Source organism: Pangasianodon hypophthalmus, chromosome 18 (assembly GCF_027358585.1).
Source record: "Pangasianodon hypophthalmus isolate fPanHyp1 chromosome 18, fPanHyp1.pri, whole genome shotgun sequence".
Taxonomy (NCBI): Eukaryota; Metazoa; Chordata; class Actinopteri; order Siluriformes; family Pangasiidae; genus Pangasianodon; species Pangasianodon hypophthalmus.
The window spans coordinates 2,493,439-2,565,527 of record NC_069727.1 but is presented as its reverse complement, the minus strand read 5'-3'; the positions used below and the strand labels follow the sequence as shown (position 1 = coordinate 2,565,527).

The window sequence follows — 72,089 nt, the reverse complement described above, 5'->3', positions numbered from 1 at the left end:
AATGGAAGACCGCCTTCAACACGCCTACGGGGCACTATGAGTACCTGGTCATGCCTTTTGGCCTCACTAATGCTCCTGCGGTTTTTCAAACCCTGGTCAACGATGTACTTAGGGACATGCTTAACAAATTCGTCTTTGTCTATCTGGATGACATACTCATTTTCTCGAGCTCGCTGCAGGAGCATGTTACCCATGTTAGCAAAGTCCTCAGACACCTACTGGACAACCACCTGTACGTCAACCCGGAGAAATGCAAGTTCCACGTGACCCGGGTCCAGTTCTTGGGGTTCATCGTCAAGCCCGGTCTAATCTGTATGGACCCAAAAAAGGTGCGTGCAGTCATGGATTGGCCTACCCCCTCATCAGTAAAAGAGGTCCAATGCTTCCTCGGGTTCTCCAATTTCTACCGCAAGTTTATTCGGAACTTCAGCTCTGTTGTTGCCCCACTATCGGCTCTCACCAAGGGCACCTCCACTGGCTTTCGCTGGAGCCAGGACGCTGAGTCGGCCTTCTGTGAGCTCAAGTCCCGCTTCTTCTCGGCCCCTATTCTGGCTCTCCTGGATCCAGAGATTCCCTTTGTTGTAGGTGGATGCCTCTGAAGTAGGAGTCGGAGCGGTGCTGTCTCAAAGGGGTAAGGACGGCAAACTGCACCCCTGAGAACTTCTGGCTGTTAAGTCAGCGCTGGAGGAGTGGAGGCATTGGCTCGAGGATGCGAAACACCTGTTCCAGGTACTCACGGATCACAAAAATCTTGAGTACATCCAACAAGCCAAGCGGCTCAATCCCCGACAGGCGCGTTGGTCACTGTTCTTCAACAGATTTCACTTTGTCCTGTCTTACCACCCTGGTTCCAAGAACCTTAAGCCTGGTTCACTGTCCCGAGGCTACGGTAGCACGTCTCGAGAGGACAAGGTCCTCCCAATCATTCCCAGCTCGAAAATTGTAGCTCCGGTCAGGTGGAAACTTGAGGACACAGTGAGACAAGCCCAAGCCAGAGAACCCGACCCAGGAAGCGGCCTGACCAACCGCCTGTATGTATCCAAGGCTGTTCGATCCCCGGTTCTCCAGTGGGGGCACTCCTCCCGTTTCTCTTGTCATCCGGGTCCCTCGCGTACTCTCGAGTTCCTCTAGAGGCGATTTTGGTGGCCTACCATCAAGGAGGATGTCATCACCTATGTCAGGGCCTGTCCTGTGTGTAATCAGAGCAAAACCACGCACCCTCATAGGCCCTGGTCCCACCTGTCCATGGACTTCATCACTGGGCTTCCACCGTCCCAAGGTAACACCAGCATCATGGTCATTGTTGACCGATTTTCCAAGGCCGTCAAGTTCATCCCCTTGCCCAAACTACCCACAGCCAAAGAAACGGTGGAGCTTATCATTACTCATGTTTTCCGCACCTTTGGCATACCACAGGACATTGTCTCCGATTGGGGACCCCAATTCTCCTCGTGTTTCTGGCGGGCCTTCTGTGAGTCTCTGGGGGCCTCCGTGAGCCTATCCTCCGGGTTCCATCCCGAGTCCAGTGTTCAGACGGAGAGAATCAACCAGGATCTCGAGACCACCCTGAGGTGTATGGCTGCTAACAACCCGTCCTCCTTGTCCACTTTCATCATGTGGGCGGAATACGTGCACAACACTCTCCACTCCTCTGCCACAGGCATGTCCCTGTTCTAGTGCCAGTTTGGGTATGCTCCTCCACTATTCCCAGAGCAAGAAGTGGAGACAGCTGTTCCCTCCGCCTAACAGTTCATCAAGCGCTGCCGCCAAACCTGGATAAAAGCCAGACTAAAGCTTCTGAGGACCTCGCAGCAGTACCAACGGCAGACTAACCGACGACAAAAACGGGCCCCTATGCTGCGCCCCAGTCAACGAGTCTGGCTCTCCACCAAGAACCTTCCCTTGCGGGTGGAATCCGTGAAGTTTTATTTTAGTTTTGACTCTATTTTAGTTTTGGCTTTTTTCAGTTTTCCTGCCCGTCTTCGTTTTTTTGTTATTCATTGCCTCCTCGTTTTCCCGTTTTTTTCCCTTGAGTCATTTCCTTGTATTTTTTACTTAATAAATAGATTCTTGTGCACTACTTCAGCATTTGCTTCACCGCATCCCTGTGGCTCAATGGTATAATGTCAGTTTCTCATGCTGGAGACATGGGTTCGATCCCTGGTTCTAACAGAAACTGTGACTATGACACACAGACAGTGAAGGAGCACAAACTTGAATGTAAGAAAAATGAAGCACTCAAGTAAAGTACAATACACATAAGCAGATTGTTTTAGTGTTTAACCAATAAACCAGAGAGAGAGCAGTGAGGTGTAAGTGAGATTTGCATTAACAGGACTGAATAGTTTCATTTCTCCCAGAATAGCAATTGGCAGCCCGTGCTTCAGTGCTCTGCGAGTGTTTATAGCCCTGTGACTTTAACACTTCATAACTGAGAGCTGCTGCTCAGCAACTTCACCCACAGCAACCATGACTTTGATCAGCATCTTCATCTGCACACTGGCCCTCTGGACTCAAGGTGAGACTTTAACATCAACTCACAGCCTCACACACTTCATTTCATACTAATTCTTCACCATTTCAGAGCATACAAACACAATCTACAGTATGTTTCTCTTCAGGATCCAGAGGTCAGGTGACTGTGACTCAGACTCCTTCAGTGCAAACTGTTGTTCCAGGAAACACAGTCACCATCAACTGTAGAACAAGTAGCAGTGTGGATAGTGGTAACCGTCTCGCCTGGTACCTGCAGAAACCTGGAGAAGCTCCTAAACTCCTGATCTATAAGGCTACTACCTTACAGTCAGGTACTCCAGCTCGTTTCAGTGGCAGTGGATCTAATACTGACTTCACTCTGACCATCAGTGGAGTCCAGACTGAAGATGCAGGAGATTACTACTGTCAGAGTCGACATGAGATCAGTAGTAGCTATGTGTTCACACAGTGTTAGAGCGTGGTACAAAAATCTCGGTCAGTGAGAGTGCACAGAGAAGCACTGCTGCAGCTGGGAGCGACTGCAGGTGCTGAGGGGGAGGATGTGATACAGCACAATGACACACACTGTGGATGAGAGAAAACACACGACACTAACTCAATAATGCACACACACACATCTGTTAGAGGAGTCCACCTTTCCTAATCATCTTTATCCCATTTTAAAAAATTAAGAAAATATTTATTATATTCATATTTTGTTGCACATATGATTTCATTAGTTATTAATAAACCATTAGATAATGATTTTCTGTATAGAGTCATCAAAAACGTCCAGGTTACACATGTAACCATGGTTCCCCGAGGGAACGAGACGCCGCGAAACGTTATGGGAACGCCCCCAGCGTGACCACACTCTGAATCCCGTGTGCAATCAGTCCAATGGATGGGCGAGACGTCACGGGCGGGGTGATGTAGCGACCCGGAAGCTTAAAAGCACGTACGGTGGATACAGTGGCAGCTTCTGAGAAATGAAGCAAGCCCTCACAGGGATGCCGGAAGTATGGCCCTGAGACGCAGCATCTCGTTCCCTCGGGGAACCATGGTTACAAGCGTAACCTGGAGACGTTCCCCTTCAGGAACTCGAGCTGCGTCGAAACGCTATGGGAACGAGTATGCCCACGCCGCCAGACTTACGAATCCCTGCCAGGAGTGAAATAGCACAGCTAGGGCAAGAGAACAGAAGAGCCCGGAGCGGCTTGCATATCGAAGGCCATAGAACCTGGCGAATGTCAGGGGCGTAGACCAACCCGCAGCATTGCAGATGTCCTGCATAGACACACCCGCCAAAAGGGCCTTGGAGGCCACCACACTTCGGGTAGAGTGAGCCTTGACCCCCAAGGGAGAGGGGAGATCAGAGGACTCATAGGCTAGACAGATGGCATCCACGATCCACTGACTGAGGGTCTGCTTAGTAGCAGGAAGACTCCTCTTAGGGGGACCATAACACACAAACAATTGGTCCGCCCTTCTCCACAGCGCAGCTCTGTGGACGTATGCGTCCAGTGCTTGCACCGGACACATACAGTTAAGCCTCTGATAGTCGGGCTCCCGAAAGGGAGGAGGGCAGAATTCATTTTAATTTTTTTTTTATTTGTATAGCGCTTTTTTACAAAGGTCATTGTCTCAAAGCAGCTTTACACAAACAAAAGTAAAGTGAAGTGTGTGTGTGTGACGTCTCTGATGAGCAAGCAGGGCGACGGTGGCAAGGAAAAACTCCCTGAGATGGTGATAGGAAGAAACCTTGAGAGGAACCAGGCTCAACAGAGAACCCATCCTCATATGGGTTTACACTGTATTGTGCGTGTGTGTGAGTACAATGTGTGTTGGTGTAGTCCATGGAAAACAGCTGAAGCGTTTTTGTGGCAGTATGAAGCATTGCCGGTGGACAGGTCCAGAGTGAAGGGGGGGGAGGTCTGGATTACCAGCAGCTCAGGAGTGATGCTCATCTGGTCCAGAGCGTAGGGGGGTCTGGATCACCGGCAGCTCAGGAGTGTAGCTCGGCAGAAAGAGAAGGAAAGTAGTTAGGTACACTCACAGTCACCGTGTGGAGATAAAACTCAACATCCACGAGTCCCCCAGATCTACTCCTTTGATAAAAACACTAGTCGCTAAATGCTAGGTTAAATAAATAAGTCTTCAACCTCGACTTAAACACTGAGACCGTGTCTGCTTCACGTACATTAACTGGGAGGCTATTCCATAATTTTGGGGCTTGGTAAGAGAAAGCTCTGCCCCCTGCCGTGGTTTTGGCAATGCGTGGTACTGATAGACAGCCTGCATCCTTAGAGCGAAGTAGGCGCGGCGGAACGTAAGGTACTAACATATCGCTTAAATACTGCGGAGCGAGACCGTTTAATGCTTTATAGGTTAGGAGTAATATTTTAAAATCGATGCAGAATCTTACTGGGAGCCAGTGTAATGTAGATAAGACTGGCGTGATATGCTCATACTTCCTAGTCCTAGTAAGGACCCTCGCTGCTGCGTTCTGAACTATCTGAAGCTTATTTATGCATCTAGACGAACATCCAGATAGTAAAGCATTACAGTAATCTAATCTGGACGTGATAAATGCATGGACTAGTTTTTCAGCATCACTTAGCGAAAGTATATTTCTAATCTTAGTGATATTTCTGAGGTGGAAAAATGCTAACCTGCTTACATTATCTACATGCGCCTCAAATGAGAGATTAGAGTCTATAATCACACCGAGATCTTTTACTGTTAGACTACTTGAAACAGAGAGACCATCTAAAGTAACAGTGTGATCTCTAAACTTACTTCTAGCGGCTTGTGGTCCCAGTACCAGAACCTCTGTTTTTTCTGGGTTTAGCAGGAGAAAGTTGCTTAGCATCCAGTCTCTTATGTCTATCGCACATGCCTCAACTTTCTTTAACTGGCTATTCTCATCTGGCCTAGCTGAGACGTATAACTGTGTGTCATCAGCATAACAATGGAAGCTAATATTATGTTTACGGATTATGTTACCTAAAGGGAGCATGTATAACGTGAAAAGCAGTGGGCCTAAGACTGAACCCTGCGGAACGCCATATTCTACTCGATAACGTGCTGAGTGGTCACCGTTTACATCTACAAACTGATAACGATCAGTTAAATATGATCTAAACCAGTCGAGGGCTGAGCCCTTAATTCCTACGACCTTTTCCAGTCTGTGAAGAAGGATATTATGGTCGATAGTGTCGAACGCTGCGCTAAGGTCGAGTAAAATTAATAGACTAATGCAACCCCGATCAGAGGCTAATAGCAAGAGCAGAAGGCCTGGAGTACGACCGGCCGTGGTGTAGAGGAGGGAATTTTAGGTACATAACCCGCTCGAGGATAGAGAAACGCTTTGGCCATACCAGGCACAAAGTCTAAATAAGAGGGGGCCACAGAGAGGGCCTGTAGATCCCCAACTCTCTTAAGAGAGGAAATCACCAGAAAAAAGGCAGTCTTTATAGTGAGAAGACGATCAGAAATCCCCTCTATAGGCTCGAAAGGAGATTTACAGAGAGACTCTAACACCACAGCCAGGTCCCACGGAGGGACACGAGATCGCACCGGAGGCCTCAGCCTCAGCGCACCATGGAGGAAACGTGTAACTAATGGGTGTCTGCCCACAGACTGACCACCGAGAGGGGCGTGGTAGGCCGCAATGGCTGCCACGTAGACCCTCAAGGTGGAGTGGGTCAACCCTGTGGAGAAACGGGCCTGCAGGAACTCCAGCACTGTACCAACTGGGCAGTGAACTGGGTCAAGCTGGCGGTCTCTGCACCAAGAAGTGAAAAGTTTCCACCTCAAGGCGTACAGTTTCCTCGTCGAGGGAGCTCTGGATTGGAGAATGGTCTCCACAACCTTGGCTGAGAGACCAGAAGCTATGAGTTGTGCCCTCTCAGAGGCCACACCCACAGCTTCCACAACTCTGGGGGGGGTGGAAGATGGTGCCCCCTGCCTGTGAGAGGAGGTCCCTCCTGACGGGAATCTCCCATGGAGAGCCATCGAGAAGGGAAATTAGGCTCGAGAACCATACTCGGCCCGGCCAGAACGGGGCTACTACCAAAAGACGGACCCCGTCCCGGCACACTCTCTCCAGAACTCCCGGGAGCAGAGCGACCGGAGGAAAGGTGTACAGACGCAGCCTCGGCCAAGTCTGAACCATGGCATCCAGTCTGAGAGGAGCTGGATGAGTCAGAGAGAACCAGAGGGGACAGTGTGATGTCTCCTGAGTAGCAAACAGATCCACCTGAGCCTGGCCAAACACTCTCCATATCTGCTTCACCACGTCGGGATGAAGCCTCCATTCCCCGGGCCTCGGCCCCTGCCTCGACAGGGCGTCTGCTCCCATATTGAGATGTCCAGGGATGTAAACTGCTATCAGTGAGAGGAGTTTCCCCTTGATCACACAAGGATCTGGTGAGCCAGCCTGTAGAGGGGGAGCGAACGCAGACCTCCTTGGTGGTTGATGTAAGAGACCACTGCTGTGTTGTCGGTGCGCACCAACACATGGCGACCTCTTAGGTCAAGGGAGAAAGTGTTTCAATGCTAGAAACACGGCCAGCATCTCCAGGCAGTTGATGTGCCACGTGAGATGGCAGCCGCTCCACAGACCGCGAGCTGAGTGGCCACTTATGACCGCTCCCCATCAGGTGAGAGATGCGTCCGTCGCTAGCATTACGCGGCGACAAGGAGCTCGGAGCATCGGACCCTGGGACAAGAGCCAAGGTTTCCTCCACATGTCTAAGGCACGTAGGCACCGCCACGTGACCTTGATCATGCGGAGTGGGCTTCCCCTCAGGGAGAACCCCTTGGTCTTGAGCCACCACTGTGTCTCATGTACAGCAGGCCAAAAGGTATCATGTTGGACGCAGCTGCCATCAGACCCAGCAGTTTCTGGAACTGCTTTACAGTGAGGGACCAGCCTTCTCTTACTCTCGTGACTTCTGTGAGGATCGACTTGACCCGAATCCCACACCACGCCCAGATAAGTGGTTCTCTGTACTGGAGAAAGCACACTTTTCTCGGCGTATAGTCTTAACCCCAGCTCTTTCATGTGGGTGAAAATGACATCTCGATGCCGAACCGCCACCTGCTTCAATTGAGCTAATATCAACCAATCGTCGATATAATCCAGTATGCGGATGCCCTGGAGTCACAGAGGAGCCAGAGCAGCATCCACACACTTCGTGAAAGTGCGGGGTGAAAGTGCCAGGCCGAACATAAGAACCCGATATCGGTAAGCGTCGCCCCCAAAAGCAAACCTCAGGAACTTCCTGTGTTGGGGAAGGATGGAGACATGGAAATATGCGTCTTTCAGATCGATCGTGACAAACCAGTCCTCGGACCTGATCTAAGACATGACCTGTTTGATCGTGAGCATCTTGAACTTCAGTCGCATGACTGAGCGGTTCAAATGACGCAGATCCAAAATGGGACGCAACCCTCCACCCTTCTTTGGAACAATGAAGTACCGGCTGTAGAACCTGGACTCCCTGTCGTGAGGAGGGACCACCTCGATGGCCTCCTTCCTCAGGAGAGTGTTCACTTCCTGTTCCATTACCAGAGCCTGCTCGGGGCCCACCAGAGTGGGAAAAACCTCGCAAAAATGAGGCGGTGGAGAACCGAATTGGATTCGGTAGCCTCTCTCTACAGTATGCAGGACCCACTGAGACACATTTGGCAGAAGTTTCCACGCCGCAAAATAGTCTACTAAGGGAATCACATTACATCTCTGGTGTAATGAGAGCAGCTAGCTCAGTGCCCTGAAGCGGCGAACCTGCAGGGGACGGCCGAACTAGCTGCTCTGAAGAGGCAGCGAGCCTCCCAGTACTGCTATGTTCCTGGGTGGAAACTGAGAGAAGCGCTTGCCGGAGACCGCTGCGCCCTGAAGCACCATGGATGGCAGGGTTGGCAGGTCGATCTCCCGAGGGCACTGAGGAGAGACGGGCACTGTATGATGAGGTGTACACCGTCCCTCCCCAGAGGGGCCTGCCCTCAGAAGTCCTGGGCCACAAGCATCAGGACTTCTTGGCCGAGGTCCTCTTAGACAGAAGACAGATCCGGCTTCGCCTTAGAAGACCCCGGCCCAGAGCGTCTCTGGGGCTCCCGGTCTCGATGCGGGGGAGCACGGGAGGCGACGCTCTGTTTTTGTGCCTCCCGGTATGAGGAGCTGGCACGCGGAGGGCGCTGCTCCCTCCCAGCAGCCCCATGAGCTAGAGAGCAGTGAGGGAGGAACCGCTAGAACGCCGCCGCCTGTGTACAAGTCTCCTGGTACCTGTTGACGACGGAACTGACGGCGTCACCGAACAGGCCAGAAGGCGCAAGCGGGGCATCCATGAGGAAGACCCTGTCCTTCTCTTTCATATCGGACAGGGTCAACCACAGATGTCTCTCCGCTGCCACCAGTGCTGCCATGGACCTGCCAATAGTGCGGGCAGTCTCTTTGATGGCACGGAGAGACAGATCGGCGGCTCGTCTGAGCTCGGTGACGTGCTCGGAAGGAATCTCCATGCCCTCGTCTAGCTCTTTTAGCAGATCGGCCTGGTAAGCCTGCAAAACCACCATGGAACACTGGTGAAGGCTCCCTCCTCAAAGAGAGCCTTCCGGGAGCGAAGCGCACGCAGCGGCAAACGCTCGCAATGCAGGCAGCCGGCTCCCTCGAGAGCCGACTTTGCGTGCTCTGCTCCCAAGCAGACAACGCACAGGCTGTGTGTATCCGCACCCGTAATATAGTGCGGGCAGGGAGGAACACACAGTCTAAAACGCTGCCCGCTCTCTCCCTCATGTTTTGTCTTTTTAATCGCTTTTGACAGAATGCATTGAAAGAAAGACAATACAAAATCAGACTGACAGACACACAGAGAGCTTGCTGAATGACAGAAAGCTGCCGCTGTATCCACCGTACATGCTTTTAAGCTTCCGGGTCGCTACGTCACCCCGCCCGTGACGTCTCACCCATCCATTGGACTGATTGCACACGTGATTCAGAGCGTGGTCATGCTGGGGGCGTTCCCATAGCGTTTCGACGCAGCTCGAGTTCCTGAAGGGGAAGAAACAAAAAAATCAGCAGCATGTTCAACAACCTGGGTGCAACAACAACCATGCAGAAAGTCTGATCAATCTCACAAGGTCTTGCAGAAAGTCTGAATAATCCCACCTGCTCCTGATCAAACTCTGACCAATCCCGCCTCACCCAGTCTCACAGAACAAACATTTGCATGCAACTTATTTGCAGCACCTTCTATATGTTGAATATCAATGTTCTGGCACAAGAATATGTTGCATAGCAATGTATCAATCTTTCACTTGACTGCTCTGTATGTCACGTTCTACACCAACTTAATTTAACCACGCCCACCTTTATCACTATTTTAATAAGACCGATATGTAATAAATAATTTGACATCAATCCCACCTGTACTGCACTGTAAACACTAATCCCTGACTCAGCCAGTGGCAGCGCTGTTCTACATCTCATTGTATAATCCAGCCCTGATAAAGACCCAAGCAGTGTTACATCATTCTATAGCTGCTAGAAACAGAACATACAATGCACAGGAGTCTCAGATCAAAATACAGTGGGAAAGAGGAATGAATAAATGATGTCCCTGCAAAATAAAACAAACGCTAACTAACACTTGTGTCATAAATAAAACCTTGGTCATGAAGTGGACAGATGGATACAAGTGCAGGTTTTCTGTTTTCATTAAACCCAATGTAGCAGACAAACCAAAGTGCTAGACAACACTGAATGTGGACAGAAGCTTGACTGGAGGCCATGTGATGAGGTCACAGGCTCAGGATCATGGGAGTTGTAGTCTGAAACTTTGGGAGTTGCAGGCAGTGATGTGACAGTGGAGGGCAGTTTCATTCGCAAAGGATTTGTTGCATTTAGAGATAATTTTTGCCATCTGTAAAAGCTTTATGCCATTTATAGACGTTTTTATCTGTGTTTGTTTAATCATACACGGAATAGTTATTTGATATAAAGCCTTCAAACTTTGCCTGATTGTGAGCAGTTGCTGCATCTCTTTAAAACAGAAGTGAATTGATACCAACATTGACTCTGAAGATATAAAGACTTGGAATAAATAAATAAGTTTTTTTTCCCCTGAATATATTTCCCATAGTGTCTACATTTCCATGAGTCACCAGGGTGCAGTGAGACATCATAAATACATTCAGTGCTGAAATCAGGCAACTCCTAAACAGCTGGAAATTCCATGTAAAGTAGGATTTCGGCTGGATCCAGGGCTTGTTTGGACTATTTTGTTAAAATTTCTTTTTTTTATTTTGTTATAATTTTTATTATAATAAAAGTTAAGAAAGTAAGAAATCGTGGGATTATCGTCTTAGTACTGATGCTCCTACACTGTAAAAAAAAAAATTCTGTTAAATGTACAGTAAAAACTGGCAGCTGTGGTTGCCAGAACATTACTGTAAAAAGTTTGGTAGTAACATTTATTGCAATACATTTATATAGTTCCCTGTCTGTATATTTTACACTTAAAACTGCTGTTTATTTACAGTAGTGTACAATAACACTAAAGACACTGCTATAAATTGAAGCTCAGATTTTTCTGTAAAATTAAAACCTTGTGTTTGCTTTTATAGTAGTACTGTTAAATATGCGGTATTGCTGTACATTAAACATCATTTTTCTGTGTATTTTACAGTAAAATGCTGGCAGCTGTGGTTGCCAGAGATGTACTGTATAAAAAACAGTATTGCCGTACTCTATATATCAGCATTTTTCTATAACTACAGCAATTTTAGTGTGAAATATTGGCAATTGAAAAGCCTTTAAAAGTATTTTCTGTAAAGAAACAGCAAAACAAATTAAAAACAAATTACTAGAGTGGCATTAAATATAGTCACAACACAAGTTACTTAGACTTATTATAGACTATTTTCCTAATTTGACTCCCACACTTCAATGAAAAGAAACTTGTACAACAGAAATCCCCTCTCCAGCTACAGACATCAATGCTACCCCACTGCACATCTCCGATCATCACTTGGTATCCTTCACCATCACCCTCTCTATCCTGTCTAAAACCAACTATCAATACTTCTCTCCCACTCATCGAAACATCCACTCTATCTCCCCTTCCTCCACAGCTTCCTGCAGCCTATCATCTCTTCCAGACCCTGACTCCTTTTCCTCCCTACCATTGGGGTTAGCTACAGACACTTTCCTCTCCTCACTTTCCTCATCCATGGCCCTCCTCTGCCCTCTATCTTCTAAATCCAGGAAGATTTCTTGCCCCGTTCCTTGGCTATCGGATGTGTTAAGCAGCAGTCGGAGAGAATTAAGAACAGTAGAGAGAAAGTGGAAGAAGTCACAACTCGACACAGATCTTGCCTCTTACCGCGCTCTCCTCTCCGATTTCTTATCTTTAACTGACTTGTGCCAAGACTGTCTTCTACAAAGAAAAGCTGGAAACATCTGCACAGGATCCTCGCAAGCTCCACAACATCTTTTCTTCACTACTCAATCCACCGGCTCCTCCTTCTCTGTCCAACTTGAATGCTGAAGACTTTGCCACCTTTTATGATGAGAAGATTAAAAAAAAAATCTGCCAAACTGTTACGGCCTATGCCTTGAGTGTGTATTCTCCTTCATGTGACGTCATGTCTCTCCTAATCTTTCTCTCTGAGTCTGATGGTTTAGGTCCGCCTTTGTGCACCTGCGTCTCATGGCATGAGTCTTGATTAACTATTAAGGACGCTGACGTGGAGCATGGCAGGGGGAAGGAGATCCACCAGCAAACAAGTTTTATTAACCTTATTTTTCTTCTTTAATTTTGGTTGATTAATCCATCAGCAAGAAAGCCCAGCAGCGTCTCTACTTCCTAAGAAGGCTGAGGAAAGCCCATCTGCCACCCCCCATTCATCAAGATGGGGGGTGGCAGATGGGACCATCGAGAGCATCCTGAGCAGCTGCATCACTGCCTGGTTTGGGAATTGCACCGTCTCGGATCGCAAGACCCTACAGCGGATAGTGAGGACAGCTGAGAAGGTCATCGGATTCTCTCTCCCCTCTGTCACGGACATTTACACCACACACTGCATCCGAAAGGCCAACAGCATTGTGGAAGACCCCACACACCCCTCTCACACACTCTTCACATTACTGCCATCAGGGAAGAGGTTCTGAAGCATTCGGGCTCTCACAACCAGACTGTGCAATAGTTTTTTCCCTCAAGCCATCAGGCTTCTCAACACACACAACTGAACTGGAACTAAACTCACACACACACACACACACACACTCACACTCATTCAACTTCATACATTCATTAAGTTATTACAAACAAATTGGCTTGTTCTACTGTTTACATTGTACATTCCACCACTGCTACTGCTGCTCTGCTCAGTTCTTTTTGCACATCACTGGCACTGCCACTTTAATACTTGTAAATTTGCACATTGCACTTTATATAGATATATATACAGTAGGTTACAGGTTGCTGCTATTTTGTGTTTGTGTACTTGTCCTGTACAGTACTTGTCCTGCACTATCTCATGTTGTCTGTTCTGCACTGTTTTGTTTTGCACTGTTTGCACTAGGTTGCACATGATGCACTTTATGTGACTAGGACAACTTAGTCTAGTCCTCAGCTCTGTGTTTTGTAACTCTATGTTGTGTGAGGTGACGATGTTGTTTTATGTAGCACCAAGGTTCTGGAGAAACATTGTCTCATTTCACTGTGTACTGCGTCAGCTACATATAGTTGAAATGACAATAAAAGCCTCTTGACTTGACTTGACTATGAAGATTTTGCGTGATACAGGGGGATCTCAGTCCTTTATATTGTCCGACACTCTGCCTTTTTGCGCGGAATTTGCGTGCAATATCAGCATTATCGTACAATGTATTGAAATGGGTTTTATACCTGTCTGGGTGTCGTCTGATTTAGTCTCTGGGTGTTTTAATGTAGCGGTCCGTTCTTCCCTACCTGTGAAAGGTATTGATTTTATCATGGGAAATGATCTCGCTGGAGGCAAAGTAATGCCAGTTGTGCAGGTTACTAACATTGCACTTGTTGATCAACAACCTGATGCGCTTGCACAAAACTTTCCAAATGTGTTCCATCTGTCAAAAAGTATACCCTTCTCACGGGCAAACTCCACATATATCTGGGACGCAGATTTTTTTGTTGTGCGAAATCGTTGTCTATAATGTTCAGGCACTAACTCATAACCGGAATGGGAGCGGTCCTGCTTCAGGATGGTGCTAATGGTATATCCAATCCAGTGTCTTATTTTTCTGCTAAATTTAATTGTTACCAATTGAATTATTCTACCGTTGAAAAGGAGACTCTGGCTCTGTTGCTTGCTTCGCAGCACTTCAATGTGTATGTTGGATATAGCTCTTTTCCTATTGTTGTCTATATGGACCACAATCCGTTGGTTTTTTAAATAAAATGTACAATCATAACCAACGTTTGATGCGCTGGGCTTTGATGGCTCAACATTACAATCTTGAGATCCACCATAAGAAAGGAACTGACAATGTTGTAGCAGATGCCCCTTCTTGGGACTAGGTAATTGGTTTTTTTTTAAAAAAAAATTCCGCTTAGATTCACTGGGGGTGTGTACTTTTTCTTGTTTGCTTTCACTTGATAGCTTCACCCAGAACCTGTCTGTTTTGTAAAACAGAGAATAGGTTCTTCTTTTAGGTGGGGGAGTGTTACGGCCTATGCCTTGAGTGTGTATTCTCCCTTATGTGACGTCATGTCTCTCCTAATCTTTCTCTCTGAGTCTGATTGTTTAGGTCCGCCTTTGTGCACCTGCGTCTCATGGCATGAGTCTTGATTAACTATTAAGGATGCTGAAGTGGGGCATGGCAGGGGGAAGAAGATCCACCAGCAAACAAGTTTTATAAGCCTTATTTTTCTTCTTTAATTTTGGTTGATTAATCTTTGTTGACCTTATATTTGGAGTTGTTCCCTGGTTTGGTTTTGGTTATCATCTTTCGAATGTTCTTTTAGGAACATTTTTGTTTTCCTTTTTTTGTATTGATACGTGTTTCCTTTGTGTTATGTTTAGTTTTGTTGTTTAAGTAAATGTTTTTTTTTTTTGCATGATATCTAGGATTCACACGTTCTTCTTTGTGTTGCGTTCCCCTTTCTGGCTAATTTAAATAGGGGTTCGTAACACTTCATTTCTAACTCAACTCCTACACTACACACTCAGGATTCCCCTTCTCCTTCACTGGCACATTTTTCTAAACTAGCAACGGAAGAGATCCTGCAAGTCATCTTGTCTTGCAAACCTATCACCTGCTCATTGGATCATCCCAGGTGATTCATCCCCATGTCAGGATCTTGCGATCTCCCTGGACAACTCTCTGATCTCACCTTCAGTTACTGCAAGCAACTTTGGGGTAACCATGGACAATCAACTGTCCTTTTCCTCTCACATTGCTAATCTGACACACTCATACTGATTTCTCCTTTATAACATCAGAAGGATTCATCCATTTCTTTCCATACAGGTCACACAGGTGCTTGTTCAGTCGCTTTTCGAGACTGGACATGTGCAACTCGCTCCTGGCAGGTCTGCCTCTGAGTGCCATTCGACCTGTGCAACTGATCCAGAATGCAGCTGCACCACTGGTTTTCAACCTTCCTAAGTTCTCCCACACCACCCCATTGCTACACTCACTGCACTGGCTGCCTGTAGCTGCCCACATCAGATTTGAAACACTTATCACATCCCGCACTGCACCATGCTCCCTCTAGGACTGCTCGACTGGTCCCACCATTTCTGAGGGTATAAGAAAGGAATGGCTGTAATTCCTAAACGGTTAATGCAATATTTTTGTTAAACCCCTTGAATTAAAGCTGAAAGTCTACGCTTCAGCCACATCTTGACTGCTTCATTTCAAATCCACTGTGGTGGTGTACAGAGGCAAAATTACCAAAACTGTGTCACTGTCCCAATATTTATGGACCTGACTATATATATATATATATATATATATATATATATATATATATATAATATGTGTGTGTATGTGTGTATACATACATTAATCAAACAAGACAAAACTCACCATAAAGACTCCAACTCCCATCAGAGACCACGGCCTACAAACATGGCTACTTCGGACTACACTCCCCAGATCACTTACATGCTCATTCGTTCACAGTCACCCAGTTTCTGATTGAGCACACCCGTTCACAATTACACACACACACACACACACACACACACAGAATACACTTTTTATAGAGACTCTCAGTCACATTCAAGTATATGCTAAGCTTTGTCCTCGTACACCTGATGTTACCAAGCCTTAGTTTATTGTTGTTTTTCCTGGTTTTTGACTCAGCCTGTTTATTGTTTCTGATTTTTGCCTCGACTAGTTGAATCTGTTTGCTGATCTATCAACCTGTGCCTGTTTCCTGACTTTGATCTTAATTGTTTATTTGGATTTGTTTTTTCATTAAGTGGCGTTACCTGCAATTGCTTCCATCTACGCCTCCAGTACGTGACAGTAGATAATCTTCTGTCACATGGAATTGGTTATTGCTGGATCACAGCAATGGAGAATAAAAAGAAAAGTAACCAGCGGTTACACCCCAGTCTAGGGTTGGGGCTGATAACAGAAAGATGAGAAATTAAATATGGGTGAAAATGAGAACAATGGCACAAATTATCTTTTTCTGAGATATACTGTAGAAAAACTATTTACAGTCACCTGTATTGCTTGAGGCCGGCCCAGGCCAAAATCACACAAAAACACCCAGAACTAACTGTGCAAAAGGAAGCTTAACAAGAACAACAATATTTACACAACACAACAAGTCCTGTTTACTTGGTAATAAGAGTTCCCCTTCAGGAACTCGAGCTGCGTCATGAAACGCTATGGGAACGCCCCCGCGTGACCGCGCTCTGAATCACGTGTCTAATCCGTCCAATGGATGGGCGAGACGTCACGGGCGGGGTGACGTAGCGACCCGGAAGCATAAAAGCCTGAGCGGCGAGCCCCGCGTTAGCTTCCTGTTTTCAGCAAGCGCTCTGTGTTTATTGTCTGTCTATTTTCTGTCTGGTTGGTGTTTTATCGTTGGCATGCCTAAAGCCAAGGATAAGACGAAGGGCGAGAGCGGGCAGCGCTTCAGGCCGTGTGTTCCTCCCTGTCCGCGATTTATTACGGGCGGGGATACACACAGTCTGTGCGTTGCCTGTTTGGGAGCGGAGCATGTTCATTGCGAGCGTTTACCGCTGCGCACTCTCCGCTCCCGCTGGGCTCTCTTTGAGGAGGGAGCCCTCACTAGCGTGCCTCGCATTGCCGGCCCCGCTTCTGCCGAGGCACAGTGGCGGTTGCGCTCGTGGGGCTCGCAGATGGACCTGGAGGGTGAGGAAGGAGAAAGGGACGGGCCCGTCTCCATTCCCTCCACCAGGTCCATCTGCGAGCCCCACGAGCGCAACCTCTGTCCCCTCCCTGGGCTCGGAAGCACGCTCTGCGGTTTCTTCCCCCCGGGGAGCGGACTCGGCGCTCCACCTATCGTCCTCCGAGGAGGTCGATGTGGAGAGCGTCGACCCTGAGCCGCAGTCTCCTCAATACGGGGAGCTGCTCGAGGTGGTTGCACGGGCAGTCGCTAAGCTTAGCATTGACTGGCCCGCTGAGTCACGGCCTGAGCCTCAGGGCTCTAGACTGGAGGAGCGTTTTTTTGCGCAGTAGGCCACCACCTCCGCCCCGGAGCCTGCCCTTTTTTCCGGACCTCCACACTGAGGTGTCGAGGTCCTGGAATAGGCCGTTTTCAGCCCGGTTGTTCAGCCCCACTTCTTCCCATTACGCTAATGTGGCGGGGCTGGACTACTCCGGCTACAGGGCGATGCCCAGGGTTGAATAGACGCTAGCCAGCTATCTGTCCCCTGCTGCTGCATCGTCCCTGAAGGCTCCGGCGTTGCCTACCAAGCCGCTGCGGACCACCTCAGTGCTGGTAGGCAAGGCGTACACGGCAGCAGGTCAGACGCGTGTCTGCACACCATGGCGGTGTTACAGGCATACCAGGCTGACCTGCTTAAAGAGCTGGATGAGCAGGGGGAGAGTACGTCTGAGCAGGTAGCTGAGCTCAGGCGGGCCGCTGATCTGTCCCTCCGCGGGGCGGCGGAGAGGCATCTCTGGCTGACCCTGTCCGATATGAAAGAGAAGGACAGGGTCGTGCTCATGGACTCCCCGCTTACTCCCTCGGGCCTGTTTGGCGACACGGTAGACTCCGTCATCGAGAGATACCAGCAGGCCCGTGCTCAGGTGGCGGCGTTCCAGCGGTTCCTCCCCCGTCGCTCTCTAGCTCGTGGGGCTGCCGGGCGGGGGCAGCCCCCTCCGTGTACGGCCCCCTTCTACAGGGAGGCCCAAAAGCAGAGCGTCGCCTCCCGTGCTCCCCCGAGGCGGGAGCAGGAGTCGCGACGACGCTCTGGGCCCGGCCCTTCGGGCACTAAGGCGGATCTGAGGACCGTCCTCATGTCCAGAAAGGCCGCGGCTAAGAAGCTCTGATGGTTTTGGCCCAGGGCTTTCGAGGGCGGGCCCCTCTGGGGCGACGCGGCGTACACCTCATCTTACGGTGCCCGGGTCCCCCCAGTGCCCTCAGGAGGTCGGTCTGCCAACCCTGCCACCTATGGTGCTTCAGGGCGCAGCGGTCTCCGGCGAGCGCCTCTCCCAGTTCTCGCCCGGCAATGTAGCGGGTCTGGGAGGCTCGCGGCCTCTCCTGAGGCCTTCGCAGCGGTTAGCTCATTTCCCCCATGTCGGTTCGCCGCCTCAGGGCACCCAGCTAACCGCTTCTATTACACCAGAGGTCAGTCTCGAGAGACTGATTCCCTTCGTGAGCTTTCTGGCAGCGTGGAAACTTCTGCCGAATGTGTCTCATTGGGTCCTGCGTACTGTAGAAAGAGGCTACCGAATTCAGTTCGGCTCGCCTCCACCTCGTTTTTCTGGGGTTCTTCCCACTGTGGTGGGTCCCGAGCAGGCTCTGGTATTGGAGCAGGAAGTACGTACTCTCCTGAGGAAGGAGGCCATCGAGGTGGTCCCTCCTCATGACAGAGAGTCAGGGTTCTACAGCCGGTACTTCATTGTTCCCAAGAAGGGGGGAGGGCTGCGTCCCATTTTGGACTTGCGGCAATTGAACCTCTCAGTCGCTCGACTGAAGTTCAGGATGCTTACGGTCACTCAGGTTGTGTCTCAGATAAGGTCCAAGGACTGGTTCGTCACGATCGACCTAAAAGATGCGTATTTCCACATCTCCATCCTTCCCCCGCACAGGAGGTTCCTGAGGTTCGCTTTCGGGGGCGAAGCTTACCAGTATCGGGTTCTTCCCTTCGGCCTAGCACTCTCACCCCGCACCTTCACGAAGTGCGTGGATGCTGCCCTGGCTACTATGCGACTACAGGGCATCCGCATACTGAACTATATCGACGACTGGTTGATTTTAGCTCATTCAGAGCAGATGGCGGCTCGGCATCGAGATGCCGTTCTCGCCCATATGAAGGAACTGGGGTTAAGACTAAACGCCGAGAAAAGCGTGCTTTCTCCAGCTCAGAGAACCACTTATCTAGGCGTCGTGTGGGATTCGACCACGATGCAGGCACGTTTGTCTCCTGCTCAGATCGAGTCGGTCCTCACAGCGGTCGCGAGAGCGTAAGTAGGCCGGTCACTCACTGTAAAGCAGTTTCAGAGACTGCTGGGCCTATTGGCAGCTGCGTCCAACGTGATACCGTTTGGCCTGCTGCACATGAGACCCCTACAGTGGTGGCTCAAGACCAGGGGGTTTTTCCGAAACAGAGGAAACCCGCTCCGCATGATCAAGGTCACGCGGCGATGCCGCCGTGCCTTAGCTGTGTGGAGAGAACCTGGGTTCTTGTCTCAGGGCCCGGTCCTGGGAGCTCCTGGTCGCCGCGTAGTGCTAGCGACGGATGCGTCCCTCACCGGATGGGGAGCGGTCATGAGTGGCCGTCCTGCCCGTGGTCTGTGGAGCGGCCGCCATCTCACTTGGCACATCAACCGCCTGGAGATGCTGGCCGTGTTTCTAGCTCTGAAACACTTTCTCCCAGACCTAAGAGGCCGCCACGTGTTGGTGCGCACCGACAACACGACGGTGGTCTCTTACATCAACCGCCAGGGAGGTCTGCATTCGCGCCCCCTTTACAGGCTGGCGCTCCAGATCCTTGTGTGGTCCCAAGGGAACCTCCTCTCATTGAGAGTGGCCTACATCCCTGGTCATCTCAACGTGGGAGCGGACGCCCTGTCGAGGCAGGGGCCGGTGCCCGGGGAATGGAGACTCCACCCCGAGGTGGTGGAGCTCATATGGCGTATGTTCGGCAGAGCCCAGGTGGATCTGTTTGCGACGCAGGAGACGTCGCACTGTCCCCTTTGGTTCTCTCTGATTCATCCAGCTCCTCTTGGACTGGATGCCATGGTACAGCCGCGGCCGAGGCTGCATCTGTACGCCTTTCCTCCGGTCGCTCTGCTCCCGGGAGTTCCGGAGAGAGTGCGCCGGGACGGAATTCGTCTACTGTTAGTAGCCCCGTTCTGGCCGGGCCGAGTATGGTTCTCGGACCTGATTTCCCTCCTAGACGGCTCCCCATGGGAGATTCCGATCAGGAGGGATCTCCTCTCACAGGCGGGGGGCCATCTTCACCCCCGCCCGGAGCTGTGGAAGCTGTGGGTGTGGCCTCTGACGGGGCACAACTCCGCGCTTCCGGTCTCTCGACCGAGGTTGTGGAGACCATCCTCCAGTCCAGAGCTCCCTCTACGAGGAAACTGTACGCCCTGAAGTGGAAACTTTTCACTTCCTGGTGTGGAGACCGCCGGCTTGGCCCTGTTCACTGCCCAGTTGGTACAGTGCTGGAGTTCTTGCAGGCCCGCCTCTCCGTGGGACTGACCCACTCCACCCTGAAGGTGTATGTGGCGGCTATTGCGGCCTACCACGCCCCTCTCGATGGCCAGTCAGTGGGCAGGCACCCCTGGGTGACACGTTTCCTCCGCGGTGCGCTGAGGATCAGACCTCCAGCTTGATCTCGGGTCCCCTCGTGGGACCTGGCCGTGGCTTTAGAGGCTCTCTGCAAACCCCCCTTCGAGCCCATAGAGGAGATTTCAGACCGTCTTCTGACGTTGAAAACTGCCTTTCTCTTGGCAATTTCCTCTCTTAGGAGAGTGGGGGATCTTCAGGCCCTCTCGGTGGCCCCTTCCTATTTAGAATTTGCGCCTGGTTTGGCCAAAGCATTCTTGTACCCCCGAGCGGGGTACGTACCGAAAGTCCCCTCCTCGGCACCACGGCCGGTCGTGCTGCAGGCTTTCTGTCCTCCTCCCTTCAGGGAGCCCGACCATCGGAAGCTCAATTGTACGTGTCCATTGCGAGCAGTGCACACCTGCCAGAAAGGCCTCCTCTAAGGCCTTTCTGGCAGGTGTCTCCTTACAGGACATCTGCAACGCGGCGGGATGGTCCACGCCCCTGACCTTTGCCAGGTTTTATGACCTAGATACCCGAGCCACTCCCGGCTCCTCTGTCCTTGTGCCGTAGGCTTGCCTCCTCCTGGAGGCAGGGACTTGTAAGTCTGGCGGCGTGGGTATACTCGTTCCCATAGCGTTTCGTGACGCAGCTCGAGTTCCTGAAGGGGAACGTCTCCAGGTTACGTATGTAACCATGGTTCCCCGAGGGAACGAGACGCTGCGTCTCGGTGCCACACTTCCCTGCGGCGCTTGCTTCATTTTCCAGTAAGCTAACGCGGGGCTCGCCGCTCGGGCTTTTATGCTTCCGGGTCGCTACGTCACCCCGCCCGTGACGTCTCGCCCATCCATTGGATGGATTAGACACGTGATTCAGAGCGCGGTCACGCGTGGGCGTTCCCATAGCGTTTCGTGACGCAGCGTCTCGTTCCCTAGGGGAACCATGGTTACATACGTAACCTGGAGACGTTCTTCCTCATTAGTTTTAGTTTGTAGTGTTAAAAATATAAAGTTGAGTCCTTATGACTCCAATAAAGCAACCATTTCTGTATGAAAAATATGTCATTTATTTCTAGTAGTGAAGGGTCATCAAGATACAAAGAACAAATATCAGTTTATGTAGCTGTTAAGGATTTTGAAGGAAAAAGAAAAAACACCAAAACATGAAAAAATACTTTAACAAATACTCAAAACAGCCTGCAGGAGTCACATGAGATATTCCCATGAAACACAAGATCAGCTGATTAAATCAGGTGTGTGTCTTGCTGGGTTAGAATAAAAACCTACACGCACACATACACAGAGAGAGAGAGAGAGAGAGAGAGAGAGAGAGAGAGCACTAATGGATCTTTCCACTAACTCCTAAAAATAATCAAATAATGAAATAGGACTACATTATGAAATAAAACCAACGGTCATTTGAACAAATGGCAGCTTTCTACTCTAACATAATAGTGTTTAACTACCAACTAACAATATTAGTGATATATAGTTGGGTTTGTTTCTATAATACAGTATTTAGTCAGGAACAGTCCATTGATTTAGTGTAAAACTGAAGGTAAAGTATTTTAGACAGCAGAACTGGTTTAGGTTTATAAATTGTTACAGTAAAAATAACAGGATTGGTTTGTATTATTATTTCCGGTGTTTCGACATGCTACCTCCCACCCCCATTTTTCCATTTACAGTTTTATACTGTTGCTATTTAACAGTATTTGACTGTAAATTACATGGATATTTTTTGCAGTGAGACTAAATAAAGTATAAATCTGGCTGCTTATAAAGTTTCAGACAGTTTGTCAGTAGTAGTGCTGAAGACCTGGCCAGTGTTCCACATTTAAAAGAATGTGAGGAATTATACTTGATGTATTGTTTCTCCATTAGGGAGAATAAAAGGGAGATTATGAAGTTTAATGGTTTATTTTATGGATGATTTTACTCTGTTACACATGACTAATACTGTAAAAGGGATCAATAAGAAGCCTTCAGTTAGTCTCTTCCACTCTTCCACTTCTCCTGCATTGGTGCAGATTCATATCTCCTAATAAACTGCAAGAACAGAATCACTTCAATTATAAAAGAAACAGTGGCCCTAAAAGTGAACCTTGTGGAACACCAGGTTTGTAGCCTGTAATCCAGCTGGACCCAAAAAGAAAATGTTGTTCAGACAGAAATAATTAAACCAACTAATAACTGTGTTTCTACAAGAGTTTTAACAGACAGTCAGGTAGAATTTCATGATGCCTGTGTCAGTGTTATTATTAAGTCAGAATAAGGTTCATGATATGGTTTATGAAAAGGTAATTTCATGTAAGAGAGAGAGAGAGCAGTGAGGTGTAAGTGAGATTTGCATTAAAGGGACTGAATGGTTTCATTTCTCCCAGAATAGAGCAGAATCTTCACCAGATGTTCAACTTCCTTCAGTCAAACTCACTGAAGCACAACACACAGCACTGAATCTACAGCTAATCACACTCTCTCATCACACTGATCATCACTATTAACTCTAATAAAAGAACAGACAACATCCAAAATTCAGCTTTATTTCAGCAAAAACTACAGGAAGAGCAACAGGACAGTGAACAGAGTAAAGACAGAAATGTCAGCATTGTGTAGAATTGAAACTCTATTGTAGATGGATGAGAAGCAGCTCTATGTTAAACTCTATCTTGGATCCACTAGCCTTCACACTGACTCTTTCTGAACGTGACTGGATGATTGACGTTGTTATGGGAGACCTTACAGCTGAACTCCTCCCCCTTTTCCCAGAGGTCTTTGCTGAGGGTCAGGGTGCTGCTGCGGCTGTAACGGCCGTTCTTCTCTTCTTCTGCGCTGGTCAGAACCCCGTTCTTCACCTCTGAGCCGTCCACTGTCCAGCTAACCAGCGCCCCCTGTGGAGAGTAGCCAGACAGCAGGCAGAGCAGCGAGGCCGATTCGTCACACGGCTGCAGAGGGGACGGAGAGAGCAGAGACACGGAGGGAGCTGCGGGACCCGCTGGAGAGGAGAAACACACACACACACATCATACACATGTGATTCACACACAATTAGAAATGATTATGAAATATTTCTGTAACTTTGTGGAACTGACTGATCTTACAGAGTAATTAAGTCTAATGAAGTCTGACTTCATGACCGAGTTTCACTGAGTACTTTATTATTTGACATCAGTTTCAGTTCATAGACAAAACAAACAAGTCCCACACTGTAATTTATCTGAGAAAAATCATTTTTTATAACAAGTTTTATTACTTTATAGTTCAAAACTTCAGCATATTTAACTGCAGCAAATACAAATGAAGCTGATTACAGAAATATTCATTGTTTAACACAAACACACACAGCAGCTTTCATCTGGATTTTACATCAGCACAAAGTAACTATATTCATTAAATGTTTATTATAGAATAACTGCAGAGTTATTGCATGTCGAATATATAGCAAGTGTGTAATTATTACATATTTAACACAAATAATTGTATATTTGTCGAATGTTCAAGAACATTGATATGGGATCTGTTCTGATACTGAAATGTATTCCTCATCAGAGCATAATAATATACAATAAAATCAATTATGCAATTAAAAACATAAATAATCTGTTTAGATTAAGTTTATTTATTCATGTAATTAGTAATGAACTAAATGGATTTTGTGTTAAAAGAAGAAAACACACTTACTGTTCACGATGAGTTTGGTGCCTCCACCAAAAGTCCACCACAGTGATACATTCTAATGAAACCATCGTACAAAAACCTCCATCACACTGCAGTGCACGCACACACACACACACACACACTTTGCATTGGCAGCCCACGCTTCAGTGCTCTGCGAGTGTTTATAGCCCTGTGACTTTAACACTTCATGACTGAGAGCTGCTGCTCAGCAACTTCACCCACAGCAACCATGACTTTGATCAGCGTCTTCATCTGCACACTGGCCCTCTGGACTCAAGATGAGACTTTAACATCAACTCACGGCCTCACACACTTCATTTTATACTAATTCTACACCACTTTACAGCATACAAACACAATCTATGTTTCTCTTCAGGATCCAGAGGTCAGGTGACTGTGACTCAGACTCCTTCAGTGCAAACTGTTGTTCCAGGAAACACAGTCACCATCAACTGTAGAACCAGTAGCAGTGTGAGTGGTAACTACCTAGCCTGGTACCTGCAGAAACGTGGAGAAGTTCCTAAACTCCTGATCTACAGTGCTACTAGCTTATACTCAGGGACTCCAGCTCGTTTCAGAGGCAGTGGATCTAATACTGACTTCACTCTGACCATCAGTGGAGTCCAGACTGAAGATGCAGGAGATTACTACTGTCAGAGTTACCATTATATCAGTGGTAGCTATATGTTCACACAGTGTTAGAGCATAGTACAAAAACCTCGGTCAGTGAGAGTGCACAGAGAAGCACTGCTGCAGCTGGGAGCAACTGCAGGTGCTGAGGGGGAGGATGTGATACAGCACAATGACACACTGTGGACGAGAGAAAACACACCACACTAACTCACTAATGCACACACACACATCTGTGAGAGGAGTCCACCTTTCTCAGCTGTGGACATACAAACAATTTCTGATCATTCTCATTAACTGCTTAATAATTATCTTCATTCCATTTTAAATTATTAAGAAAGTATTTATTATTTTAATATATTGAAATAAATTATTTATTCATTCATTTTTATTTAAATCAAATATTTATTATTTTAAGGAAGTATTTCTTACATTTATACTTTTGCTGCATATATGATTTACCAAATAGTTCTTTATGATTATTAAGAAACACTTTTATAGACTTAATATTCTATTATAATTATTTTAATATTCATTAAATAGACCCACATTATAGAGCTGAGACTGACATTTAACTGAACATTTCTTTAATTATTAATAAACCATTAGATAATGATTTTCTGTATAGAGTCGTCAAAAAGAAAAAATCAGCAGCACGTTCAACAACCTGAGGGCTACAACAAGCATGCAGAAAGTCTGAATAATCCCACAAGGTCTTGCAGAAAGTCTGAATAATCCCACCTGCTCCTGATCAAACTCTGACCAATCCCGCCTCACCCAGTCTCACAGAACAAACGTTTGCATGCAACTTATTTGCAGCACCTTCTATATGTTGAATATCAGTGTTCTGGCACAAGAATATGTTGCATAGCAATGTATCAAACTTTCACTTGACTGGTCTCTATGTCACGTTCTACACCAACATAATTTAACCACGCCCACCTCTACCACTATTTTAATAAAATTGATATGTAATAAATTATTTGACATCAATCCCACCTGTACTGCACTGTAAACACTAATCCCTGACTCAGCCAGTGGCAGCGCTGTTCTACATCTCATTGTATAATCCAGCCCTGATAAAGATCCAAGCAGTGTTACATCATTCTATAGCTGCTAGAAACAGAACATACAATACACAGGAGCCTCACATCAAAATACAGTGGGAAAGAGGAATGAATAAATGATGTCCCTGCAAAATAAACCAAACGCTGACTAACACTGGTATCATAAATGAAACCTCGGTCATGAAGTGGACAGATGAATACAAGTGCAGGTTTTCTGTTTTCATTAAACCCAATGTAGCAGACAAACCAAAGTGCTAGACAATACTGAATGTGGACAGAAGCATGACTGGAGGTCATGTGATGAGGTCACAGGCTGAGGATCATGGGAGTTGTAATCTGAAACTTTGGGAGTTGCAGAAAGTGTTGTGACAGTGGAGGGGGGTTTCATTCGCAGAGGATTTGTTGCATTTATAGATGATTTTTGCCATCTGTAAAAGCTTTATGCCATTTATAGAAGTTTTTATCTGTGTTGTTTAATCATGCACAGAATATTGATTTGATATAATGTTTTGGCATAACTTTGCCTGCTTGTGAGCGGTTGCTGTATCTCTTTAAACAGAAATGAATTGATACCAACATTTACTCTGAAGATATAAAGACTTGGAATAAATAAGCAAGCTTTTTACCCTGAATATTTTGCCCGTAGTGTCTACATTTCCATGAGTCATTCAGCACCATGGTGCAGTGAGACACCATAAATACATTCAGTGCTGAAATCAGGCAGCTCCTAAACAGCTGGAAATTCCATGTAAAATAGGGTTCATGATTCCAGCTGGATCCAGGGCTTGTTTGGACTATTTTGGTATAATTCCAAAATATTTAAGCATACTCTGGATCTTTGGGGTTATCATCTTAGTACTGATGCTCCTACACTGTAAAAAAATTCTGTTAAATCGACAGTAAAAACTGGCAGCTGTGGTTGCCAGAACATTACTGTAAAAAGTTTGATAGTAACATTTATTGCAATACGATTAAGTAGTTCCCTGTCTGTATATTTTACACTTAAAACTGGTGTTTATTTACAGTAGTGTACAATCACAATAAAGACACTACCATAAACTGAAGTTCAGAGTTTTTCTGTAAAATTAAAACTTTGTGTTTGCTTTATATTATTACTGTTAAATATGCGGAATTGCTGTAAATTAATCATTTAATCATTGCTGTAAATTAATCATTTAATCATTTTTCTGTGTATTTGACCCTGACTCCTTTTCCTCCCTACCACTGGAGTTAGCCACAGACACTTTCCTCTCCTCACTTTCCTCATCCATGGCCCCCCTCTGCCCTCTATCTTCTAAATCCAGGAAGATTTCTTGCCCCGCTCCTTGGCTATCGGATGTGTTAAGCAGCAGTCGGACAGAAATAAGAACAGCAGAGAGAAAGTGGAAGAAATCACAACTCGACACAGATCTTGCCTCTTACTACACTCTCCTGTCCGAATTCTCATCTTTAACTGACTTCTGCTAAGACTGCCTTCTACAAAGAAAAGCTGGAAACATCTGCACAGGATCCTTGCAAGCTGCACAACGTCTTTTCTTCACTACTCAACCCACCGGCTCCTCCTGCTCCATCCAACTTTACTGCCGAAGACTTTGCCACCTTTTATGATGAGAAGATTAAAAAAAAATCTCCCAGACCTTCGTTTCTAACCTAACTCCTGCACCACACACACAGGATTCCCCTCCCCTCCTTCACTGGCACATTTTTCTAAACTAGCAACAGAACAGATCCTGCAAGTCATCTTGTCCTGGAAACCTACCACCTGCTCATTGGATCCAATCCCTTCCACAATGCTCCAGACCATTTCACAAGACCTCTTCCCCTTCATCACTACTATCATCAATGGCTCCATAACATCTGGTCATGTACCAAATGCATTTAAGAGAGCAAAGGTATAGTAACTCGCAGCTGTGATGGGCAGAACACAGACACAGACCAGCATGAAGTTAGGGAAACAGCAGTGCTTTTATTTACAAAGTTAAAGTGGATGGTGTGTGTGTATGTGTGTATGTGGGAGTGAGAAATAAACGTAACTTAAGTGGAGTGAGAGTGCAGGAGGTGGCAAGGGAACGTAGTGTTCGGGGTGCGGCATTGCCGGGCAGCAGAAGAAGGGGCTTGGAGTTGCAAACTCAGGTGGCATCTTTTGGTGAGCAGAGTTGTGTTCTCCCGGCATGGCAGCATGTATGAGCAGGATCCTCGACGCTGGCATCTGTGTTTAAAATTACAGAAAGAGATCTCAGTGTTTTTGAATGGAGACAACTGGCTCACCTTGCTGCTTTCACTGTGCCCTTTTATACTCTCCCGTCAACTTGGGGAAAGTGGTGTAATTAGTGGCCAGCCATGTCCTGTTCTACTGCTCCTCCTTGCAGCCATGTGCTCCCACGCTTTCCACAACAGTTAGGCGAGGAGATCTTGCACTTCTACATGCACGGGAGGACGGCCTGCCATCACAAAGGGTTATTCCCATGCAGACTCTATGCTGGTGTCCCACAGGGTTCAGTTCTTGGTCCTCTTCTGTTCTCCCTTTATACTCGAACTCTTGCTGCAGTCATATACTCCCCTGGGTTTTCACACCACTGCTACACCACTGCTACATGGATGACACTCAACTCATCCTCTCCTTCCCTCCCTCAGACACTCATGTTTCCACTAAGATCTCAGTATGTCTGGCAGACATCTCATCATGGATGACAGCTCATCAGCTGAAACTTAATCCCAGCAAAACTGAACTGTTGTTCATCCCAGCAACCTTGGGGAAATCATAGACTATCAACTGTACTTTTCCTCTCACATTGCTAATCTGACACACTCATGCTGATTTCTCCTTTAAAACATCAGAAGGATTCATCCATTTCTTTCCACACAGCTCACACAGGCGCTTGTTCAGTCGCTTTTCGAGACTGGACTACTGCAACTCGCTCCTGGCAGGTCTGCCTCTGAGTGCCATTCGACCTATGTAACTGATCCAGAATGCAGCTTCACCACTGGTTTTCAACCTTCCTAAGTTCTCTGGCAGTCTTCAAACGATGTCTAAAAACCTACTTCTTCCTAAAGTACTTAAATTAGCACTTTAAAAGAAACACAGTTTATAGAATTTTGGTATTCAGTCTATGTATTCAGTCTAGACTAAGGGAAGAAGCAGGTGAGGAACTACAGCCCCCTGTTGAACAATGGGGCCACGATCAAGAGGGTGAGCAGCTTCAAATACCTTGGGGTCCATCTCACAGAAGACCTGTCATGGACTACACACACATACAGCTTGGTGACAAGAGCGCACCAGTGTCTCTACCATCTACAACGTCTGGCCAGGTTCAGGGTCTCTCACAGGGTGCTGAAAGCTTTCTACACTAGGGCTGTGGAGAGTCTTCTCACCAGAAACATCACCACATGGTTTGGAGGCACCACGGCCAAGGACCGGAATGTACTGTCCAGAGTGGTGAGGGCAGTGGAGAAGACCATCAGGACATCTCTCCCCTGCATCACATAAATCTACAACCAGCGATGCAAGACCAGGGCCAGGAGGATCATAAAAGACTCTCACCACCCCGGAAACAGTCTATTCTCAGTGCTCCCATCAGGGAAGCATTACCGGATCCTGAGGACCAACACAGAGAGACTCAGGGGGAGTTTCTACCCTCAGGCAATCTGGCTACTGAATGAGGACACTTGAGAAGTCTGCATATTACTACCTCACACACAGACACACATACACACATACACAAATGGTTGCACTATGAACAAACAAAAACTCTTGCATCTTTTGCACACTACGTCCTCAAAAAGCTGCTAAGATTCCCCTTTTCAACCTGCTAAACATATTTTACATATAACATCTATATTTTGTCTAATAGATTCTATTCTATTCTAATCTATTTTTCTATTTTATTCATTATATTCTGCTGTTATTATATTCGGCTTTTATTATATTCTGTTTTATTATGTATCACTGTTGCAATGTGGGACGAGGCACTAAGCAAAAACATTTCACTACATTAATACATCACATGTATGTAATGTATGTGACAAATAAAGAACCTTGAACCTTGAACCTATTCTTAGTCCCTGACGTTGTGAAACAGTATCAGAATGTATTTATTGATAGAGACTTCAAAGCACTTTTGTAAGTCGCTCTGGATAAGGGCATCTACCAAATGTCATAAATGTAAATGCGCAAATATGAATGGGGGTTTTCTTTAAAATTTGGCATATACAAAAATAAAACCCTAAACAGGTATCATATACATATTATAACAAATATAATACAGTTCAGCTCTTCTTGTGCCTATACCAAGAAGAGTGTTTCATATTAGACATACAGCATGAATGAGCAGATCAGAAATGGTAAATTACAGGAAATGGTAAATTACAGAACAGCACCGATCCTGAACAAAACACAACCAGTATGAACCAAACTAATCAAGATGAAACTGATGATGTCCATGTCTCTGGATTAATACAGAGCTGAGACTAGGAGAAAGTCGATGCTGATTTGATGGTAGAGGGGAGAGTGGTCCGATAACCTAAACATCGAGTCTCAACAGTCTGTGGGAAGGAGCAGGCATACAGACACACGCCATCTATCCAACTTCACAGAGCACCATGTAGCCAACAGGGTTAAACAATATGGGTCGTACACACACCTGTAACAAAGCTGGAGCATCTGAGACTAAATGGAAGTGTCCAGGGAAGACAAAGTACAGTTCGTATTTTGTATACATATATTTTTTAATCAAACAAGACAAAACTCACCTTAAATATAATGAAAGAAAGATCAGGATATAGATAGAGAGGCTGGATGACCTCAACTGCTTACAAGGTCGTTTATCAGAGCAGGTAGATGTCATATCACAGAAAATCATGGACTCCAACTCCCATCAGACACCACGGCCTACAAACATGGCTGCTTCGGACTACACTCCCCAGATCACTTACATGCTCATTCGTTCACAGTCACCCAGCTTCTGATTGAGCACACCCGTTCACACAGAGAACACTTTATATAGAGACTCTCAGTCACATTCAAGTATATGCTCAGCTTTCCTCGTACACCTGACGTTACCAAGCCTTAGTTTATTGTTGTTTTTCCTGGTTTTTGACTCAGCCTGTTTATTGTTTCTGATTTTTGCCTCGCCTAGTTTAGTCTGTTTGCTGATCTATCGGCCTGTGCCTGTTTCCTGAATTTGATCTTGATTGCTGATTTGGATTTGTTTTTTCATTAAACGGTCTTACCTGCAATTGCTTCCGTCTACGCCTCCAGTACATGACAGTAGATCTTCTGTCACATGGAATTGGTTATTGCTGGATCACAGCAATTGAGAATAAAGAGAAATGAAACAAAATATAATTGCTAAAAAGAAAAGTAACCAGCAGTTACACCCCAGTCTAGGGTTGGGGCTGATAACAGAAAGATGAGAAATGAAATATGGGTGAAAATGAGAACAATGGCACAAATTATCTTTTTCTGAGATATACTGTAGAAAAACTCTTTACAGTCACCTGTATTGCTTGAGGCCGGCCCAGGCCAAAATAACACAAAAACACCCAGAACTAACTGTGCAAAAGGAAGCTGTACAAGAACAACAATATTTACACAACAATTCCTGTTAACTTGGTAATAAGAGTTGTTCCTCATTAGTATTAGTTTGTAGTGTTAAAAATATAAAGTTGAATCCTTATGACTCCAATAAAGCAACCATTTCTGTATGACAAATACATCATTTATTTCCAGTAGTGAAGGGTCATCAAGATACAAAGAACAAATATCAGTTTATGTAGCTGTTTCTATAATACAGTATTTAGTCATGTACAGTCCATTGATTAAGTGTAAAACTCAAGGTAAAGTATTTTACACAGCAGAACTGGTTTAGATTTATAAATTTTTACAGTAAAAATAACAGGATTGGTTTGTATTATTATTTCCGGTGTTTCGACATGCTACCTCCCACCCCCATTTTTCCATTTACAGTTTTACACTGTTGCTATTTAACAGTATTTCACTGTAAATTACATGGATATTTTTTGGAGTGAGACTAAGTAAAGTGTAAATCTGTCGGCTTATGAAGTTATAGACAGTTTTTCAGTAGTAGTGTTGAAGACCTGGCCAGTGTTCCACATTTAAAAGAATGTGAGGAATTATACTTGATGTATTGTTTCTCCATTAGGGAGATTCTGAAGTTTAATGGTTTATTTTATGGCTGACTTTACTCTGTTACACACGACTAATACTGTAAAAGGGATCAATAAGAAGACTTCAGTTAGTATCTTCCACTCTTCCACTTCTCCTGCATTGGTGCAGATTCATATCTCCTAATAAACTGCCAGAACAGAATCATTTCAATTATAAAAGAAACAGTGGCCCTAAAAGTGAACCTTGTGGAACGCCATGTTTGTAGTCTGTAATCCAGCTGGATCCGAAAGGAAAATGTGGTTCAGACAGAAATAATTAAACCAACTAATAACTGTGTTTCTTCAAGAGTTTTGACATACAGTCAGGTAGAATTTCATGATGCCTGTGTCAGTGTTATTATTAAGTCAGAATAAGGTTCATGATATGGTTTATGAAAAGGTAATTTCATGTAAGAGAGAGAGAGTGAGAAGTGAGGTGTAAGTGAGATTTGCATTAGCAGCACGGAATAGTTTCATTTCTCCCAGAATAGAGCAGAAACTTCACCAGATGTTCAACTTCCTTCAGTCAAACTCACTGAAGCACAACACACAGCACTGAATCTACAGCTAATCCCACTCTCTCATCACACTGATCATCACTATTAACTCTAATAAAAGAACAGACAACGTCCAAAATTCAGCTTTATTTCAGCAAAAACTACAGGAAGAGCAACAGGGCAGTGAACAGAGTAAAGACAGAAATGTCAGCATTGTGTAGAATTGAAACTCTAATGTAGATGGATCAGAAGCAGCTCTATGTTAAACTCTATCTTGGATCCACTAGCCTTCACACTGACTCTTTCTGAACGTGACTGGATGATTGACGTTGTTATGGGAGACCTTACAGCTGAACTCCTCCCCCTTTTCCCAGAGGTCTTTGCTGAGGGTCAGGGTGCTGCTGCGGCTGTAACGGCCGTTCTTCTCTTCTTCTGCGCTGGTCAGAACCCCGTTCTTCACCTCTGAGCCGTCCACTGTCCAGCTAACCAGCGCCCCCTGTGGAGAGTAGCCAGACAGCAGGCAGAGCAGCGAGGCCGATCCCTCAGACAGCTGCAGAGGGGACGGAGAGAGCAGAGACACGGAGGGAGCTGCGGGACCCGCTGGAGAGGAGAAACACACACACATCATACACACGTCATTCACACACAATTAGAAACGATTATGAAATATTTCTGTAACTTTGTGGAACTGACTGATCTTACAGAGTAATTAAGTCTAATAAAGTCTGACTTCATGACTGAATTTCACTGAGTACTTTATTATTTGACATCAGTTTCAGTTCATAGACAAAACAAACAAGTTCCACACTGTAATTTATCTGAGAAAAATATTTTTTTATAACATATTATTACTTTGCAAACCTTCAGCATATTTAACTGCAGCAAATACAAATGTAGCTGATTACAGAAATATTGATTGTTTAACACACACACACAGTAGCTTTCATCTGGATTTTACATCAGCACAAAGTAACTATATTTATTAAATGTTTATTATAGAGTAAATGCAGAGTTATTGCATGTCGAATATATAGCAAGTGTGTAATTATTACATATTTAACAAAAATAATTGTATATTTGTTGAATGTTCAAGAACATTGATATGGGATCTGTTCTGATACTGAAATGTATTCCTCATCAGAGCATAATAATATACAATAAAATCAATTATGCAATTAAAAACATAAATAATCTGTTTAGATTAAGTTTATTTATTCATGTAATTAGTAATGAACTAAATGGATTTTGTGCTAAAAGAAGAAAACACACTTACTGTTCACGATGAGTTTGGAGCCTCCACCGAAAGGCCACCACAGTGATACATTCTAATGAAACCATCGTACAAAAACCTCCATCACACTGCAGTGCACACACACACACACACACACACACACACTCACACACACACTTTGCATTGGCAGCCCATGCTTCAGTGCTCTGCGAGTGTTTATAGCCCTGTGGCTTTAACACTTCATGACTGAGAGCTGCTGCTCAGCAACTTCACCCACAGCAACCATGACTTTGATCAGCGTCTTCATCTGCACACTGGCCCTCTGGACTCAAGGTGAGACTTTAACATCAACTCACAGCCTCACACACTTCATTTCATACTAATTCTACACCACTTTACAGCATACAAACACAATCTATGTTTCTCTTCAGGATCCAGAGGTCAGGTGACTGTGACTCAGACTCCTTCAGTGCAAACTGTTGTTCCAGGAAACACAGTCACCATCAACTGTAGAACCAGTAGCAGTGTGTATAATGGTCACCAACTAGCCTGGTACCTGCAGAAACCTGGAGAAGCCCCTAAACTCCTGGTCTACAGGGCTACTAGCTTACAGTCAGGGACTCCAGCTCGTTTCAGAGGCAGTGGATCTAATACTGACTTCACTCTGACCATCAGTGGAGTCCAGACTGAAGATGCAGGAGATTACTACTGTCAGAGTTACCATTGGATCAATAGTCGTGATGCGTTCACACAGTGTTAGAGCGTGGTACAAAAACCTCGGTCAGTGAGAGTGCACAGAGAAGCACTGCTGCAGCTGGGAGCGACTGCAGGTGCTGAGGGGGAGGATGTGATACAGCACAATGACACACACTGTGGACGAGAGAAAACACACCACACTACCTCACTAATGCACACACACACATCTGTGAGAGGAGTCCACCTTTCTCAGCTGTGGACATATAAACAATTCCTGATCATTCTCATTAACTGCTTAGTAATTATCTTTATCCCATTTTAAATATTTAAGAAAATATTTATTATATTTTTATTTTGTTGCACATATTTCTAACCAAAAAATGTCTTTATGGTTAATATCAAACAACATTATAGAGTTAATATTTTATCATAATAACTTTAATATTCATTAAATAGAGCCACATTATGGAGCTGAGACTGACATTTAACTGAACAGTTGTTAATTACTAACAAACTATTAGATAATGATTAATTCATTCTAGCATTCTCAAATCAGTATAAACTAGAGAATTATTTGAAAGCATGAAAAAATATATATATAAAGTGATGTAATAAAATTTTTTTAAATGTCTAAAACATGTAAAATGTAATACATAAATGAACATGTAAATGTGTTTGCCAACTTAATCCTAAATATTTAAATAAAGCTTCTAAAATCAATACATTAATTTCAAATATGCCCCAACGATTCTGAGTTACACAGGAGTTTGTGTCAAATGTGTCAATATTATTCTTTATTTGTAACTTCTTGAACAGCATTAATTAGAAACTCTGCAAGGCATTAGGTTTATTTTTTAGATTAATTATCAACACCAGTGTTTTTGCAGTTTCATGATTTTATTGTAATGTAAAATGTAACAACCTGCAGCACCGTCAATATCCTGAGCACTACAACAACCCCTCAGGTCTGATGAGTCCTGCCTGTTCCTGACCAGTCCCAAACTACTCCTGCTCAAAGTATCTTCAATCTCGCCACTTCTGCAGACAGTTTGAACAATCCCACCCACTCCTACTTAATTTTTAGCCATTCCCACCCACTGTTGCAGAAAGTTCATGTCACTAATGAACAGTTTTGACCACCAGAGGTCGCCAAATGACTCTCTATGTTGTTGACTTGTAATTACCTTGCTCACCTGTACCTCATTGTCTCCCTGTCATGTGATCTATTAGCTTGTGTATTTAAACCCTGTCTCAAGTCCATGTCTTTGCTAAGTCTTTGTCTTCCTTTGTGTTGCAAACTCTGTGCCTTTTGTTACTGTTTGGGTTACATGGACTCCTGAATTTTCTGCCTGCCTCTCTGTTAATGATTTTTGGATTTTCCCTTTTGGGTTTATTTGCCTTCATGCTTGGACTTATTTTTGGTGCTTTTTCTGTGTTGGCCTTTTGAACCTTTTAATAAATCTTATGGACACTACCTGTTTTGCTCTGAACATGAGTTTGTATTCCCCAATAGTATAGTGGATTGGTGTTGGACTATCACTCCAGAGACCTGGGTTCAATCCCCACACTGTGACTGTTCATCAATCTTACAGGCTCCTGCAGGATAATTGGCCAATCTTATCCACTTTAGCAGAACATTTGAGAAACCACACCAACTCCTGTAAAAAGTTTGACCAATCCCACCCATTTCTGCAGAAAGTTTGAACAATCCCACCTGAGGACTGTATGACCAAGCAAGCTCAACTAACTTGTGGTCTCAGTATGATAGCCGACATTCACTTAACCAAACATTCATAAGCTGGGCTCATTGGTATCATGATGTGGGTTAACAACTCATTAAGTTGAGCCAGGCTTTCCTCATCAAGTCCTGTGCACATTCACTTTAAAAAGAGCAGATCTCACACTGGTTCAAATGCTTGTTGGAAAAGCTAGAGATGGATCAGGTTAAGGCTGTATATTTTACTGCAGAAGAACAAGAATTCAAGATAAATAATAATGGCAAAAAGCAATACTGTCACTGCTGCCAAGGTGAGTGGCAAAAAATAGCTGACTGTGTAAATGCATAAGTTGTAATAGATCATTTTATTTAAATTCACATGGCACTTGATGTTAAAGTAATCACAAATGAAATAATTAGCAATAAATTATTAGTAATTATTAATCTTTTAAGTTGCAATCCAAACAGTGTTAGGGGATCTTGGCAGCAGAAAAGACCAAATATAAAAATATTATACAAAGTGGTAAGTAGGCCACTTGTCTAAAAGTCGATGTGTTTCCTCTCTTCATTGTCTGATTGCTTTGCCTCTGACAAAGTGCTGTGATGATATTTTTACAGCTAATAGGAGAAAGAATGAAAAAATAAACCCCTGCCGGTGGTCCTCCACCTCCAGATTATACACTGGCTGAAGAATTGGCCCTTTAATGGAGGACCATAGCTCTGAAATACCTCTTCTGACCCAGGTGGCTCCAGTATATCAAAGTCTTTTGTAGATGTTGAGTAAAAGTGGACTAAAATAAAATGTAATTGAAATAGATGTGTAAGCATTAATAAGCTGTGTGTTTCCTCTTTGTTCAGTAAGACTGCTAGAGCCTGGCAGCACTACACATGAGGTGATTATTGTGTACTGGGCACAAGTGACTTTAGTGTATTCAATACATTAATTGTAGCCGATTTTGAACATAATCCTGATTTACAGATGATCTCTGTGTGCTCTGAGAGGTCTTTGGGAGTAAACTCACTCACTGATTTCATATTAAATTACCACAGTGGTCTACACAAAGTCTTGTGTGTTCAAATTTAGCTACTAGCAATATGTTTTCCTGCTTAATCCATGGGGTAACAGCCTTACTCCCAACCTAGCACCTCCACCTGTAGGCATACCAGGGTGACCTCAGAGGTAAATCAGTATTTTAAAAAAATCTGAATTATCCAACACTCTAACATGTCCAAGGTGTGGGGTTTTTAATGTAAGGGTGCTGTACAAAAGAACCCTAGAACTAGACATGGAATATAAACCCCTGCATATTAAATAAATTAAACTGTAAATTGAACAGATTTATAAATGGTATAGTATTGCCATGTTAAAATGGTATAGTATTGCCATGTTAAAATGTACTTCTCAAATATTCTTAATGCCTTAATGTAGCATTTTTTCTCCTTTACAGAAAAGACAAATCACTGAATTAAAAAATAATAAATGGACAAATAAAGTTTGTGTCCACTGTTTAATGTGTGGTGTTTCAATAGTAACATAAATTTATTAAGTAACAAAGTAATTGTTCAGCAAAGGCCTATCTCACAGCCCTGCCCTCTGATTGGTCCATGGCGACAGGACGCACCTAATCAGGGAGTTTCTCCTTCCTAATCATGCTTATACTGTGCAGCACTGTTATGTCACATGCCGTGGCTGGGTTTACACTTTACAGTCTTAAACAATTGAATTGTGACTTGAGAATCCCAAAAGTCATTTCTATCCTGATCCTACTTTTTGCATGATCTACTTAAATCGACCCTGAGGTCCAGGCAGTGGCAGTGGATATGGAGTCATCAGGTACTTCTTGCAGGCGTACCCTCTCAGGTGTCTCCAGGTAGCCCATTAAATTGATTAATGATGCACAATGGACACTAGCATTTCAGAAGAAAAAAAAAATTCAGAGCAAAACCATATACAGTAATGTAGTCAGCATTCATACCAAGCTCTACATGGTGATATAGTGTACACTCCCTGAGAATACGAGTCATGAACTGACCCAGGCCATTTGCCTTAATGCTGGTAGTCAGAGACTGATCACAGGTCGTGTAAACAGGGAAAAAGGGCTTAATGAGTTCCATATTCATGTTCTGTTAAATCCCAGTTACTACTAGATATTTCAGGAAGTGTGAAAATTAATAGTCTACCTGAACACTGATGCTGTGCTCTGACTTGCTTTTAATATAGTCAGATTCCTTCACTCACAGGGATGCTCTAATAGTGATGTGTGTGCAGTGTAATGCAGTGATTACTCTGAGAAATCCTAATAGTCTACAGACACTTTATAAAACAAATAACACATTAACCACCAATAGTCTGTCAATCCAGTCACCTGCTATTAAATAATAATAATAACAAAAACTATAAAAATGTTTAAAATCCAGGATCCAGGGCTTGTTTGGACTCTTTTGCTATAATTTCACAAAATTAGGAATACTCTGTATCTGTGAGATTGTAATCCTAGTACTGATGCTCCTATGTCTCAGACTAAATAAAGTGAATAAAGTGTAAATCCGGCTGCTTATAAAGTTTCAGAGAGTGTTTCTGTAGTAGTGTTGAAGACCTGGTCAGTGTTCCACATTTAAAAGAAGGTGATGAATTATGCTTGATTTCATGACTGCCTGTGTCAGTGTTATTATTAACTCAGAATAAGATACATGATATGGTTTATGAAAAGGTAATTTCATGTGAATCAGACATCAGAAGATAATTTGGTATTAAATCCAGAGCTGTTTAAGTGCAGGGTCCAGTTCTGAAAGCAGATTAAAATGTCTCAAGAAGATTATGATTATGTCTCACTATGAAACTGTGACTATGACACACAGACAGTGAAGGAGCTCAAACTTGAATGTAGGAAAAATGAAGCACTCAAGTAAAGTACAAGACAGACTTACCATCACACAAACAGACTCTTTTAGTGTTTAAACAGTGTGAGAGAGAGAGAGAGAGAGAGAGAGAGAGAGAGAGCAGTGAGGTGTAAGTGAGATTTGCATTAACAGGACTGAATAGTTTCATTTCTCCCAGAATAGCAATTGGCAGCCCATGCTTCAGTGCTCTACGAGTGTTTATAGCCCTGTGGCTTTAACACTTCATGACTGAGAGCTGCTGCTCAGCAACTTCACCCACAGCAACCATGACTTTGATCAGCGTCTTCATCTGCACACTGGCCCTCTGGACTCAAGGTGAGACTTTAACATCAACTCACAGCCTCACACACTTCATTTCATACTAATTCTACACCACTTTACAGCATACAAACACAATCTATGTTTCTCTTCAGGATCCAGAGGTCAGGTGACTGTGACTCAGACTCCTTCAGTGCAAACTGTTGTTCCAGGAAACACAGTCACCATCAACTGTAGAACCAGTAGCAGTGTGTATAGTGGTAACTACCTAGCCTGGTACCTGCAGAAACCTGGAGAAGCTCCTAAACCCCTGATCTACTATGCTACTAGCTTACAGTCAGGGACTCCAGCTCGTTTCAGAGGCAGTGGATCTAATACTGACTTCACTCTGACCATCAGTGGAGTCCAGACTGAAGATGCAGGAGATTACTACTGTCAGAGTGTACATCAGATCAGTAGTAGTTGGGTGTTCACACAGTGTTAGAGCGTGGTACAAAAACCTCGGTCAGTGAGAGTGCACAGAGAAGCACTGCTGCAGCTGGGAGCAACTGCAGGTGCTGAGGGGGAGGATGTGATACAGCACAATGACACACTGTGGACGAGAGAAAACACACCACACTAACTCACTAATGCACACACACATCTGTGAGAGGAGTCCACCTTTCTCAGCTGTGGACATACAAACAATTCCTGATCATTCTGATTAACTGCTTAGTAATTATCTTTATCTCATTTTAAATTATTAAGAAAGTATTTATTATATTTTGTTGGATATATTATTTACCAAAACAGTTCTTTATTGTTAATATCAATCACTATTATTGAGTTAATATTTTATTATAAGAACTTTAATATTCATTAAATAGACCCACATTATAGAGCTGAGACTGACATTTAACTGAACATTTCTTTAGTTATTCATAAACGATTAGATAATTTTCTGTATAGAGTCGTCAAAAACAAAAAATCAGCAGCACGTTCAACAACCTGAGTGCTACAACAACCATGCAGAAACTCTGATCAATCCCACAAGGTCTTGCAGAAAGTCTGAATAATCCCACCTGCTCCTGTTCAAACTCTGACCAATCCCGCCTCACCCAGTCTCACAGAACAAACGTTTGCATGCAACTTATTTGCAGCACCTTCTATATATTGAATATTTAATAAAATTTTTATGTAACAAGTTATTGCACATCAATCCCACCTGTCCTGCACTGTAAACACTAATCCCTGACTCAGCCAGTGGCAGCGCTGTTCTACATCTCATTGTATAATCCAGCCCTGATAAAGATCCAAGCAGTGTTACATCATTCTATAGCTGCTAGAAACAGAACATACAATGCACAGGAGTCTCACATCAAAATACAGAGGGAAAGAGGAATGAATAAATGATGTCCCTGCAAAATAAAACAAACTCTGACTAACACTGGTGTCATAAATAAAACCTCGGTCATGAAGTGGACAGATGGATACAAGTGCAGGTTTTCTGTGTTAATTAAACTCAGTGTATCAGACAAGGGCGTTTCTCGAACTTTAAGGTATGAGGGGATCAGCCCCCAGAGGACTTAGCTGACTTTTCTCAAGCTGTCTAAAATGCCTTAAAATATTTCCATATTGATTTATTCATGGTTTAATCATGGCAAACCCTTACGAGTAAATATCAGGATTAACTGATGTGTAAGAACAACAGTGTGAATTCATCAAGTGAGTTCATTGGGTTTCTCCCCTCCACATGCTGGTTTTCTTCAGACTGATGTTTCTACAGTCAGCTATGCTGAGAGGAAAGGTCTGCTCAGCTACCACCTTCCCTACAACCCTCCTACCTTCCCTTAAAGTGTGCTCTTTAAACAGCCAAGTTGCTCAAACAATGCCCCTGGGATTGATGGAATGGCTTAATAAATAAAATACTTTATTTTTAATGGAAAACATATACCTCAGTGGCTGTCAGATTACTTTGACAGATCATCCAAGTGTAACCTCGTGTGGGAAACACCGCTAGTAGTTTTGTATCCTTACACTAATAAGTACATGAATCAAATTATTTCCTCTGTTAATCCAAAAACAGTACAACAGTCTGTAGATTAAAATATAAACACATTTACCAATAACCTGGTTTTAAATATGGATTAGCTGCTGAAAGCTGCTGTCCTGCCTGACTGCCATCAACCTCACTGCTTCATCTGTCTGAAATAAACTACAAGAATGGAAATACATCTGTGACACCGCAGGTGCCGTTTCAGGCAAATCCACGGCCACCTGTAAGGGCTTTTATAATGTGACGCCCTCGTGCAGGTAATCAGTCTAAACGTGCTGCACCTGGCCGCGTCTCTTTATAATCCACCGAATTCCTCACTCAGTGTGCTGACATAGATCTGTGCCAGGTAACAGAGCAGCTTCACGCTACACTGGTTGGTAATTTGAGGTTTAGAATTAGAGAAGAGAATATTGAGGTTTAGCAAGAAAAGGAACTCAAAATCAGAAGAGTTTATTGAGAAAAAGGAATCGTAGTGTAGAGAGAAAACATTGATGGTAAGAAAGGAATACAGAACTAAACAGAACGTCCATTAAGGAAGAGATCTAAGAGGAGGCTAGAAAGAGGAATCTTTCTCTGAGATAAATATTCAGCTTTTAAGCTAGGAAGGAATTGCTCCTTTATCATTTAGTTCCTTTAAGTTCAGCCAATGATAAGGCCATTTTGAGTTGTTCCCTTCCTCACTGCGGTGCTTTTGTGTTGAGCCGTAGGCTCTTGTGTTCCCACATTTCTGATCCCTCACAGTGTAACATAAGCACTACTACCCTCACATCTACTATCCCCAGAGTTAGCTTGGTGGCTAGTGCTACAGTGTGGTGTAGTCGAGCTACTCAGTCTGCTCCCCAGCTGAAGCGTTCGGTTTTGGTCGAGCTGTTTGATGGCCAGTGTGCACTTCCTCGTCCTCCCCACTCCCACACTTGGTTCAACTAAGTGTTATATATTGTCTGCTCGGACAAGCGGGCCCTATACGGCACTTTTATACACACGAAGCGGTGAGCCCCGTAGCACCATCACACACAAATATGTTTTAAGTAAAGTTTTATTTGTTGTTATGGCATGGATAAACTATTTCATTCAGGGTTGTACATCTTTATTTATATTTTATCTAAAAAAAAATGATTTCTCTAAGGTAAGCCTCTTCTTTGTCTCGTACCCTGCTCATATCACACCTCCTCTGCTCACAGTCTTCTCCTGACTGCTGACTGACTTCTTAACTGAGGTAAAAAGTCAGTAAATTAAAGGTGGAGTTTCTTAATGCATGATGTACCTACAGGTTTGTTGAACTGCTTATCATCCATGTTAACCCATGGAGAGGAACCCGGAGTACCCTGAGGAAACCCCTGAAGTGCAGGGAGAACATGCAAACTCCATGCACACAGGGCAGAAGTGGGAATTGACCCCCAGCCCCGGAGGCATGTGTTTATAATGAATTGTGATGTTTTAATATTGGTCAAGTAAGAAAAATATGAATGAGTCCAGTGATCCACTTTTATGTATTTGTTCTTAGTATTCTTGTTCAATACAAGTAAATTATAAACATTCCTAATATTGAATTGATTAAAAATATTATTTGTTTGTCATTAAATTCAATTCAATTCAATTCAATTTTATTTGTATAGCGCTTTTAACAATGGACACTGTCACAAAGCAGCTTTACAGAAATAAATGGATTCACAAAAATATATTGTAAATATTTAAATTTATCACTGTGAATTTATCCCTAATGAGCAAGCCAGTGGCGACGGTGGCAAGGAAAAACTCCCCGAGATGATATGAGGAAGAAACCTTGAGAGGAACCAGGCTCAAAAGGGAACCCATCCTCATCTGGGTGCAACGGATAGTGCAATTATAAATAAATCCCTTCTATTGTGTACTATATGGACAAATAGTGCAATTGTGCAACCAATAAATTCATCACAGTATTTGCAAGAGGTCCGGCTGGTTAAAATCTATCCACTGTCCACTGATGGAGTCCTGAGTACGAAGCTGCTCGTGGCAACTGCAGCCCCAAAGCCACTACAGCAATCGCAGTCCCAAGCCATTACAGTACAGCTCCCCATATGTGATCCCCAAGCCATCTCCACAGCCCCCAGGTGGCACCATCCCCAGCAATCCAAACAGTTCTTCAGGCAGTCCATATGGGGCCACCCCCAGCAGCAGCGAGCGAACTCAACCGATGAGAACTCCAACCAGAAGTAGGGCATCAGGATGGGTCAGGCAGCGAGGAGGAGCAGAAGGGGTCAGGATCACTGGCATCACTGGCATCTCAGAAGTAGCATGTGTAGCTCGACAGAGAGTGAAGGAGAGAGAGAGATGGAGAGAAAGGAAGAGATTGTTAGGTGAGCTTTTGTCCTCTAATGGTTTAACAATGGACACTGTCACAAAGCAGCTTTACAGAAATAAATGGATTCACAAAAATATATTGTAAATATTTAAATTTATCACTGTGAATTTATCCCTAATGAGCAAGCCAGTGGCGACGGTGGCATCTCAGAAGTAGCATGTGTAGCTCGACAGAGAGTGAAGGAGAGAGAGAGATGGAGAGAAAGGAAGAGATTGTTAGGTGAGCTTTTGTCCTCTAATGGTTAAGCACGATGTACTTTGCATGCAGAGTGCAAGCAGGGACTCCGGCAAGACTAGCTATGACAGCATAACTGAAAGGGAGAGCCAGAAGCTAACACAGACATGAGGGCACCCTGGGACATAAGGCAGCCAGCCACTCCACCGTCGACAAACCTGAGTGAACGTGTGAGAGTGGGGGGGCGACAGCATCCAAACATCCCATTTCACCACAACACTCTATGCCTGTGAAACCCTCCAGACCTGCCCCTGTACCTAAGAAAACTATTCACAAAAGGCTTGACTAAACAAATATGTTTTCAGCCTAGACTTAAACACTGAGACTGTGTCTGAGCCCCGAACACTAAGTGGAAGGCTGTTCCATAACTGTGGGGCTTTGTATGAGAAAGCTCTACCCCCAGCTGTAGCCCGCATTATTCGAGGTACCAACAAATAGCCTGCATCTTTTGATCTGAGTAGGCGTGACGGATCATAAAAGACCAAAAGTTCGCTCAGGTACTGTGGTGCGAGACCATTTAGTGCTTTATAGGTCAATAGTAGTATTTTATAATCAATACGAAATTTGATTGGGAGCCAATGCAGTGTGGATAAGATAGGGGTGATGTGGTCATATCTTCTGGTTCTAGTAAGGACTCTCGCTGCTGCATTCTGGACTAACTGGAGCTTGTTTATGCATCTACTGGAACATCCAGACAGTAAGGCATTACAATAATCCAACCTAGAGGTAACAAAAGCATGAACTAATTTTTCTGCATCGTGTAGTGACAATATATTTCTTATTTTAGCAATATTTCTGAGATGAAAGAAAGCAATCCTAGTTATATTATCTACATGAGCTTCAAAAGAAAGACTAGAGTCGATAATCACACCAAGGTCTTTTACTGCTGCACATGATGAAACAGAAAGGTCATCCAGAGTTATTATGTAATCAGAAAGCTTACTTCTAGCTGCATGTGGTCCTAGTACAAGTACTTCTGTCTTGTCAGAATTAAGTAAGAGAAAGTTAATAAGCATCCAGTTTCTAATGTCTTTTACACATTCCTCAACTTTATTAAGCTGGTGTCTGTCATCTGGCTTTGCTGAAACATACAACTGTGTGTCATCAGCGTAACAGTGGAAGCTAATACCATGCTTACGAATAATTTTGCCCAGAGGTAGCATATATAAAGAAAAGAGCAGTGGGCCTAAAACAGAGCCTTGCGGAACACCAAACTTTACCTTAGCATGAGAAGAGAAGTCACCATTTACGTTTACAAACTGATAACGATCAGTCAAATAAGACCTGAGCCAGGAAAGGGCTGTTCCCTTAATGCCTACTACATTTTCTAGTCTATTGAGGAGAATAGCATGATCAATGGTATCAAAAGCTGCACTAAGGTCAAGCAGCACCAGCAAGGAGACACAACCCTGATCAGAGGCCAGTAGTAAGTCATTTACAACTTTTACCAGTGCTGTCTCTGTGCTATGATGAGGCCTAAATCCTGACTGATACATTTCATGAATGTTATTCCTATGTAAGTATGAGCATAGCTGCTGTGCTACAACCTTTTCAAGGACCTTGGAAATAAAGGGGAGGTTTGATATTGGCCTGTAGTTGGACAGTTGACAGGGATTGAGGTCAAGTTTTTTAATCAGGGGCTTGATAACTGCTAATTTAAAAGATTTAGGTACATAGCCAATGCTAAGGGAAGAATTGATTATCTTTAAAAGAGGTTTGATTGTTTCAGGAATTATCTGTTTGAGGAAACAAGTAGGTAAAGGATCTAGCATACAGGTTGATGATTTTGATGATGAAATTAGTGAAATTATTTCAGTCTCTTCAAGGGGACTAAAGCGTTGTAGTTGTTTATCTAATATTATCATATTATCATCTACAGGGTTAGTTATAGAACTGTCCGGTTTTAAATTAATAGTCTGAATTTCTAGGCTGATATTTTCAATTTTACCATTGAAAAAATTCATGAAGTCATCGCTGCTATATAATGATTGTGTGCGTGTTTCTATTGTGGTCTTATTCCTAGTTAATTTTGCTACAGTATTAAATAAGAATCTAGGATTATTTCTGTTATCTTCAATTAGGGTGGAGAGATACATTGATCTAGCAGCACTAAGAGCTTTCTTATAGCTCAATAGGCTCTCCTTCCATGCTATTTGAAATACTACCAAGTTAGTTTGACGCCATTTACGTTCTAGTTTTCGAGTGGTCTGTTTTAAAGTTCGTGTGTGATCGCTATACCAGGGTGCTAGCTTTTTCTCCCTAATTATTTTTCTTTTAAGTGGAGCTACCTTATCTAGTGAGTTGCAGAACGTTGATTCTAAACATTCAGTTGCCTGGTCAAGTTCTTCGGGATCAGACAGTGATCCAATCATGGTTGATAAATCTGGGAGATTACTGATAAAACTCTGTGCAGTTGTTGACGTGAACGTACGTTTGACACGGTGACGTGGCAAGGTGCATATACTATGATTAATACACATTTTAAATGAGATGAGGTAATGATCTGAGATAGCTTCAGACTGTGGACATGAGACTATATTTTCTATATTTAATCCGAATGTTAGTATTAAATCAAGAGTGTGACCACCACTATGGGTGGGTCCTATTACATTCTGATTAACCCCTACAGAATCTAGAATGGACACAACTGCTGTTCTCAGAGGGTCATCTGGATTATCAAAATGAATATTAAAGTCTCCAACAATTAATGCCTTGTCTAAAGAAACAACCAGGTTAGAGATGAAATCCGCAAATTCACACAGGAATTCAGAATATGGCCCTGGGGGTCTGTAAATAATAATTACTGGAATCACCTGGGTAGACTTATTTTTAGTGGCTACGTATGTTATGTTAGAATAAAGAACTTCAAATGCGTTGAATTTATGACTAGGTTTTTGTGTGACGGCTAGATTATCATTATAAATGACTGCGACGCCTCCTCCTTTGCCAGTTAGACGGGGCTGATGTATGTAACTGTACCCGGGAGGACTAGCTTCATTTAATGCTACAAACTCGTTTGGTTTAATCCACGTTTCTGTTAAACACAGTACATCAAACTCCTGATCAGTAATGGTTTCATTAACAATAAGCGCTTTAGACGTAAGAGATCTAATATTCAACAGTCCTAGCTTCAGATCAACGGTGCTGGCTATGCATTCGGTATGGTTTAATTCTATGTTAATTAGATTACTAAAACAAACTGTCTGAGTATGTCTATAATTTTGTTTAGCTCGGGGAACAGACACAGTCTCAATACGGTGGAACCTAAGTGACGACTCAGTGCAGCTAGCAGACGGTCGGTTTAGCCTGCTTGTCTGCTCCCTGGCCTTGGCCCTGGATTGTCACCGATTAACTAGGCCTGTTCTGAGACTATGTGCTATGCTGCAAGAAATGAGAGCAGCACCTTCCCGAGTGGGATGGACACCGTCCCGCCCTAACAGGCCAGCCTTGCCCTCAAAGTTAGTCCAATTATCTATAAAGCCCACATTGTTTTCGGAGCACCACCTGGACATCCAGCAGTTCAGCGACCATAACCTGCTGTAAGCTACATCGCCATGCCGCATTGGGATGGGGCCAGAGCATACTACAGCATCGGACATCGCCTTCGCTAATTTACACACCTCTACCAAGTTAATCTTAGTAACCTCAGACTGATGAAGGCGTATATCATTAGCTCCTACATGAATAACTATCTAAATTAACATTAAATGTTTCTGTATTTTATCAAATACAATGTGGCTAATCTGGTAAACATTTTATATGACAGATTTTCATATGGTGCAACTTTGTCCATCTCTGCAGTCCATTCCTGAAATGATGCTGTTCCTGCTCTCTTACATCCCCTAAGGATAATTGTCCTGCCTCTTCAGAGCTCTCACATATTCTATCCCATACTTCCTCCTTCAGTGTTCAGTTTAAATCTCTTTCCCACACCCTTTTAAGGGCTGAGAGCGCTTCATTACTGATAGTTTGTGTCAGCATTGTATAATACACTGAGGCTTCATGACCTTTAGCAAATCCTGCAAACAGTTTGAGGAATTTGAAAGGGAAGCGACTGAAATGGATAAATCTTGGAAATACAATTCAGTTTCAGAGTATTCACCTTCTCTGAGACTCAGACGAGTAAAACATGAACCATCTACTGACAGCACATGTGATTGTTTGAAATAACAAGTCAAATTTCAGTTGTATCAAATCTTTCAGCACTGGGGGGAATAAGATGCTAAGATACAAAGGAAGGTTTGATCAATTCCTCCTGCTCCTGCAGAAAGTTTACTAATCCCACCTGCTTCTCCTGAAAGTTTGATCAATCCTGCCTGCTCCTGCAGAACGTTTAAAGCTTCATGTCTCCTGCCTGCATGAGAGTAAAAACTGCTCCTGGAACATTTTGTTGAGTTGTGTGGGAGTCCAGTCCTGATGCACACCTCTGTCTATCACTATGGCCAAATCTAATGAATTGAATGAAGAACAGCTTACACATAGACGACTTCCGATACACGATCTGCCAACAGTCAATTTTTAAAAGTCATGTGGTGAGTTTTCTGTTAAAACCCTGAGCTTTCATGTTGTTACTCTGTCTAACATGTGAAGAGATGTAGGCTTTACTGCAATGTTAGGAAAAGGTGTAGACAGTTCATTATTATTTAATTGTAAAATTCTACATTTAATATAATAAATATACAAATGTTATGCCCTTTGAGTCAACTGACACCTGATGATAATTTTATTATTGAAACTGCAGCACACTCAGGGCCGTGTCCAGTTCCAGAACCCAGATTACAATGAACCCAGGAGAAGAGGATTGTCACATATTAAAACTATTCTAACTAGGGCTCATTGTTAGCAGAGAGAGAAAGAGAGAGAGAGAGAGAGAGAGAGAGACAGAGAAGTGAGGTGTAAATGAGATTTGCATTAAAGGGACTGAATAGTTTCATTTCTCCCAGAATAGAGCAGAAACTTCACCAGATGTTCAACTTCCTTCAGTCAAACTCACTGAAGCACAACACACAGCACTGAATCTACAGCTAATCCCACTCTCTCATCACACTGATCATCACTATTAACTCTAATAAAAGAACAGACAACGTCCAAAATTCAGTTTTATTTCAGCAAAAACTACAGGAAGAGCAACAGGACAGTGAACAGAGTAAAGACAGAAATGTCAGCATTGTGTAGAATTGAAACTCTATTGTAGATGGATCAGAAGCAGCTCTATGTTAAACTCTATCTTGGATCCACTAGCCTTCACACTGACTCTTTCTGAACGTGACTGGATGATTGACGTTGTTATGGGAGACCTTACAGCTGAACTCCTCCCCCTTTTCCCAGAGGTCTTTGCTGAGGGTCAGGGTGCTGCTGCGGCTGTAACGGCCGTTCTTCTCTTCTTCTGCGCTGGTCAGAACCCCGTTCTTCACCTCTGAGCCGTCCACTGTCCAGCTAACCAGCGCCCCCTGTGGGGAGTAGCCAGACAGCAGGCAGAGCAGCGAGGCCGATCCCTCAGACAGCTGCAGAGGGGACGGAGAGAGCAGAGACACGGAGGGAGCTGCGGGACCCGCTGGAGAGGAGAAACACACACACACATCATACACACGTCATTCACACACAATTAGAAATGATTATGAAATATTTCTGTAACTTTGTGGAACTGACTGATCTTACAGAGTAATTAAGTCTAATAAAGTCTGACTTCATGACTGAGTTTCACTGAGTACTTTATTATTTGACATCAGTTTCAGTTCATAGACAAAACAAACAAGTTCCACACTGTAATTTATCTGAGAAAAATCATTTTTCATAAGACATTTTATTACTTTGTAGTTCAAACCTTTAGTATATTTAACTGCAGCAAATACAAATGTAGCTGATTACAGAAATATTCATTGTTTAACACACACACAGCAGCTTTCATCTGGATTTTACATCAGCACAAAGTAACTATATTTATTAAATGTTTATTATAGAGTAACTGCAGAGTTATTGCATGTCGAATATATAGCAAGTGTGTAATTATTACATATTTAAAATAAATAATTGTATATTTGTTGAATGTTCAAGAACATTTATATGGGATCTGTTCTTATATTGAAATGTATTCCTCATCAGAGCATAATCATACACAATAAAAATCAATTATGCAATTATAAACATAAGTAATCTGCTTAGATTAAGTTTATTTATTCATGTAATTAGTAATGAACTAAATGGATTTTGTGTTAAAAGAAGAAAACATACTTACTGTTCACGATGAGTTTGGAGCCTCCACCAAAAGTGTACCACAGTGATACATTCTAATGAAACCATCGTACAAAAACCTCCATCACACTGCAGTGCACACACACACACGCACACACACACTTTGCATTGGCAGCCCATGCTTCATTGCTCTGCGAGTGTTTATAGCCCTGTGACTTTAACACTTCATGACTGAGAGCTGCTGCTCAGCAACTTCACCCACAGCAACCATGACTTTGATCAGCGTCTTCATCTGCACACTGGCCCTCTGGACTCAAGGTGAGACTTTAACATCAACTCACAGCCTCACACACTTCATTTCATACTAATTCTACACCACTTTACAGCATACAAACACAATCTATGTTTCTCTTCAGGATCCAGAGGTCAGGTGACTGTGACTCAGACTCCTTCAGTGCAAACTGTTGTTCCAGGAAACACAGTCACCATCAACTGTAGAACCAGTAGCAGTGTGTATGCTGGTAGCTACCTCGCCTGGTACCTGCAGAAACCTGGAGAAGCTCCTAAACTCCTGATCTACTATGCTACTAGCTTATACTCAGGGACTCCAGCTCGTTTCAGAGGCAGTGGATCTAATACTGACTTCACTCTGACCATCAGTGGAGTCCAGACTGAAGATGCAGGAGATTACTACTGTCAGAGTTTACATCAGATCAGTAGTAGCTATGTGTTCACACAGTGTTAGAGCGTGGTACAAAAACCTCGGTCAGTGAGAGTGCACAGAGAAGCACTGCTGCAGCTGGGAGCGACTGCAGGTGCTGAGGGGGAGGATGTGATACAGCACAATCACACACACTGTGGACGAGAGAAAACACACCGCACTAACTCACTAATGCACACACACACATCTGTGAGAGGAGTCCACCTTTCTCAGCTGTGGACATACACACAGTTCCTGATCATTCTGATTAACTGCTTAGTAATTATCTTTATGCCATCTTAAAAAAAATAAGATCAAATTTATTATATTTATATTTTGTTGCACATGTGATTTCTTTAGTTATTAATAAACAATTTGATTTTCTGTATAGAGTCATCAAAAACAAAAAAAAAAATCAGCAGCACGTTCATCAACCTGAGCACAACAACAGAAAGTCTGATCAATCTCACAAAGCCTTACAGAAAGTCTGAATAATTTCACCTGCTCCTGATCAAACTCTGACCAATCCCGCCTCACCCAGTCTCACAGAACAAACGTTTGCATGCAACTTATTTGCAGCACCTTCTATATGTTGAATATCAATGTTCTGGCACAAGAATATGTTGCATAGCAATGTATCAATCGTTCACTTGACTGGTCTCTATGTCATGTTCTACACCAACATAATTTAACCATGCCCACCTCTACCACTAAGCTAGTTGAACAAAACTGATATGTAATAAATAATTTTCCCTCTTTTTTAAACATATAAAATGTAGCCCACTTCAAGCGTTTGTTTTCCATGACATATGAAATATGTCAATATGATGCTTTATTTTTAACTAATTGGGTGACATTAATTAGAAAAGAGGGAGAGAGGAATGAATAAATGATGTCCCTGCAAAATAAAACAAACTCTGACTAACACTGGTGTCATAAATGAAACCTCGGTCATGAAGTGGACAGATGGATACAAGTGCAGGTTTTCTGTTTTCATTAAACCCAATGTAGCAGACAAACCAAAGTACTAGACAATACTGAATGTGGACAGAAGCTTGAATGGAGGTGATGTGATGAGGTCACAGGCTGAGGATCATGGGAGTTGTAGTCTGAAACTTTGGGGGTTGCAGGAAGTGTTATGACAGTGGAGGGGGGTTTCATTCACAGAGGATTTGTTTTATGCCATTTATAGAAGTTTTTATCTGTGTTTGTTTAATCATACACAGAATATTTATTAGATATAAAGCCTTCAAACTTTGCCTGCTTGTGAGCAGTTGCTGCATCTCTTTAAACAGAAATGAATTGATACCAACATTTACTCTGAAGATATAAAGACTTGGAATAAATAAATAATTTTTTTTCCCCTGAATATATTTCCCATAGTGTCTACATTTCCATGATTCAGTCAGCACCATGGTGCAGTGAGACACCATAAATACATTCAGTGCTGAAATCAAGCAGCTCCTAAACAGCTGGAAATTCCATGTAAAATAGGGTTCATGATTCCAGCTGGATCCAGGGCTTGTTTGGACTATTTTGGTATAATTTCACAAAGTTAGGAATACTCTGTATCTCTGCGATTATCTTCTTAGTACTGATGCTCCTACACTGTAAAGAATTCAGTTAAATCTACAGTAAAAACTGGCAGGTGTGGTTGCCAGAACATTACTGTAAAAAGGTTGGTAGTAACATTTATTGCAATACGTTTAAATAGTTCCCTGTCTGTATATTTTACACTTAAAACTGCTGTTTATTTACAGTAGTGTACAATAACAATAAAGATACTACCATAAACTGAAGTTCAGAGTTTTTCTGTAAAATTAAAACCTTGTGTTTGCTTTATAGTTTTACTGATAAATATGCGGAATTGCTGTAAATTAATCATCATTTTTCTGTGTATTTTACAGTAAAATGCTGGCAGCTGTGGTTGCCAGAGATGTACTGGATAAATACAGTATTTCCGTACCACATATATCAGCATTTTTCTATAACTACAGCCATTTGTGAAAAATTGCCAATTTTAAAACCTTTAAAAGTATTTTCTGTAAAGAAACAGTGATTAAGAACAAATTACTACAGTGGCATTAAATATAGTCAGAACACAAGTTACTTAGACTTATTGTAGACTATTTTCCTAATTTGACTCCCACACTTCAATGAAAAGAAACTCGGACAACAGAAATCCCCTCTCCAGCTACAGACATCAGTGCTACCCCACTGCACATCTCCGATCATCACTTGGTATCCTTCACTATCACCCTCCCTATCCTGTCTGAAACCAACTATCAATACTTCTCTCCCACTCGTCGAAACATCCACTCTATCTCCCCTTCCTCCACAACTTCCTGGACCCTATCATCCCTTCCAGACCCTGACTCCTTTTCCTCCCTACTGTTACAACCCCAATTAGTCTAGGGGGTATGTGGGGAATAACACTTATTTGATTATTAAAATATGAGTGGTGTGTGGGTAATCACAGACCAGTAACCAGTAGTGCAAAACAATCCACGTGATTTATCAATATACAAGTAGTGAAGTGTGTAGTGTCGGGTGAGAGTGGTTATATTTACAAACTATTTACAGTAAGACAGAAAAGGACACCAAAGGGGAAAAAGGGACGCGAGCGGCACCAAAGCAAAGAAATGAACAAAACAAAATAAGTCTACCTATTTAGCCCTCTAACCTAACTACAAACAAAGATAGAAAGTAAATCTTCAGCGTCCAGGATGCTCTAACTACCTACACTAACTAGCCAAACCAAAAGTACAGAGGGTGGTGCTCGCTCCTAACCTAGTGTGTCTAATACAAAACGGACCTCCTGCGTGCTGCACCATGTATGTCACGTGACGTACTTACCTGTCCCCTTTTCCCCAACACTAACAAAGTCACAACTAGGGTAACAAACAACAAATTAACCATACAAACACGTGACTAGCACAAAGCGGGGAAACATGGAACAATTGACATACAAGGACAAACACAGTAAGGCAACGTAACTTTACACAGAACAAACAGAGATACAACAGCGTTTTAGTTTAACATAACCAGGACAACAACGACTTCTCTTGAGTGAATGGCAGCGGGTTTTAAATAGGCGGGGTCAGAGGTTGATTGGATGTCACGGTCGATGACATCAGCGGGGTTAATTGAGACAGACAGGAACGTTATCCAATGAGGCGACCGCTGCAGAGAGAGAGAGAAAGAGAGGGAGGGCGAGAGAAAAGGGGGAGAGAACAAAACACAAAAAACACGCGGACATACCCCAGAACGTAACACTACCATTGGGGTTAGCCACAGACACTTTCCTCTCCTGACTTTCCTCATCCATGGCCCTCCTCTGCCCTCTATCTTCTAAATCCAGGAAGATTTCTTGCCCTGTTCCTTGGCTATTGGATGTGTTACGCAGCAGTCGGAGAGAATTAAGAACAGCAGAGAGAAAGTGGAAGAAATCATAACTTGACACAGATCTTGCCTCTTACCGCGCTCTCCTGTCCAAATTCTCATCTTTAACTGACATGTGTTAAGATTGTCTTCTAAAAAGAAAAGCTGGAAACATCTGCACAAGATCCTCACAAGTTCCACAACATCTTTTCTTCACTACTCAACCCACTAGCTCCTCCTTCTCCATCCAACTTTACTGCTGAAGACTTTGCCATCTTTTATGATGAGAAGATTAAAAAAAAAATCTGCCAGACCTTCATTTCTAACCCAACTCCTACACTACACACCCAGGATTCCCCTTCTCCTTCACTGGCACATTTTTCTAAACTAGCAACGGAAGAGATCCTGCAAGTCATCTTGTCTTGCAATCCAACCACGGGCTCTTTGGATCCAATCTCATCCACAATGCTCCAGACCATCTCACAAGACCTCCTCCCCTTCATCACTACTATCATCAATGACTCCATAACATCTGGTCATGTACCAAATGCATTTAAGAGAGCAAAGGTAAAGCAACTCGCAGCTGTGATGGGCAGAACACAGACACAGACCAGCATGAAGTTAGGGAAACAGCAGTGCTTTTATTTGTGTGAGTGAGAAATAAATGTAACTTACTTTGCGGACTCAGGTCGCAGCTTTTGGGGAGCAGCATCGCGGTCCAGCAGTGTGGCAGCATGTATGAGCAGGATCCTCAATGCTGGCATCTGTGTCTAAAATTACAGAAAGGGAGCTCAGCGTTTTGGAATGGAGACAACCGGCTCACCTTGCTGCTTTTGCCGCAAACTTTTACACTCTCCCGTCACCTCATTGAGGGATAAGAGCTGCGCTTGGTGCAATTGCTAGCCATGTCCTGCTCTGCCACCCCGCATTGCAGCCATGTGCTCCCATGCTTTCCACAATAGTTAGGCGAGGAGCGCTTGCACTTCCGCATGCACGGGAGGACGGCCTGCCATCACAAAGGGTTATTCTCATACTGAAGAAACCCATTCTGGATCCCTCTGTCATCAGCAACTACTAACCGGTATCACTTCTCTCTTTTCTTTCTAAAATCCTCAACTGAACTACAATCTACGATCAACTGTCACTCTATCTCTCACAGAACAACCCCCAAGATCCTAACTAGTCTGTTTTCAAAGCGGCACATTCCACAGAGACCGCCCTTTTGGCCGTCACTGGGAAGCTACATGCTGCTAGATCAGCCAAACTGTCATCAGTCATCCTCCTCGACCTTTCAGCAGCATTTGGCACAGTGAACCACAAGACTCTTCAGTCCCTTGCCATTTCGAGACTGGGCTACTGGTTTTCAACCTTCCTAAGTTCTTCCACACCACCGCATTGCTTTAATACAAAAAAAAAAACCACATTGTGTTCTCACTATATTACCTCCTTAACAGAATTTTTAGACTGGTGGTATTCTTAGTCCCTGACCTAGCAAAACAGAAACAGAATGCATTTATTGATAGAGACTTCAAAGAGCTTTTGTAAATGTAATTCTACTTTACAAATGTAAATGTAGAAAAATGAATGGGGGTTTTCTTTAAAATTTGGCATATAAAAAAAATAAAACCCTACACAGGTATCATATACATATTACATATGACAAATATAATACAGTTCAGCTCTTCTTGTGCCTATACCAAGAAGAGTGTTTCATATTAGACATACAGCATCAATGAGCAGATCAGAAATGGTAAATTACAGGTCATTACAGAACAGCACTGATCCTGTACAAAACACAACCAGTATGAAACAAACTAATCAAGATGAAAGTGATGATGTCCATGTCTCTGGATTAATACAGAGCTGAGACTAGGATAAAGTCGATGCTGATTTGATGGTAGAGGTGAGAGTGGTCTGATAACCTAAACATCGAGTCTCAACAGTCTGTGGGAAGGAGCAGGCATACAGACACACTCCATCTATCCAACTTCACACAGCACCATGTAGCCAACTGGGTTAAACAATATGGGTCGTACACACACCTGTAACAAAGCTGGAGCATCTGAGACTAAATGGAAGTGACCAGGGAAGACAAAGTACAGTATGTATTTCATCAATATATATTTTTTAATCAAACAAGACAAAACTCAACTTAAATATAATGAAAGAAAGATCAGGATATAGATAGAGAGGCTGGATGACCTCAACTGCTTACAAAGTCGTTTATCAGAGCAGGTAGATGTCATATCACAGCAAATCACGGACTACAACTCCCATCAGACACCACGGCCTACAAACATGTCTGCTTCGGACTACACTCCCCAGATCACTTACATGCTCATTCGTTCACAGTCACCCAGCTTCTGATTGAGCACACTCGTTCACAATTACACACACACACACACACACACACACACACAGAGAGAGAGAACACTTTATATAGATACTCTCAGTCACATTCAAGTATATGCTCAGCTTTGTCCTCATGCACCTGACGTTACGAAGCCTTAGTTTATTGTTGTTTTTCCTGGTTTTTGACTCAGCCTGTTTATTGTTTCTGATTTTTGCCTCGCCTAGTTTAGTCTGTTTGCTGATCTATCGACCTATGCCTGTTTCCTGAATTTGATCTTGATTGCTGATTTGGATTTGTTTTTTCATTAAACGGTCTTACCTGCAATTGCTTCCGTCTACGCCTCCAGTACATGACAGTAGATAATCTGTCACATGGAATTGGTTATTGCTGGATCACAGCAATGGAGAATAAAGAGAAATGAAACAAAATATAATTGCTAAAAAGAAAGATAACCAGCGGTTACACCCCAGTCTAGGGTTGGGGCTGATAACAGAAAGATGAGAAATGAAATATGGGTGAAAATGAGAACAATGGCACAAATTATCTTTTTCTGAGATATACTTTAGAAAAACTCTTTACAGTCACCTGTATTGCTTGAGGCTGGCCCAGGCCAAAATAACACAAAAACACCCAGAACTAACTGTGCAAAAGGAAGCCGTACAAGAACAACAATATTTACACAACAATTCCTGTTTACTTGGTAATAAGAGTTGTTCCTCATTAGTATTAGTTTGTAGTGTTAAAAATATAAAGTTGAGTCCTTATGACTCCAATAAAGCAACCATTTCTGTATGAAAAATATATCATTTATTTCCAGTAGTGAAGGGTCATCAAGATACAAAGAACAAATATCAGTTTATGTAGCTGTTAAGGATTTGGAAGGAAAAAGAAAAAAAAAACACCAAAACATGAAAAAATACTCTAACAAATATTCAAAACGGCCTGCAGGGGTCACATGAGATATTCCCTTGAAACACAAGATCAGCTGATTAAATCAGGTGGAATCAGTTGTGTTTCCTGCTGGGTTAGAATGAAAACCTACACACACACACACACACACACAGAGAGAGAGAGAGAAAGAGAGAGCACACTAATGGAACTTTCCATTAACTTCTAAAAATAATCAAGTAATGAAATAGGCCTACATTATGAAATAAAACGAACAGTCCTTTGAACAAAGGGCAGCTTTCTACTCTAACATAATAGTGTTTAACTACCAACTAACAATATTAGTGATATATAGTAGGGTTTGTTTCTATAATACAGTATTTAGTCATGTACAGTCCATTGATTTAGTGTAAAACTGAAGGTAAAGTATTTTTCACAACAGAACTGGTTTAGGTTTATAAATTGTTACAGTAAAAATAACAGGATTGGTTTGTATTATTATTTCCGGTGTTTCGACATGCTCCCTCCCACCCCCATTTTTCCATTTACAGTTTTACACTGTTGCTATTTAACAGTATTTCACTGTACAATTACATGGATATTTTTTGCAGTGAGACTAAATAAAGTGTAAATCTGTCGGCTTATAAAGTTTCAGACAGTTTTTCAGTAGTAGTGTTGAAGACCTGGCCAGTGTTCCACATTTAAAAGAATGTGAGGAATTATGCTTGATGTATTGTTTCTCCATTAGGGAGAATAAAAGGGAGATTCTGAAGTTTAATGGTTTATTTTATGGCTGACTTTACTCTGTTACACACGACTAATACTGTAAAAGGGATCAATAAGAAGACTTCAGTTAGTATCTTCCACTCTTCCACTTCAACTCCATTTCAATTATAAAAGAAACAGTGGCCCTAAAAGTGAACCTTGTGGAACGCCATGTTTGTAGCCTGTAATCCAGCTGGATCCGAAAGGAAAATGTTGTTCAGACAGAAATAATTAAACCAACTAATAACTGTGTTTCTACAAGAGTTTTGACATACAGTCAGGTAGAATTTCATGATGCCTGTGTCAGTGTTATTATTAGGTCAGAATAACTTCATGATATGGTTTATGAAAAGGCAATTTCATGTAAGAGAGAGAGAGAGAGAGAGAGAGCAGTGAGGTGTAAGTGAGATTTGCATTAAAGGGACTGAATAGTTTCATTTCTCCCAGAATAGAGCAGAAACTTCACCAGATGTTCAACTTCCTTCAGTCAAACTCACTGAAGCACAACACACAGCACTGAATCTACAGCTAATCCCACTCTCTCATCACACTGATCATCACTATTAACTCTAATAAAAGAACAGACAACATCCAAAATTCAGCTTTATTTCAGCAAAAACTACAGGAAGAGCAACAGGACAGTGAACAGAGTAAAGACAGAAATGTCAGCATTGTGTAGAATTGAAACTCTATTGTAGATGGATCAGAAGCAGCTCTATGTTAAACTCTACCTTGGATCCACTAGCCTTCACACTGACTCTTTCTGAACGTGACTGGATGATTGACGTTGTTATGGGAGACCTTACAGCTGAACTCCTCCCCCTTTTCCCAGAGGTCTTTGCTGAGGGTCAGGGTGCTGCTGCGGCTGTAACGGCCGTTCTTCTCTTCTTCTGCGCTGGTCAGAACCCCGTTCTTCACCTCTGAGCCGTCCACTGTCCAGCTAACCAGCGCCCCCTGTGGAGAGTAGCCAGACAGCAGGCAGAGCAGCGAGGCCGATTCGTCACACGGCTGCAGAGGGGACGGAGAGAGCAGAGACACGGAGGGAGCTGCGGGACCCGCTGGAGAGGAGAAACACACACACATCATACACTCGTCATTCACACACAATTAGAAATGATTATGAAATATTTCTGTAACTTTGTGCAACTGACTGATCTTACAGAGTAATTAAGTCTAATAAAGTCTGACTTTCATGACTGAGTTTCACTGAGTACTTTATTATTTGACATCAGTTTCAGTTCATAGACAAAACGAACAAGTTCCACACTGTAATTTATCTGAGAAAAATATTTTTTCATAACAAGTACTTTGTAGTTCAAACCTTTAGTATATTTAACTGCAGCAAATACAAATGTAGCTGATTACAGAAATATTCATTGTTTAACACAAACACACACAGCAGCTTTCATCTGGATTTTACATCAGCACAAAGTAACTATGTTTATTAAATGTTTATTATAGAGTAACTGCAGAGTTATTGCATGTCGAATATATAGCAAGTGTGTAATTATTACATATTTAACAATTTAACACACACACACACACACACACACTTTGCATTGCCAGCCCATGCTTCAGTGCTCTGCGAGTGTTTATAGCCCTGTGACTTTAACACTTCATGACTGAGAGCTGCTGCTCAGCAACTTCACCCACAGCAACCATGACTTTGATCAGCGTCTTCATCTGCACACTGGCCCTCTGGACTCAAGGTGAGACTTTAACATCAACTCACAGCCTCACACATTTCATTTCATACTAATTCTACACCACTTTACAGCATACAAACACAATCTATGTTTCTCTTCAGGATCCAGAGGTCAGGTGACTGTGACTCAGACTCCTTCAGTAAAAACTGTTGTTCCAGGAAACACTGTCACCATCAACTGTAGAACCAGTAGCAGAGTGGAGTATGGTAACTACCTAGCCTGGTACCTGCAGAAACCTGGAGAAGCTCCTAAACTCCTGATCTACAGTGCTACTAGCTTACAGTCAGGGACTCCAGCTCGTTTCAGTGGCAGCGGATCTAATACTGACTTCACTCTGACCATCAGTGGAGTCCAGGCTGAAGATGCAGGAGATTACTACTGTCAGAGTGAACATTCTATCAGTAGTAGCTATGTGTTCACACAGTGTTAGAGCGTGGTACAAAAACCTCGGTCAGTGAGAGTGCACAGAGAAGCACTGCTGCAGCTGGGAGCGACTGCAGGTGCTGAGGGGGAGGATGTGATACAGCACAATCACACACTGTGGACGAGAGAAAACACACCACACTAACTCACTAATGCACACACACACATCTGTTAGAGGAGTCCACCTTTCTCAGCTGTGGACATATAAACAATTCCTGATCGTTCTGATTAACTGCTTAGTAATTATCTTTATCCCATTTTAAATTATTAAGAAAGTATTTATTATATTTATACTTTTGCTGCATATATAATTTACCATAACTGTTGTTCATTATTAGTATGAAACATTATTTATAGAGTTAATATTTTTAAAAATAACTTTAATATTCCTTAAATAGATCCATATTATAAAAGACTGACATTTAACTCAACATTTCTTTAATTATTAACAAACTTTTAGATAATGATTAATTCAGTCTAGCATTCTCAAATCAGTATAACGCAGACAATTATGTAAAAGCATGACAAAAATAATTTAATTCATAAATTAATATAATAAAAAAAATTTAAATGTCTAAAACATAACTGAACATGTAAATGTTTTTGCTAACTTAATCCTCAATATTTAAACACTGTTTTTAAAATCAATACATTAATTTCAAATACGCCCCAAAGATCCTGAGTTATACAGTAGTTTGTGTGAAATGTATCAGTATTACTCTTTATTTTTAACTACTTGGATGACAACAACCACTCAGAAGGTCTGATGAGTCCTGCCTGTTCCTGACCAGTCCCAAACTTCTCCTGCTCAAAGGATCTCCAATCTCGCCCACTTCTGCAGAATGTTTGACTAATCCCACCCAATCCCACATAATTTATAGCCATTCCCACCCACTGTTGCAGAAAGTTCTCCAATCTTACAGGCTCCCGCAGAATAATTGACCAATCCTGTCCACTTAAGCAGAACATTTGAGAAACCATACCAAACCATACCGCAAAGTTTTACCAATCCCATCCACTCTTGAAGAAAGTTTGACCAATCCCACCCATTTCTACAGACAGTTTGACCAATTCCACCTGCTCCTGTTCAAAGTTTGAACAATCAAACCTGCTTCTGCAGAAAGTTTGAACAATCCCACCTGAGGACTGTACCACCAAGCAAGCTGAACTAACTTGTGATCTCAGTATGATAGCCGACTTCACTTAACCAAACATTCATAAGCTTGGCTCATTGGTATCATGATGTGGGTTAACAACTCATTAAGTTGAGCCAGGCTTTCCTCATCAAGTCCTGTGCACATTCACTTTAAAAAGAGCAGATCTCACACTGGTTCAGATGCTTGTTGGAAAAGCTAGAGATGGATCAGTCTAAGGCTGTATATTTTACTGCAAAAGAACAAGAATTCAAGATAAATAATAACAGCAAAAAGCAATACTGTCACTGCTGCCAAGGTGAGTGGCAAAAAAATAGCTGACTGTGTAAACGCATAAGTTGTAATAGATCATTTTATTTAAATTCACATGGCACTTGATGTAAAAGTAATCATAAATGAAATAATTAGCAATAAATCATTAATAATTATTTATCATTTAATCCCAACAGTGTTAGGGGATCTTGGCAGCAGAAAAGACCAAATATAAAAATATTATACAAAGTGGTAAGTAGGCCACTTGTCTAAAAGTTGATGTGTTTCCTCTCTTCATTGTCTGATTGCTTTGCCTCTGACAAAGTGCTGTGATGATATTTTTACAGCTAATAGGAGAAAGAATGAAAAAATAAACCCCTGCCGGTGGTCCTCCACCTCCAGATTATACACTGGCTGAAGAATTGGCCCTTTAATGGAGGACCATAGCTCTGAAATACCTCTTCTGACCCAGGTGGCTCCAGCATATCAAAGTTTTTTGTAGAAGTTGAGTAAAAGTGGACTAAAATAAAATGTAATTGAAATAGATGTGTAAGCATTAATAAGCTGTGTGTTTCCTCTTTGTTCAGTAAGACTGCTAGAGCCTGGCAGCACTACACATGAGGTGATTATTGTGTAGTGGGCACAAGTGACTTTAGTGTATTCAATACATTAATTGTAGTCAATTTTGAACATAATCCTGATATACAGATGATCTCTGTGTGCTCTGAGAGGTATTTGGGAGTAAACTCACTAACTGCTTTCATATTAAATTACCACAGTGGTCTGCACAAAGTCTTGTATGTTCAAATTTATCTACTAGCAATATGTTTTGCTGCTTAATCCACGGGGTAACAGCCTTACTCCCAACCTAGCACCTCCACCTGTAGGCATACCAGGGTGACTTCAGAGGTAAATCAGTATTTTAAAAAAATCTGAATTATCCAACACTCTAATATGTCCAAGGTGTGGGGTTTTTAATGTAAGGGTGCTGTACAAAAGAACCCTAGAACTAGACATGGAATATAAACCTCTGCAAATTAAATAAAGTAAACTGTAAATTGAACAGATTTATAAATGGTATAGTATTGCCATGTTGAAATGTGCTTTAATGTACTTCTCAAATATTCTTAATGCCTTAATGTAGCATGTAGTTTGCAGAAAAGACAAATCACTGAATTAAAAAATAATAAATGGACAAATAAAGTTTGTATCCACTCTTTAATGTGTGGTGTTTCAACAGTACCATAAATTTATTAAGTAACAAAGTAATTGTTCAGCAAAGGCCTATCTCACAGCCCTGCCCTCTGATTGGTCCATGGTGACAGGACACACCAAATCAGGGAGTTTCTCCTTCCTAATCATGCTTATACTGTGCAGCACTGTTATGTCACATGCCTTGGCTGGGTTTACACTTTACAGTCTTAAACAATTGAATTGTGACTTGAGAATCCCAAAGGTCATTTCTATCCTGAACCTAGTTTTTGCATGATCTACTTAAATCGACACTGAGGTCCAGGCAGTGGCAGTGGATATGGAGTCATCAGGTACTTCTTGCAGGCGTACCCTCTCAGGTGTCTCCAGGTAGCCCATTAATTGATTAATGATGCACAATGGACACTAGCATTTCAGAAGAAAAAAAAAATTCAGAGCAAAACCATATACAGTAATGTAGTCAGCATTCATACCAAGCTCTACATGGTGATATAGTGTACACTCCCTGAGAATACGAGTCATGAACTGACCCAGGCCATTTGCCTTAATGCTGGTAGTCAGAGACTGATCACAGGTCGTGTAAACAGGGAAAAAGGGCTTAATGAGTTCTATATTCATGTTCTGTTAAATCCCAATTACTACTAGATATTTCAGGAAGTGTGAAAATTAATAGTCTACCTGAACACTGATGCTGTGCTCTGACTTGCTTTTAATATAGTCAGATTCCTGCACTCACAGGGATGCTCTAATAGTGATGTGTGTGCAGTGTAATGCAGTGATTACTCTGAGAAATCCTAATAGTCTACAGACACTTTATAAAACAAATAACACATTAACCACCAATAGTCTGTCAATCCAGTCACCTGCTATTAAATAATAATAATAACAAAAACTATAAAAATGTTTAAAATCCAGGATCCAGGGCTTGTTTGGACTCTTTTGCTATAATTTCACAAAATTAGGAATACTCTGTATCTGTGAGATTGTAATCCTAGTACTGATGCTCCTATGTCTCAGACTAAATAAAGTGAATAAAGTGTAAATCCGGCTGCTTATAAAGTTTCAGAGAGTGTTTCTGTAGTAGTGGTGAAGACCTGGTCAGTGTTCGACATTTAAAAGAAGGTGATGAATTCTGCTTGATTTCATGACTGCCTGTGTCAGTGTTATTATTAACTCAGAATAAGGTACATGATATGGTTTATGAAAAGGTAATTTCATGTGAGTCAGACATCAGAAGATAATTTGGTATTAAATCCAGAGCTGTTTAAGTGCAGGGTCCAGTTCTGAAAGCAGATTAAAATGTCTCAAGAAGATTGTGATTATGTCTCACTATGAAACTGTGACTATCAAACACAGACTGTGAAGGAGCTCAGACTTAAACTTTGGACGAATGAAGCACTCAAGTAATACACTTACCATCACACAAACAGCCTGTTTTAGTGTTTAACAAGTAAAACAGAGAGAGAGAGAAAGAGAGAGAGAGAAAGAGAAAGAGAGAGAAAGAGAGAGAGCAGTGAGGTGTGAGTGAGATTTGCATTAAGAGGACTGAATAGTTTCATTTCTCCCAGAATAGCAATTGGCAGCCCATGCTTCAGTGCTCTGCGAGTGTTTATAGCCCTGTGACTTTAACACTTCATGACTGAGAGCTGCTGCTCAGCAACTTCACCCACAGCAACCATGACTTTGATCAGCGTCTTCATCTGCACACTGGCCCTCTGGACTCAAGGTGAGACTTTAACATCAACTCACAGCCTCACACACTTCATTTCATACTAATTCTACACCACTTTACAGCATACAAACACAATCTATGTTTCTCTTCAGGATCCAGAGGTCAGGTGACTGTGACTCAGACTCCTTCAGTAAAAACTGTTGTTCCAGGAAACACAGTCACCATCAACTGTAGAACCAGTAGCAGTGTGAGTGGTGGTAACTATTTACACTGGTACCTGCAGAAACCTGGAGAAGCTCCTAAACTCCTGATCTATGGTGCTACTAGCTTATACTCAGGGACTCCAGCTCGTTTCAGAGGCAGTGGATCTAATACTGACTTCACTCTGACCATCAGTGGAGTCCAGACTGAAGATGCAGGAGATTACTACTGTCAGAGTTTCCATTATATCAGTAGTAGCTATATGTTCACACAGTGTTAGAGCGTGGTACAAAAACCTCGGTCAGTGAGAGTGCACAGAGAAGCACTGCTGCAGCTGAGAGCGACTGCAGGTGCTGAGGGGGAGGATGTGATACAGCGCAATCACACACACTGTGGACGAGAGAAAACACACCACACTAACTCAATAATGCACACACACATCTGTGAGAGGAGTCCATCTTTCTCAGCTGTGGATAGATTATATAGTCTTGCTCAGTGCTGTTTACAGAAACCTGGAGAAGCTCCTAAAGTCCTGATACACCAGGTATCTCAGCATCAGTATGGGATTCCACCTCGTTTCAGTGGTAGTGGATTATTAACTGACTTGAATATGCAGGAGATCAGTACTGTCAGACAGAACTCATGCTGGTGTGGTCAAAGCTGCTTATAGCAGGGTTGCTGATCTTCATATGAGCACTGATTCCATAATCACTGATTTTTGTTCCTTTTGATCTCATACTTATATAAAGTATATAAACACATAAATTCTTTATCTATTACAGTTAGAGTTAGGATTACACTGATGTCCAATAATGTCTTTTAAACTCCTCACCATTACATCAAACACAATAATGGACTGGGCCTAGCTTATCTTTGTGTTCTTCTCCAGTTCTACTTACCATCCCACACACACACACACGCACACACACACACACACACACTTGTCCTCCATGAGCACTAGATCATTTAATGCCACTGCTCATATTTTTTGGAACAACACACACTTCTTTACACAACACTGCAATACACACACTCAGATTTAGTAGGCACTGTTTGTGGTGATGTCATAACTGATTCATTCTGTAGCCACGCCCACATCCCCAATTACACCCATTCCAGCTCCCCACTTTCTGATCTTCTCACCTGTTTCCAGTTCATCACATTTAATATAGTATGTGCACCCCTCGGGTTGTTAGTCTCATTGCTAAGTCTTGTTTGAGTCTTTTCTAAACCTGAGTTGTTTTGCTCATCAGTTTGTTTTTGATATGTATAATCTTTGCTCTGTTTTTCAGTGTGCTGCTCTTTATGTTTGTCTCTTTTGATTTTGTCAGACTGGTCATCATTTCACCTCTTATTCTTTCACCTTTTCCCTAGCCTGTATTCTAGACCCCTAATGAGCAAGCCAGAGGAGACAGTAGCAAAAAAAAAAAAAAAAACCTCCCTGATACAAAACGAGGAGGAAACCTTGAGAGGAACCAGACTCAAACAGAAACCTATCTTCTAATGATTGACAGCGGATAGTGGGATTATGTATCATTACTCTTCCGCAACTGGATGCTATAAGGTCAGACAGTATGTACATCAGGGTTTTTATGATTTCTGTAGTGATGTAAGCTTTAAATCTTTAGTAACCAAGTGAAGTTTCCATTTAAAGAATTGGTGAGACTGAAGTGAAATCTTTAGGTGATCCATGTGGGTCATCGTCAGCAGCAGCGAGCAATTCTCAGGTGAAGAAAGATCCAAGCAGAAGTAGAGCATCCCGATGGTCCAGGAGAGTCCAGAGGGCAGAATGAGTCAGGGTCAGGTACCAACATCAGACAGCAGGAGTAACGTGTAGCGAGAGAGACAGAGAGAGACAGAGAAAGACAGAGAGAGAAAAAGCTCTACTTAATGGAGACCTTGTACCATCAAGTGGAAGAAACAAGCAGATCAGGCTTTTCACCCCATTACAGAAGATTTCACCACTGCCCATATTCTCAAACACGCTGGTCCTACATAGTCTTTCATTGTTCAAGTAGATGTAGCTGCATTAGGAGTAGATGCTGTAATGTGTCAAATTCACTTCCTGTCATAATCAACAAGAGGAGTGGTCTCGTTTCCTTTCCTGGGCTGGAATTGTACAAAAGCCTATAATTCATTCTTCCTAGTACTGAATATCACCATCTTTTCATGTCTCTTTAATTAAAACACATCAAACTAGGCCACTCTGTGAGCAGATTCCTGAAGACGACCCGTAGCATTAGATATTAAGGGGACAGCAACTTCAGTTCAATTCAACTTAATTTTATTTGTGTATCACTTTTACAATGAACATTGTCACAAAGCAGCTTTACAGAAATATATAAATTCAATTCCTAATATAAATTTTAAATTTATTCATTTATTCCTAATAAACAAGCCAGAGGCAATGGTGGCAAGGAAAAACTCCCTGAGATGACATGAGGAAGAAATTTCGAGAGGAACCAGACTCAACATTGAATCCATCCTCATCTGGGTTACGCTGGATAGTGCGATTATAAATAATTCCTTTCTATAGCTCTGTGCTGTGTACTAAAAAGTGCAACTGTGTAATCAGGAAATTCATTATAGTTTTAACATGAAGTAAATTTTGTTGAAGTTATCAACTGTTCACTGATGGAGACTTGAGTGCAAAACTGTTCGTGGCAATTGCAGTCCTAAAGCTAAGTTCTAAGCCATCATAGCAAAACTATTGGTAACAGTTGGAGTCCAAAGCCATCTTCATGGTTTCTATGTGTAACTTTAGGCTGTCCGTGTGGGGCCATCCTCTGCAGCAGAGAGTGATTTCCAAGTGCTGAGAACTCCAACCAGAAGTAGGGCATCAGGATGGGATCAGGAAGGTCCTGAGAGCAGAAGGGGTCAGGATCACTGGCATCTCAGGATGCAATGTGCACGCTCTTGTACTCAACAAGACAGAGAGGTCAGCTGTCAGTATTAGACTAGAAGGGGTATGGTCCCAAGCAGAGAAGCTAGATATTAGTTAAGAAAATCACTGACCCATTGGTTCATCATCTGGACTTCCACCACATGTATCTGTACAAGCCTGCTCCTCACCCTCAAAGCCCTCTTATCTATTAGTCCCATTCCATAATAATAATAATAATAATAACAATAACAATAATAATAATAATAATAAAAATAAAAATATTAATAGTTTTATTCATAGAGCGCCTTTCTGAAGGTCACCTTACATAAGAATAATAAATAATTCTTAAGTAACACATGTACAAAATGTAAAGAATCAAAAAAAAAACATTAAAAGACAGTTAAGAGAACGGGGTGAAGGGTGGAGTGATGGAAAGCATTATGTGAAAGGGGCTGGAGCTACTCATTTACAATCAGGGAGTTATAGCACTGAGTGAAGAGAGTCCTCACTCAGACTCTTCCTGAGGTGGGGATTAGTGTACTGTCACAGCTGCTAAGTCTTCTTTGCATTTTCAGTGTATTATCCTTGCTCTGGAGCTGTTGCTTTTTCAGTTTCACCCTTGTGGCTTTGGCAGATCAGTAGCATTTGGCCTCATGCCCTTTGACCTTGATGTCGGGCCTTTGGGTTCGTCATTTCCTTGTAATTTATCTTATTATAGTGATTCTACTAAAACCTTAATTTTTGTCTACAACCTGCAGTCATCTCTTAAAGGTTTGACAAATCCTAACAGATTTTCTATAATTCCAAGTACTAATTACTTCTGTAGTTCAAGGATAGGCCTTCCCCTACTCTCTGATACCTAAAGGACTAAAACACACAACATATACCTCCCATAGGCAGAAACAGCTGTCAATCAATCAGCTCACACACTTACCAGGACCAGGAGGGTGTGGGGTGTGTTATATGTGCTATAGTTCTTGTAGAGGAAGATTCACTGATGCAGAAAACAATGTACCACACTGTAATTATGAAGTTTAATGTTTTAGATATCAATAAAAATACATAAAAAAAGCTGTGAATTTTCAAACATGATAGAGATTAAAGAAGAATAATAGCCTAGATATTAATCCTCGCTTAAGGAGAGAGCAGTGAGGTGTAAGTGAGATTTGCATTAACAGGACTGAATATTTTCATTTCTCCCAGAATAGAGCAGAAACTTCACCAGATGTTCAACTTCCTTCAGTCAAACTCACTGAAGCACAACACACAGCACTGAATCTACAGCTAATCCCACTCTCTCATCACACTGATCATCACTATTAACTCTAATAAAAGAACAGACAACGTCCAAAATTCAGCTTTATTTCAGCAAAAACTACAGGAAGAGCAACAGGACAGTGAACAGAGTAAAGACAGAAATGTCAGCATTGTGTAGAATTGAAACTCTACTGTAGATGGATCAGAAGCAGCTCTATGTTAAACTCTATCTTGGATCCACTAGCCTTCACACTGACTCTTTCTGAACGTGACTGGATGATTGACGTTGTTATGGGAGACCTTACAGCTGAACTCCTCCCCCTTTTCCCAGAGGTCTTTGCTGAGGGTCAGGGTGCTGCTGCGGCTGTAACGGCCGTTCTTCTCTTCTTCTGCGCTGGTCAGAACCCCGTTCTTCACCTCTGAGCCGTCCACTGTCCAGCTAACCAGCGCCCCCTGTGGAGAGTAGCCAGACAGCAGGCAGAGCAGCGAGGCCGATTCGTCACACAGCTGCAGAGGGGACGGAGAGAGCAGAGACACGGACGGCTTCACCACGGGACCCGCTGGAGAGGAGAAACACACACACACATCATACACACGTCATTCACACACAATTAGAAATGATTATGAAATATTTCTGTAACTTTGTGCAACTGACTGATCTTACAAAGTAATTAAGTCTAATAAAGTCTGACTTCATGACTGAGTTTCACTGAGTACTTTATTATTTGACATCAGTTTCAGTTCATAGACAAAACAAACAATTTCCACACTGTAATTTATCTGAGAAAAATAATTTTTCATAACAAGTGTTATTACTTTATAGTTCAAACCTTCAGCATATTTAACTGCAGCAAATACAAATGTAGCTGATTACAGAAATATTCATTGTTTAACACAAACACACACAGCAGCTTTCATCTGGATTTTACATCAGCACAAAGTAACTATATTTATTAAATGTTTATTATAGAGTAACTGCAGAGTTATTGCATGTCGAATATATAGCAAGTGTGTAATTATTACATATTTAACAAAAATAATTGTATATTTCTTGAATGTTGAAGAACATTGATACGTGATCTGTTCTGATACTGAAACGTATTCCTCATCAGAGCATAATAATACACAATAAAAATCAATTATGCAATTATAAATGTAAATAATCTGCTTAGTTAAAGTTTATTTATTCATGTAATTAGTAATGAACTAAATTGATTTTGTGTTAAAAGAAGAAAACACACTTACTGTTCACGATGAGTTTGGAGCCTCCACCAAAAGTGTACCACAGTGATACATTCTAATGAAACCATCGTACAAAAACCTCCATCACACTGCAGTGCACACACACACACACACACACACGCACACACACACACACTTTGCATTGGCAGCCTATGCTTCAGTGCTCTGCGAGTGTTTATAGCCCTGTGACTTTAACACTTCATGACTGAGAGCTGCTGCTCAGCAACTTCACCCACAGCAACCATGACTTTGATCAGCGTCTTCATCTGCACACTGGCCCTCTGGACTCAAGGTGAGACTTTAACATCAACTCACAGCCTCACACACTTCATTTCATACTAATTCTACACCACTTTACAGCATACAAATACAATCTATGTTTCTCTTCAGGATCCAGAGGTCAGGTGACTGTGACTCAGACTCCTTCAGTGCAAACTGTTGTTCCAGGAAACACAGTCACCATCAACTGTAGAACCAGTAGTAGTGTGAATAATGGTAACTACCTAGCCTGGTACCTGCAGAAACCTGGAGAAGCTCCTAAACTCCTGATCTACTATGCTACTAGCTTACAGTCAGGGACTCCAGCTCGTTTCAGAGGCAGTGGATCTAATACTGACTTCACTCTGACCATCAGTGGAGTCCAGACTGAAGATGCAGGAAATTACTACTGTCAGAGTGCACATTATATCAGTAGTAGCTGGGTGTTCACACAGTGTTAGAGCGTGGTGCAAAAACCTCGGTCAGTGAGAGTGCACAGAGAAGCACTGCTGCAGCTGGGAGCGACTGCAGGTGCTGAGGGGGAGGATGTGATACAGCACAATGACACACTGTGGACGACAGAAAACACACCACACTAACTCACTAATGCACACACACACATCTGTGAGAGGAGTCCACCTTTCTCAGCTGTGGACATACAAACAATTCCTGATCATTCTGATTAACTGCTTAGTAATTATCTTTATACCATTTTAAATTATTAAGAACATATTCATAATATTTATATTTTGTTGAATATATGATTTACCAAAACTGTTGCTCATTATTAGTAGGAAACATTATTTATAGAGTTAATATTTTTAAAAATAACTTTAATATTCCTTAAATAGAGCCATATTATAGATCTGAGACTGACATTTAACTGAACGTTTCTTCAATTATTAACAAACTATTAGATGATGATTAATTCAGTCTAGCATTCTCAAATCAGTACAAACCAGAGAATTATTTAAAAGCATGATGAAATTAATTCATAAAATAATATAATAAACAAATTTTAAATGTATAAAACATGTAAAATGTAATACATAAATGAACATGTAAATGTTTTTGTCAACTTAATCCTCAATATTTAAACAATGTTTTTAAAATCAATACACTAATTTCAAATATGCCCCAAACATACTGAGTTGTACAGGAGTTTGTGTGAAATGTGTCACTATTACTCTTTTAACTACTTGGATGACATTAATTAGCAACTCTGTAAAGCAATAGGTTTAATTTTTACATTATTTATCAGCACCAGTGTTTTGCAGTTTCCTGATTTTATTGCAATGTAAAATGTTACAACCTGATTTTCTGTGCAGATTCTTCAAAAACACTGCAACATCAGCAGCACCGTCAACATCCTGAGCACTACAACAACCACTCAGAAGGTCTGATGAGTCCTGCCTGTTCCTGCCCAGTCCCAAACTGCACCTGCTCAAAGGATCTCCAATCTCGCCCACTTCTGCAGAATGTTTGACTAATCCCACCTAATCCCACATAATTTTTAGCCAATCCCACCCACTGTTGCAGAAAGTTCACCAATCTTACAGGCTCCTGCAGAATAATTGACCAATCCTGTCCTCTTAAGCAGAACATTTGAGAAACCATACCAACTCCTGCAAAGTTTTACCAATCCCATCCAAT

General features: G+C 42.6%; 4 long non-coding RNA genes and 3 gene segments (V, D, J or C); 2 read left to right on the top strand and 5 right to left on the bottom strand.

Annotated features, from left to right (window-relative positions):
* Positions 1 to 22,973: 22,973 nt before the first annotated feature.
* On the bottom strand, positions 22,974 to 24,381 carry LOC117599587 (uncharacterized). Its single transcript, XR_004579990.2, has 2 exons — positions 24,128 to 24,381; positions 22,974 to 23,441 (listed from the first exon to the last, which is right to left on the bottom strand). It is a non-coding gene; the product is annotated as an uncharacterized LOC117599587 (long non-coding RNA).
* An 8,234-nt stretch (positions 24,382 to 32,615) lies between these two features.
* Positions 32,616 to 33,813, bottom strand: LOC128321196 (uncharacterized). The gene is made up of 2 exons (XR_008304788.1): positions 33,757 to 33,813; positions 32,616 to 33,083 (listed from the first exon to the last, which is right to left on the bottom strand). It is a non-coding gene; the product is annotated as an uncharacterized LOC128321196 (long non-coding RNA).
* Positions 33,814 to 48,982: 15,169 nt separating this feature from the next.
* On the bottom strand, positions 48,983 to 50,401 carry LOC117599563 (uncharacterized). The gene is made up of 2 exons (XR_004579963.2): positions 50,132 to 50,401; positions 48,983 to 49,450 (listed from the first exon to the last, which is right to left on the bottom strand). It is a non-coding gene; the product is annotated as an uncharacterized LOC117599563 (long non-coding RNA).
* Positions 50,402 to 58,916: 8,515 nt separating this feature from the next.
* On the bottom strand, positions 58,917 to 59,258 carry LOC128321082 (immunoglobulin kappa constant-like). The segment is given in 1 exon segment: positions 58,917 to 59,258. A coding segment is annotated over 1 exon segment (342 nt).
* A 30-nt stretch (positions 59,259 to 59,288) lies between these two features.
* On the top strand, positions 59,289 to 60,393 carry LOC117599559 (immunoglobulin kappa variable 1-39-like). The segment is given in 3 exon segments: positions 59,289 to 59,307; positions 59,810 to 59,884; positions 59,983 to 60,393. Coding segments are annotated over 3 exon segments (423 nt in total).
* Positions 60,394 to 69,025: 8,632 nt separating this feature from the next.
* On the bottom strand, positions 69,026 to 70,304 carry LOC117599564 (uncharacterized). The gene is made up of 2 exons (XR_004579964.2): positions 70,182 to 70,304; positions 69,026 to 69,496 (listed from the first exon to the last, which is right to left on the bottom strand). It is a non-coding gene; the product is annotated as an uncharacterized LOC117599564 (long non-coding RNA).
* A 60-nt stretch (positions 70,305 to 70,364) lies between these two features.
* On the top strand, positions 70,365 to 70,991 carry LOC117599556 (Ig kappa chain V region 3381-like). The segment is given in 2 exon segments: positions 70,365 to 70,470; positions 70,569 to 70,991. Coding segments are annotated over 2 exon segments (420 nt in total).
* The last annotated feature ends 1,098 nt before the right edge of the window (positions 70,992 to 72,089 follow it).